The sequence below is a fragment of the Benincasa hispida genome, chromosome 4 (genome assembly GCF_027475165.1).
Source record: "Benincasa hispida cultivar pf3 chromosome 4, pf3_genome.v1.1, whole genome shotgun sequence".
Taxonomy (NCBI): Eukaryota; Viridiplantae; Streptophyta; class Magnoliopsida; order Cucurbitales; family Cucurbitaceae; genus Benincasa; species Benincasa hispida.
This window is the reverse complement of record NC_143481.1, coordinates 50,477,589-50,549,677: the sequence shown is the minus strand read 5'-3', so window position 1 is coordinate 50,549,677 and position 72,089 is coordinate 50,477,589. Positions and strand designations below refer to the sequence as shown.

Below are 72,089 nucleotides of genomic sequence, written 5' to 3'. Positions count from 1 at the left end.
GTCAACAACAAAATTTTCAATCTGTGGCATAAAAAGAAGGACCACCAGGGTTCTTTCAACGCAGCAATGGTCAACAGAGCAACCAAGCAAGCAGCTCACAGTAACCACTGCAATTTTCTTCCCTAGAAAGCCTATTGAAGCAATATATATAGAAAAATGAGACAGTGCTTCATAGGCAGGCTACGTCCATCCGCAATCTTGAATTGCAAATGGGATAGATTGCAAATGAGCTCAAAAGCAGACCGCAAGGGGCGCTACCAAGTTCAACCAAGCTTCCACACAACCCAGAGGGTTCAGGTAAGGAGCAATGTCAGGTTGTGACATTGCGCAGTGGAAAAACTGTGGAAGGAGAGAAGAAGGAGCAAAACAAATCAACATCCATCGTAGCTAAACCCGAGATTGCGGCAACGAAAGAAGAAGAAAAAGAGAATGAAGTAATGGAACCTAAGGTTGCGTCAACCTCAAAGTCAAATGAAACGGGAACCGTGAGAGTCCAGTTACCACCTTTCCCTCAGAGGCTAAAGAAGAAGAAAAATGAAGAGGTACAGTACCAACGCTTCCTGGCTATGCTTAAACAATTACATGTGAATATCCCTTTCAGTGAAGCGATTGAGGAAATGCCTGCCTATACCAAGCTTTTCAAGGACATGGTAACTAAGAAAAGAGGCGCTGGAAAATTTGTCACAGTGGCACTAACATAGAATTCCAAATCTATTATACGATCCTGAGAGCTTCACCAAGCCCTGTGTGACTTGGGGGCTAGCATAAATTTGATGCTACTGTCAATCTTTCGACAATTAAATGTAGAGGAACTTGTGCCCACATCTATGACTCTCTAGTTAGCTGACAGATCTCTGGTTCACCCAGAGGGTAAGGTGAAAGACGTGCTGATCACCTTTGATAAATTTATTTTGCCAGCTGACTTCATCATCTTGGATTATGAGGCCGATAAAGATGTACCCATCATTTTGGGCCGACCTTTCTTATCAACGAGTCACGCTCAAATTGATGTGCACAAGGGAGAGATCATTTTTAGTATAAACAGACAGAAGCTCAGATTTAACATAATTCGTGCCATGAAATTTCCTGATGAGGAAGACCTACCAGATTCGGAGGATGAATTGAATTTGATTGAAGAAGAGAATTCTAATGAAGAGTATGAAGAGGAGGATGCCAATGCATCTGTAGCTACCTGCAATGCGATCGTAGCAAAGACAAACAAGGAAGAAGAGTCGATCGCAATGCAAGAAGAAGAGCTGAAGGAAGAAAGAAAAATAATGTAATCTTCTCTCGTGGAACCATCAACCCTTGAATTAAAAACCCTACCAACACATCTGAAGTACGCATTTCTGGGGCAAAATGAGAAGCTGTCAGTCATAATTTCCTCTACGCTCAACGCAGAACAAGTGAATGCGTTGATGAGCATTCTTAAGAAACATGTGCGAGCAATCGGCTAGACGCTTGCTGACATCAGAGGAATTAGCCCTGTGTACTGCATGCACCACATTCGTCTTGAGGACGACCACAAAGCAACCATTGAAAATCAACGCAGACTTAACCCTGTGATGAAGAAGATCGTCAAGAAGGAGATTATCAAGTGGCTGGATGCGGGCATTATCTATCCCATTGCAGATAGCACATTGGTCAGCCCCGTGCAATGTGTGCCAAAAAAGGGCAAAATGACGATAGTCCCCAATGAAAACAATGAATTAATATCGTCGAGAACCATCACTGGGTGGCGCATCTGTATGGACTATCGCAAACTAAATGTAGCCACAAAGAAAGATCATTTCCCACTGCCATTCATCGATCAAATGCTGGACAGACTAGCGGGGAATGATTTTTACTGTTTCTTGGATGGATATGCTGGGTACAACCAGATCATGATAGCTCCTGAAGACCAAGACAAGACCACATTCACCTGCCCATATGGAACATTCACTTTTCGCCGCATGTCGTTCGGCCTCTGCAATACGCCAAGTACGTTCTAGAGGTGCATGATGGTGATCTTTTCAGATTATCTTCAGGACTCAATAGAAATATTTATGGATGACTTTTCTGTTTATGGGAACACTTATGAAGTCTACCTGGCCAATCTGGAGAAAATTCTGAAAAGATGTGAAGAGACAAACTTCGTACTCAATTGAGAAAAATGTCACTTCATGGTGACAGAGGGTATAGTGTTTGGACACAAGGTCTCCCGAGAAGGGTTAGAGGTGGACAAGACAAAGATTGACGCAATTGAAAAACTTCCACCTTCAACAAATGTGAAGGCAATGCGAAACTTCCCTTGGTATGCTGATTCTATAGACAATTTGTTAAAGACTTTTCTAGAATAGCAAGACCATTGAGTGCATTACTGTAGGTAGACAAGAAGTTTGAATTTGATAACAATTGCCTCAACGCATTTCGAATCTTAAAGGATGCGCTGATTACTGCACCTGTCTTAGTTGCGCCGGACTGGACATTGCCATTCGAAATCATGTGCGACGCAAGCGGGTATGCGATGGGAGCCGCACTAGCGTAAAAGAAGAAAAAAATTTTGCACCCTATCGCATATGCGAGTAAAACTCTAAACCCTGCCCAAATGAATTATACCACCACTGAAAAGGAGCTCCTGGCTGTGATTTTTGTGTTGGAAAAAATTCGAGCATACTGTTGGGAACCAAGGTACTCATTCATACTGATCACTTGGCAATAAAATATTTAATGTCAAAGAAGGACACAAAGCCGAGACTGATCAGATGGGTTTTCCTCCTTCAAGAATTTGACATTGAGATAATTAATCGGAAGGGGACAGAGAATCAAGTTGCAGATCACTTATCCAGATTGGAAAATCCTAAAGTTGACCGCAATGAATCTGAAGTGAGTGTCGTGTTTCCGGATGAGCAGTTGTTTTGCATAGAAGAACTGCCATGGTATGCGGACATCGTTAATTATTTGGTCTATGAACAATTTCCTGAAGATTATACCTACCATCAACGGAAGAAGCTCAAGAATGAATGCAGATACTACTACTGGGATGAGCCAAATCTGTATAAAAGAGGTGCAGACCAAATCATTCGACTATGTGTACCAGATGCTGCTCAACAATGCATATTGTCACAGTGCCACGATTCGCCTTATAGAGGGCACTTTGGAGGACAACGTACTACAGCCAAAGCTCTACAAAGTGGATTCTTCTGGCCTTCATTATTTAAGGATGCTACTGACTACACAATGAAATGTGATCGGTGTCAACGCACCGGTAACATTTCATGGAAGAACGCAATGCCAATGAACACTATCTTGGAGTTGGAACTATTTGATGTATGGGGGATTGATTTCATGGGACCATTCCTAAAGAAGAATATTTTCACTCGTTTTGGCACTCCCCGTGCCATCATAAGTGATGAAGGATCCCACTTTGTCAACCACAGTATAAAGGAGTTGCTGCGCAAGTAAAATATCCTCCACAAAGTGGCCACCGCATACCATCTGCAAATAAATGGCCAAGCCGAGGTGTCCAATCGTGAAATTAAATTGATACTTGAGAAAGTAGTCAAACCTTCGAGGAAGGATTGGGCAATGAAGCTTGATGATGCATTGTGGGCATACTGGACCGCATTTAAAACAACTATAGGCATGTCCCCCTATGCATTGGTATTCGGCAAAGCATGTCACTTGCCCTTGGAGCTGGATATAAAGCATGCGGGCGGTCAAGAAATTAAATTTCGACTTAAAGAAAGCAGGGAAAGTGCGGAAGATGCAATTGGTCAAGCTAGAAGAATGAAGGGACAACGCATATGAAAATGTGAAAATTTATAAGGAGCGCACCAAGTGCTGGCATGATCAACACATATGCGGTAAGAACCTCCAAGTCGGGCAGAAAGTCTTGCTTTTCAATTCACGTCTACGACTCTTCCCAGGAAAGCTAAAGTCTCGTTGGTCCGGACCGTTCATAATTCGACAAGTGCTTCCGCATGGTGCGGTAGAATTATCAAATGACGACGGTACCTACATATTCAAAGTCAATGGGCAGAGAGTAAAGGCATACCATGGAGAAGGCTGGCATCACCAGGTTGACTCCATGGAACTAAGAAACTTTGAATGAAGAAGGAAGTAGGTGGTCCCTGCATTATCAAATGATCACAATTTATCAGGGACGCAAGTTTTAGGAGCCTTCACGTCATCAACTCTTTTCTCCACTACTCAGGATTTCCACTATCTGCAGCTATCTTTTCAATTTTCAATCCTCTACAAAATAATAATAATAATAATAATAATGCCTTTTTATTTTGGTTGAAATAATTTGACCCTCTCTTTGTTTTCCTTACAACGATCGAGGCGCTGGATTGCAGGAACGTACGTAAAGAAACACTTATCTTATTCCATCACCGCAACCCAATGAAGAATGATCGCCGCAAGATGGATGTGTCAGTACAATGTAGGCAACAACGCTAAATTTGGGGGTGTACTTTTCCTTATCTCTACTTCAAATTTTGCGCTATCACATTGCAAACTACTTTTCAAAGTTTTAGCACCGCATCCTCCTTGCCTACTACAATCATATAACAAATAGTTAACTTTAGTAGTTGCTGCATGTTGTTTTGTGCCAAATATGGTTTCAATGATGAAAAATATGCTTCTATCTCTTTTCTATATACTAGAGCCAACGAAAATATTAGGATAGTCACCTCATGTAATATTTCTCGAAGTTAGGAATTTGTTAGCTTCCTTTCAAACTCTCTCTACAACGCATTCTTTTACCATTGCATGACTTATTTTAAATCTTTTGGCAATGAAGACATTTCCGCATTTTAAATTTAGGGGTGGGGTATTTGTTTCCAACCTTGCAAAAAAAAAAAAAAAGTGACAATAACAACTCCACTATCAACGCAATGGGAAACACATGTTGATAAGAGTTAAGTTGTGAAAGGCACTTACCCGTAGTTGGATGTCCGCATGACACACGTGGGGGCAAGCCAAAATGAAAGTAAGTCACCAGGATCAACGCATAATTCAACGACTGCAACTCCACTACCAAATCGTTATGAGTTTAGTTTGAGAAAGAGTGCATTGCTCGTAGTTGGATGTCTGCATGACACACGTGGAGGCAAGCCAAAACGAAGGCAAGGCACTCGGATCATCGCAAGGTCAGAAAAAATAGCAATGAAGAAAATTTTTGTGCAAGGATAAATCATTTGACATCCCGTGGAAAATTTTCTTTTTGAAATAAATCATGCAATGTTTCGAAAGTCCTTTTGAAAGTTAAGCTTGCAATCCCTAAGTCTTAGAAATATTTTAGGAAGAGACTTGAATAAGACTTAAGGAAATTCTGGTATATAGGATTCGAATGAAGTATCCTTGAGAAATCTAGGAAAAAGAACTTTGCAGTTGACTTGCTAAAGGAATCTTTAGCTTATGCTCGAGGACAAGCATTGTTTAAATTTGGGGGTGTGATAACGGGCAGAAATGCACGTTATCATAGTACTAAGATCTTAAACAATGTTGGATTGCATTGATGAAACATGTTAAATTGCGTCCATTAAGCATAAATTCTATAATATTGCGGTCGCATGCGTCCAACGTATTAAAGCAGTTGATCTTTACATTTTTGTGCATAATATGCGTTAACGCAATGCAGAAATTGCGATCATAGGAATTCAATGGTCAAGCGCAACTTCACCGCAAGACTTTGCGTTGATCGTGCTCGCAAATATTCACCCAAGAAGAATCACCGCAACATGGTGGGCGCATCCGAACGAAAGGACAATTAAGATCGATGAGACAGAAAGCTGACAACAGTCGGATCTAAATTAAGTTAACAGCCGATAACGATCACAAGTACATCCAGCTTTATCGGTGACAAATATCTGGCACGTCAGTCAGGAATTAAAGCTGTCCCATCTGTACAACCAGGAAAGAGAAGCCGCCTTTCACTTTTAATTCCCTATAAGTAGCAAATGCATTCTTTAGTTAAGGGGTTTAGCAACCGACTACTTCAACTCTTTACAAGTTCCCACCCCTGTGCATAGTCTCTTTACCATTTTTACGGCGGAGCTAGAGAAGAGTGGTGAAGCTGAAGATCATCCAAGGCAGCTCAAGAAAGAACCTTGGGGCGTAAGAGCAGAGAGCGGGCCGACTCTCGCGAAAGCGAGAACATCTTTAAAGCACGAGTAGAAACAGTGTAACGCCTAGTGGCAAGAAATTGTTCTAGGCTCTTTACTTTACTTGCATTGTTATTCTGTACTTCATCTTATATCTATTCAATGGAAGTTCTATTTCTACATCTGCTCACTCTCTTAATACGCATGAGTAGCTAAACTAGTTGAATGGGTCGAGAGGAACTAAGCTAACATGAACTAGGAAGTTCATTGCCTACGATTATCTTGTTTTATGTTATGCAAAGTACCCCTTTAAAGTTACCCGAGAGAGAATCTAAAGAAAGAACCTAATGTCTCGAGAGAGCTAGGTTAGAATCTGGACTCGAAAGAGCATGATTAGGCTTGCATAAACAAGTGGTAGGGACTTAGAGATAAACTCTGTTTGCCAACTTTCATCGCATGCATCCTATGAATAGAAGTGATATTATGTGGTCGCATATTTGTGTGAATGTCATGTCGTCATCGCATAAATAGAGATAGTGGCTTATGTGTAAACCCTGTAGACTTATCGCATAATTATCGCATGCGTTCTAGCCTTAGAAGCCGTGGCATTCACGCCGAGAGGTGGTTTACTATTGCATGTATGTTGCATGATTGCAAAGCATGAACGCATCCTAGGGAGTGTTAGCCAAAACCCTTCTCAACCCGTTCACCGCATATTCATCATATTCCCTGTTACCAACTCTTTTGAAATTCCGTCGCATTTATTATTAATTTCATCAACGTAACAACCGTCCAACACTCACTATTTACTTGGTTACCACAAAGTTTTCATAAATATCACCAACATAACTATTTTCATAAGTTTCTATTCGTCCCTAGACTTACCAGGAAACTCAGAGGAATTTACACTTGGATTCCACTGGGAAAACTTGAGTGCACAATGCTATCCATCCACACATATCATTCGTAATTTCATATCACATAAAATAACGCATTAGTGAACGCGTGCGGCAGAGTCGAGTAACGGCTAGGGCTTTCGGTTGGAGAGGGAAATGGAACAAGTAGAGCAGCGCAAATTGAGGCGATACTGACGGATCGAGCGACAGCGGCGAGGTCACAAATGTCTAAGGCACTATGAAAGAGGGAATTTCAGGGGGGGTGTCGCACGTGAAAGAGAGGGGAGAGAGATTTTTTTGTTTTTAAAGAAGAAAATAAAATAAAATCTTATTTAGTTTTAGTTGTTATTTTATTTTATTTTATTCTATTCTTTCCTTCAAAACCCAAATAACTATAAAAAGTATATATATTTTTAAAATCCTTTCCTTTTCCTCTTCAAAAACCCGAATTTCAAAATTAAATCAATCTCCCCAATTTAAATTAAATTTTCAACATTAACCTAAAAATCAAATTAATTTGGCACAAAACCCAAATTTTCCTTTAAACGAACTGGATTTCAGAAATTGACAAAAATGTCCTCAACTACTAAGAAAATACTTATTTTAAATTATGAAAAACTCGGGATGTTACATTTTTCCCTCCTTAAAGAACTTTCGTCCTCGAAAGTTCCTTCTTGAAAAAAAAAAAAAAAAAAGCTTTAGGTACTAGGCTTTCATCTCATCCTCTCGCTCCCATGTAGCCTCATTGAACTGATGATTCTAGCACAGAACCTTTACAAGTACTATCTCCTTATTGCGTAACGTTTTTGCCTCTCTGGCAAGAATTTCTACAGGTTTCTCTTCATAACTCAAGTTCTTATTCAACTGTAATGGTTCATAGTCCAGCACATGTGACGGATCTGTTATATACATCATCATCATTGAAACATGGAAAACATTATGAACTGAAGAGAGTGATGGTGGCAGCAACAACTGATAAGCTACAAGGCCAATTCGCTTCAAGACTTTGAAAGGCCTGCTAAATCGCGGACTCAGCTTTCCTTTCCTTCCAAACCTCGAAACAACCCTCATAGGTGCCACCTTTAAGAACACCTTATCACCTGTTTCAAATTCTAGGTCCTTATGCCTAACATCAGCATAACTTTTCTGTCTGCTCTGAGCTATTTGCATACGAGCTCTGATCTTTTGTAGTGCCTCATTCGTGGTTTGTACTAGCTCAGGCCCTAACAACTCTCTCATCTACCTCATCCCAACATACAGAAGACCTGCAACTCTTCTCATATAGGGCCTCAAATGGTGGCCTAGTATATGTTATTATACGCAACTCTATTAAATGCAGGTGAGAGTCCCAGCTCCTTAAAAACTCTATCGCACAGGCGCACAACATATCTTCCAATATCTGGTTCAAACGTTTTGTTTGACTATCAGTCTGTGGGTGAAAAGTTGTATTAAAATCCAATCGAGTACCCAACACTAATTGGAGACTCTTCCAAAAACTAGATGTAAAACAAGGGTCATTGTTTGACATGGCTAAAACTAGTATTAAAAAAAAAAGTGACAATCCCTTCCATCTATAACTATGAAACTTAAGATGCTAAAAATGAGAATGTAAATGTTTTATGATAAGCGTGTTTATATTATGTATGTATGAGAGTGTGTTTCTTAAAAGTAGTCACTCAGTGAGCATTTTAAGCTCATGCTTTCAAATCTTTTCCTCCATAAGTAGTGGTCGACGTCCCAAAGCCTAGCATATCTACTAGTCAATTACTACTCAAAATCTTCCAAGCATTTTGAAGTTTAGATGGTCCACTTTGTTATGTTTAGACCCTCATTTTTGTCTGTACATGTCATGGGAGAAAGGGTAGAACTTGTATCAAACTATTGCAGTATTAAACTTAAGTTTCCCATATTTGTTAATGCATGTTGGGTTGGTAGCTGACTAGCAATATGTATATATATGTACAGTGTTTTGATGATGAGATTATGGTATATATAGAGATTATAAACTACTAATTAGGTTTAATAGGTGCTAAGGAGACAGGTTCACAGGAATAGATTGGACAGTAGTTTCCATAAGAGGGTTGATGACTGCTATCTTCACATCCTTTCTCGGGTTTGAAGGATAATCTGGAAAGGGGTGTGACAAGTTGGTATCATAGAATAAAATTTTGGGGAATTATAGTCATGCATTAGACTAGGGGCATATAAATGATATTATGAACCTAATAGTGTGAATATTATAGGAAACATACCTCAAGGAAGTGATGGACTGACTCGGCAGATGGCTAATAGGGATCGTGACCCTACCCAAAATCCTGTAGTTCGAGGGGATCGAGATATAGTTAGAGAACCAGTGGCATAGGAAGCTATATTTGTGGGAGAGTCTAGCACCTCTTAGGTTAGAGCTGATCCTCATATGAGGAAGAGTTTTTGAAAGGATTGCCCAAAGGTTAGCAGCCATTATGTGGTCCGCACAAATAGATTCAAAGAAGAAGTATGGGATTGAGAGGATGAAAGTACTAAATGCCACTGCATTTGAGGGTACGACTGACCCAACAGATTCAAAAGCATGGTTAATTTAGATGGAGAAATATTTTCAGGTTATTGAATATCTTGAGGATCGTAAGGTCAAGCTAGCTGTATTTCTATTACAGAAAAGAGCGGAACAGTGGTAGAGAGCAATAGACTCCAGAAGAAACAGGTTAGAGGTGATGACTTGGGATGAATTCATGTGAATTTTTGAAGAAAAGTATTATCCCGCTTCCTTTCTTGAAGCGAAGAGGAACGAGTTCTTGAGACTTGTTCAAGGGAATATGAAAGTTGTTGAATATAAACAGAAGTATACAGAGTTATCTAGGTATGCTTCTATAATTATAGCTGAGGAGAAGGATAGATGTAAATGGTTTAAGAGTGGACTGAGAAAGGAGATTCGAACTGTGAAATCCTTGTTCATACCATTGACAAGTGTTATAAGCTCCATGGCTATCCACTCGGATACAAGCCAAAACAACGTTCAAACATCCAAGGTTCAACAATTTCACAAAACTCTAACAAGCCTGCTGTTAGTTTTGCTTCTTTGAGTGTTGAGAATAATTCTTTTGATAATTTTGTGTGATCTCTTGGCAATGATCACTATCGGAATCTAATTTCTCTTTTAAGTGGGTATTTGTCTACTATAAAGGAAAATGCTATTGACTTACCACAAAACTTAGCTTTAACTTCAAGTACACATTCTTTGGCTATTGTTTATCCTATAATTACTAATTCGTTAGTCTGGATAGTGGATTCAAGTGCAAGTAGTCATATTTGTTATAATAAGGATTTGTTTTCCTTTATGACAACAACTTCAGATCACCTTGTTACTTTGCCAAATCAAGAGAGGATTCATGTTTCTAGAATTGGTGATGTTTGGTTCACTAAAAATATTTTATTGAGGAATGTTTTATATGTTGGGATTTGTGCCCTAAAGCCTCGTAGTTAATTAGTTATTTAATATACTATTTAATTTAATTATTAAATATGCAATAATGAATTATCCATTACGGTAAAAATCCAAGGTTATTGTATGAAACTTTTATGCAATATGTAGTTGACATACAAGTGGATCATGTTCAAGTAATAACCTAAAGGGTCTATAGTATATGGATAAGGTTGGATCCCTTATCTTGGTGATACTATGTATACGACCCACTTTGTAATTGTTACAAATGACATGATCTAAGTCATTCATATAGAGACATGTAAGTGAGAGTATCCTATACAAAGAGTTTGTATAAGGCTGGACAACGAAACCATTAATCGATCATAACTTCACTAATTGAAAAGATTAATGTTTCATAGGATGACCATTAATATTTCTTTGTAACTTCATTATGTGAAGAGATTAATATTTCATAGGATGATAATATGTGACTCGATCTTAATCTTGAGTGAGTTATGAACTTCTGTCTATTAGGATTCGTCCTTTGATTTGCATGGGTAAGAGTGACCCAAGCTGCCAACTTAAATGTTTACCATTTTGGGGACTTGATCAAACAGGGAGCTTGAAATGTAATTTCAAAAGATGGAATTCGCTCCTTCTCGTTTAAGGTAAGTAGATGAGTAGTTCCCTTAAGTGTTGACTCCGGGACATGACCAATGGAGCCAACCCTCTCATTGGCTCAAAAGGGACTTAGTTTAAGTTGGACCATAAATAAACTGTTCATTAGAGGATTGGTGGTACTGAAGGATATCAAGGTAATTATAGGGGTAAAACAGACATTTGACATAGCTATTTCATGAAGGACTCATGAAGGGTTGACTTACGTGTAATGATTATATCCATAGATGCAACTTATTCTACATTGCATAAGAGTGCAACTATCAGTCCATAGTGGTTGTCCTCATAGTTAATGAATGTTGAATAATTAATTAAAGAATTTAGTTAATTAATCTCGAATCATTGAAGCTTTTAATTTGTAGGTCCATTAGGTCTCCTTGCTAGCTCACAACAGATTAACAAGGATAATTTTTTTTTGAAAAAATAATTTTGAAATGTTCAAATTAATTTAGAGAATATATGTTTATTGTATATGATATAATCAATATAATATATATAGATACATTATAATAAATAGTTAATTTTGAATTAAACTATATAATATGGGAGATTTAATATATTTGAATATGATTCAAATATTAAATTAATATGAATGAGATTCATATTAATATTATAGGTTAAAAGTTAATATGAAGGAAATTTATATTAAAACTATAGGTTATAAGAGAAATGTACATTTGAATATAATTCTAATATTTAATTAAATATTAGATATCTAATTATTTAAATTAATTTGATTAATTATTATTTTATTTTAGTTAAATAAAATCACTCCCTTAATGAAGAGGAGTGGAGGAGGAGTTACAACTCCCCACTTATCTTAAATGCACTCATGCTACATTTTGGAGGAGGTTGATTCATTTTCCTTAGTAAAAAGAAAAAATCTCCATCTCTCTCAATATTCTTCCTTCCTTAATTATTTTCACAGAAAAGTAGTTCTTTGCAAAACTACCTTTCTCTTTCAAGAATGAGGCTCCTTCAAGCCGGTTCCTTACCAGAGAATAGTCGAGAAGATTTTTTGGAGGCATCTCATTGCAGAGAAAAGGAAATCAAGTTGCTAGGATTCTTTGAAGAAAGTCTTCAAAGTTAATTCATCATTTTTCCTTTACATTCTTAATTTAATGAATTACAACATGCTTTAATGGTTCAGTAATTTAATATTAACTTTTATGTTTCTTAATTCAAACCAACATCATTGCAAAAGAGATTAATCGCTTTCGCTGTGGGATTTGATCCCTTCACTATATGTGCCCCAGTTCAAATTCAATTTGTTGTCAGTCAATTCTTTAACCAAAACTTCGCTAATTTCTGTGACCTTTTCTACTAACTCATGCACTTTTCAGAATTTGTTGAGTTTGAAGACGATCAGTAAAGGTGAAAGGGTTGGTACTACTATATATAGTTTAAAGACGATCAACAAAGGTGTTATCCTCCTTAGTATAGTTTTTTACAATTTAATTGTGAAGAATGTGCTCCAAGGATATGGCACTATAGATTTGGGTATATATCTTTTAAGGTTTTGAATAAATTGAATGGTTAATAAATATTGCCAATTGGATTTTAATAAAGATCCACGTTGTGCGTATCCCTTAGTTAAGTAACGGAAACTCTCTTTTGGTAGGTGATTAAATGTTGTGAGTATGCCCATGTACAACATTTATGTAGGAATTGGAATGAGTACAATCATTGTGATGTGTGGGGCCATATCCAGTTCCTATACATGTTGGACATTGTTTTTTCCTCACACTGGTAGATGATTATGTTGGGTTGTATCTTTTAAAACTCGGAGTTTGTAAAATTAAACATCTTCTATTTTCAATAAAGATGTTATTGAGGTTTATTCCTTAAAGTTGTTATTGAATATGTAAAATTGCACTTGTAAAACCTAAATCCAATAAAATAATGAATCCCTAGCTATAGTTGTTATTGAATATGGATGCGGTTTGCTTTGTATTAGATACAAATGATGTGATCCTGAAATCACTCATGTGGAGACATGTGAGTGAGGACATCTTATGCAAAAGATGTTTGCATAAGACCGGACCACGAAATAGTCACTTTTTTTATAAAGACCGTTTACTGTTAAAATTGACTATTTCAATCTGATGACCTAAGATAACTCGATCTCAATCCTGAGCTAACTATGAACTTCTGTTTATTCAAGATTATCCTTTAATCTGCATGGGTGAGAGTGACTCAATAGTGCCATTCAGTAAGCCTCCCATTTTAGGGATAAGACCGAGTAGATAGCTGGGGACATAGTCCTACAAGATGAAATTCGCTCCTACCCATTTTCAAATATTTAAATATTTAAAACGGATGAAAAATAATAAGGCAAATGATGTATTCTGGTACTTATCTTTTGTAATTAAGATTATTGTTACATCATGTCTTAATGAGATTAAGAAGATTAAAAGTGGTCATCTAAATAAGTTAGAAGACAAATCTTTTACCTTTATGTTTGTCTTATCTTGAAGATAAGATCAAAAATTTTAAGAACCAAAAAACCCTTAAAAGTTTGTACATTAAGCTCTTTATGGTCTAGTGAATGTTAAAGCATAAAGAAGGGTGTGAATATTTCAGTTGTTATTCTAAAGTATAGTTATATTTACCTAAGTTGTAAGTTTAGAACACTTGAAAGGTTCAAGGTGTATAAAACTTGTTAGGTAAAATAAGTGAAACACTTTGATTAGATCGAAGTAGAGAGTATAGAGAATCAGAGATTTACAAGGCTATCTTGATAGAACGTGAAATCTAGTGACAATTCTCTACATCTACTTGCCTTAATCGTTTTGAACGTCATTCCATTTTAAGGTGTTTCTAAAACTCCACATGAGATATGGAGAGCTCATAAAAACTGTTCATGATATGTAAAAGATGTTTACATAGTTAAGAAATTGGAATATATCAGAACATGTGTTAGTGTCAAAACTGAAGGAACTCTTAAACAAGAGTACCTCTGAGCGGAAGCGGATCTTTCCAATTCATTGTGACAGAATTTCCACATATACATTCACACATACAAATATGCATTAACACTACTAAATTACCGGCATGCTTAAAGAAAATGAACACAGAGAATAAGACACTTACCAGTTGAAGATTCTCTTCTCGATAAAACTTGTTCTCACACGTACGGACTCCTTGTGCTCTCACTCGAATAATAAGCTATCATTCAGCAACACCCCGATCATCTACCACGAATGAACACCACACAAACAGCAGGAAGACGGGGACGACATCACCACTCGGAGCCCTTAGTATTCTCGGAGTGAGAATCCAAAGTGTGGGCTTTGTTCGGATTTGGTAGAGGTGAATAGGTAAAGAAATCGTGTACAATGATCAAGCAAGCGGGAGAAGGCAACAACTATCGTATAGTCAAGATGCTTGATCGTTTAGGCGAGGTACACGATCGTATTAGGCGCTAAGCGATCACTTAGGAAAAAGTGGGCAATCGTTTAGAAAAGTGCGCGTGGGGTGAACAATCATTTAGTAAACTGATGCTCTATCGTATAGGCTCTGAATTACTAAGCGATAGATTGCAAATACCTCGTGAAAAAAATTTTAGCGAGTACTTCCAAAATGAAAACAATTTTCATTTTATTCTTCAGTTACGAAAACCGAATTGTACTCCCACTAACACATGGTTACGGAGAAAACTTCGGACAATTATCCCATAACCGTCCAAATAATAAAATAATAAATATAATCACACTATATTTATAACGTATAGTTTGAAATCATATATCAACCATAGTGTTTTCTCCTCTACTTGATACAAATCATATTTATATCCAATTTCCTCCAAATTAATGTATCTCATACATTTAGTCAATCATATCATATATAATTAACAAGTTCAATTATATCATATATAATCAAACTCCCTCTTGTCAATTTTGAACATTTCAAACTGACCCAAAAACTGATTCCTATCTTGAATCCAAGCTACCAAGGGGACCTTATGGACCTATGGCTTGAAGCTCCAACGGTACGTGAATAGCTGACTAAACACTTTAGCCACGAGATCGACCATCCGTTAACTGCCAGGCATTCCACTAAAGACCGACAGCTTAACTCTTCTTACCACAGATATATTTATGTGTCCATCGAATATAACCAATCATGAGTACGATAACCCTTCACAAATGCTAATAAGTACAGCTGGGCCAATTTACCGTTTTACCCCTGTAGTTACATCTTCTTAAGTACCACTGATCCCTCTAATGAATAATACAACATAGTCCTACAATGTGTGAACACTTCTCGGGCCATGAGAAAGTGTGTAGCTGAGTTCCCAGCTCCCAAATCAGACAAATCCCCGAAGTGGTAGGTTTGAGTCGGCAAATTGGCCACTCACACCCATGCAAATCAAAAGACCGCCCTCAATGGCAGGAGTTCCCAATTCACTTAGGATTGAGGTCATGTTACCTATGGTCATCCTAGTGAAGTGAAGTCTCTGCCATGAACGGTGTTATATAACGAGACATTAACACTTCGTGGTCAGGTCTTATACAAACTCTTTATATAGAACGCCCCCGCTCGCATGTCCCCACATAAATGATCATGATTAGACCATCTATAGTAAGTCACAACACTTGTAACTATTCCATAAAGCAGGCCGCATCCGTAGCATTATCAGGATAAGGTTTCCCTCCTATATCCATATACTACAGACCATTTTGGTTATCACTTAAGACACGATCCACTTGTATATCACCACATACATGCTTAAGTTACATAATGACAACCAGGGATTTTAGTTTATTGGTTTGTGGTAAAGCAAATAAAACATCCAATGTGTAAAGTCAAGATGTGAAGTAAATATCATATATTATACATCACAAGTGTTCATACAAAAGAGTGTTTACAAACTACAGGACACGAGACTTTAGGGCATCATCCCCAACAATCTCCCACTTGTCCTAAAGCGAGTGGGGTGTACAAAAAAATAGTACAAAACAATAAACTAAGGAACTAAGGAGCAGTACAAGAAAATCTCTCACTTGCCTTAGTCCAGCCGCGGGCGGTCCCATAGACCCATGCGCTTAAGTTGATCCTCAAGCACTGTAGCCATGAGAGCCTTCGTAAACCAGTCAGCAACATTGTGCTCCGAAGTGATCTTTTGTGATGATTGATGCACTATCTCGCGGATTAGGTGATACTTCTCCTTTATGTGTTTTTTGTGCCTATGACTCCTCGGCTCCTTGGAGTTCGCCACAGCACCACTATTGTCACAATAGAGGGTGATGGGCCTAGACATATCTGGAACAACCTCTTTAGCAGCTTCGCAAGGCTCTACGTACTCCGCCTCCATAGTGGAGTCGGCGATGCACCCCTACTTAGTGCTTTGCCACACTACAGCTCCTCCATTAAGAGTAAAAACTAACCCTGAAGTGGACTTGCGAGAGTCCCTATCAGTCTGAAAGTCAAAATCTGTGTATCCAGTAAGGATCAAATCTCTAGATCCATACACGAGCATGTAGTTTCTCATTCTTCGAAGTTACTTGAGGATATACTTCACTGCGGTCCATTGACCCTGGCTTGGGTTAGACTGATACCTACTGACTATTCCCACAGTGTAACAGATGTCTGGCCTAGTACAGAGTATCGCGTACATCAAACGACCAACAATAGATGCATATGGGACCCGTCTTGTTTCCTCAACCTCTTGAGGCATCTTAGGACACATGGACTCCATGCCTGAACAGCAGTAGGCTTCTTTTGAAGTCCCGCATCGAGTACTTGAGAAACATCTAGTCAATGTACGATGCCTGAGACAGTACTAGCACTTTGTTTTTACGATCCCAAAAGATCTGTATACGTAGAACAAACTGAGCCTCACTCAAATCTTTCATTTGGAATTGGGTCGCTAGCCAGTTCTTAACTGCAGTCAGATGACCTACATCATTCCCAATGAGTAGGATATCGTCTACATACAACACTAAGAAAACTACTGAATCGTTGACAATGTTCTTGTAGACACAAGGTTCATCAACATTTTGGTCAAAGCCATACGATTTGATCGCAGTTTCAAACCGAATGTTCCAAGATCGAGACACCTATTTCAGCCCATAAATGGACCAATCCAGTTTGCAAACTTTTTGCCCTTGACCTTGGGCAATGAATCCCTCGGGTTGCCCCATGTAAATGGTCTCCTCAAGTTTGCCATTCAGAAAGGCCGTTTTGACGTCCAGTTGCCAGATCTCATAATTATAATAAGTTGCAATGGACAGGAGGATGCAGATCAACTTTAATATGGCAACTTGCGAGAAAGTCTCCTCATAGTCGACTCCCTCTACCTGGGTATAACCCTTTGCCATAAGTCGAGCCTTAAAGGTTTGCACCTTTCCATCAACACCTCATTTCCTCTTGTAAATCCATTTACAACCTATAGGTCTTACCCAATTAGGTTAATCTACAAGATCTCAAATTGAGTTGAAGTACATCAACTCCATCTCAAGATCTATGGCTTTAATGCATTCATCCCGGTCTATATCCTTTATTGCCTTCTGATAAGACAACGGATCCTTGACGTCGCCATCTACTACCATAGAAGAATTTCTGTGAAACCCAGATAGCGAACGAGCGGGTTCGCAACCCTCTCACTACATCGAGGTTCCCTCAACTCTTGAGGTGGAACCGACCTTCTAGATGAACTATCATCAACAACTCTTGCTGATGAAGCAGACCCTTCAACAACTATTGTTGAAGTTTCAGCAGTTCTGTTGGAAAGCTCACGTAACACGACTTTACTATGTGGATTGTGCTCCTTGATATGATCCTCTTCCAGAAAAGTAGCATTCATGGAAACAAACACTCTATTTTCCGATGGATCATAAAAATAACCCCCTCGTGTACCTTTGGGGTAGCCTACAAAAAGGCATAACCTCGATCGTGGTTCCAACTTCTTGGGATTTTTCTCATACACATGTGCAGGGCAACCCCAGATGCAGAAGTGATGTAAACTAGCTTTACGCTCGTTCCACAACTCTAGAGGCGTTTTCATAACACTCTTGGAAGGAACACAGTTGAGTATGTATACCGCAGTCTCCACTACAAAACCCCAAAACGAGTCTGGTAAGGAAGCGTAACTCTTCATCGAATGAACCATGTCTAACAATGTTCTGTTTCCCCTCTCCGCTACACCATTCTGTTGAGGTGTACCCGACGCTAAGAGTTGGAAAATATTCCATGTTCTATCAAATAGTCCTAGAACCCAAAATAAAAAAACTCTCCACTTCGATCTAATCGAAGTGTTTTAATCCGTCTATCCAATGCATTTTCAACTTCAACCTTGAACTATTTGAACTTTTCAAAGGATTCAGACTTTCGTTGCATCAAATAAACATACCCATACCGAGAGTAATCATCAGTAAAACTGATAAAATACTCATAGCCACCTCGGGCTCGCACATTCATAGGACCACAGAGGTCAGAATGGACTAACTCAAGAGGCTCTTTGGCTCAATAACCTTTTTCAATAAAAGATCTTTTAGTCATCTTACCCTCAAGGCAAGATTCGCACATCGGTAAATAATTTTCTTCTAACTCACTTAGAAGGTCATTCTTCACCAATCTCTTAATCCTATTGAGATTGATGTGCCCTAATCGAAGGTACCAAAGTTGGGCATCTTCTTTTAGAGAAATCCGTTGATGTTTAGATTGAGTTACGGCAGATTTAAACAACTCTGTGTTATGGAGGGAACTTAAGGCTAATGGTCTTAGCATATACAAGTTGTTTTCTAGTTTAGCTGTACAAATCTCAACACCATATTTATGAATAAACACTTTATCTATATTAAAAGAAAACGTATATTTATATTGTAACAGACATTTTACAGAACTAAAGTTCCTCTTTAGTTCAGGAACTACAAAAACCTTTTAAAAGAAGAAACCTATTCTGTAAAGTTAACTGGATGCCTCCTACTGCCACAGCTGAGACGACGTGTCCGGTGCCTATTCGCATCGTCATCTCACCAGCCTCCAACTGTTGCTAGGACCTAATCTCCTGAAAGGAAGAACAAACGTGATTAGTAACGCCCGAATAAATTATCCAGGCAGAATCATCATTCTCCACTAAACATGTTTCTAGCACAAGTAAATCATATTTACCTTTGTCTACCTTGGCCTTAGCCTTGGTAGCCTTCCTCTCCTTCAGATAGCGAGGACAATTCCTCTTCTAGTGTCTGTTCTGGTTACAGTGGAAATATTTTCCTTTTTCAACCGACGACGGACGCCTCATTTAGGTGACAAGTGGCGGGTTAGCAGGCGCTTTCCCTTTCTCCTTACCACCCTTCTTCTTCTTCCCCTTTATAGAGTTAGAAGTAAAAGGTGCAAACTGTTAGGAGGTACCAATACCCAGCAGAAGAAACCAGGATCCATAAGCACTCTAATTCATTAATTTTGACATAAAAGAAAACATGTTTCAATATAAATAAATGAGTTTCATGACATACCTTTGAAGAACTTCCTCTAAGCTTTGATTCAGCTGTAAATCTCCACAGAATCTTGTAGTAGACCACCCCAAGATCTTCCCTACTATCCTCTTGAAGCTCAAGATTGAGTAATGGGACTCAAAATAAGCTGGGATTAAGGGAATTTGGAGAAGCTCACAGCAACAACCAAGTAGAAGAACAGTCTTCTTCCCTCAATTTTTTCTCAAAATTTTATTTGGTTGCAATACCTTCAAAACACTCCAAAATTTTCAATATATTGCAGACATTCATGCAAAGAAATTTGTTGCATGAGATGCAGCTCATGCTTGGAGTTAATGAAGAGTTAATGTAGGTTGTTGGTGAGCTAGTAGAAGAAGACAATGGAAGAACTATTTTCCAACTTTTGTATTTTTGTTTTCCTTTTCAATTTTATCTAAATTGATTTCATAAATCAATTTTATTTAATAAAACTGAATATATTATTAATTTTACAAAATTAATTTCATAAATTAATTTTCTTTAATAAAATTAATAAATAATTATTTAAACAATTTAAATAATTATAATTAAATTAATATCAAATATTAAATTAATTTTTAACACAATTCCATCTCCAAATATTTAAATCATATTTAAATATTATTTCTCCAAATTCATTTAATTCTAATTTGAACACTTCAAATTAACTTATCACGCTATTCTAGAGTTTATCCATTTATGAGCTAGTAGGGGGACCTCATGGACCTACAGATCATGGGCTCCAACGATCCGAGATTAATCGGCTAAACTCATTAGATCGATCTAACCCTCATTCCTTAACTAATGGGTGATTCCACTAAAGCCCATAGCTGAATTCCCCTCACTGTAGATATATTATGTCCATTCGATATAACCATGATTAGTAAGTTAACCCTTCACAGGTTGCTCGTAATAACGGCTAGGTTAAATCTCTGTTTTACCCTCGACATTACCTCTTGTTTCTTAAGTTCCACTGATCCCTTAATGAACAATTGATTTGTGATCCAATCAACAAATTTAATCCCTCTCAGGCCAATGAGAAGGTGAGGCCTCTTGTTCAAGACACAGAATCAACAATTAAAGGGAACAACCTCTCTACTAACCCTAATCGGGTAGGAGTGAATTCCCTCTTGTACCCTATGTTCCCAACTATTCAACCGGTCTTATCCCCAATATGGTAAGCTTATTGAGTAGAGGCAATTGGTCTACTCTCACCGTTTGCAAATCAAAGGATAATCCCAACAAATAGAAGTTTAGTTAGCTCAGGATTAAGGTTAAGTTACCTAGGTCATCGCTTTGAAATAGTCAGTCTTAAATAGTAAAAAACGTTATAAAGTAAGAGTGACTAGTTTCGTGGTCGATCTTGCACAAAACTCATTTGCACAGGACACCTCCGCTTTTCATGTCCCAACATGAATGAATTAGGATCACTTCGTTTGTAGCACTTTACAACTCTTTGTAACAACTACAGAGTAGGCCGCATCTAGTAGTGTTACCAGAATAAGGTACCCAACCTTATCCTCTAAATTTTGGGGTGGTAGCAATCCCGGAGAATTGCATTCATTACATTGCGATCATTTATGCGATTAAAAAAAAGAAAAAAAATGAAGAAAAAAAATATTGAGAGAAAATTTTGAGAATAACAACTCTACTGTCAACGCAATGAGGAAACCCATGTTAATAAGAGTTAAGTTGTGAAAGGCACGTACCCGTAGTTGGATGTCCGCATGACACACATGGGGGCAAGCCAAAATGAAGGTAAATCGCCAAGATCAACGCATAAGCGCAACTCCTCTGTCCAACGTAAGCCAAATTAAAGATAAGAGTTGAGTTGAATATGGAATGCAACTGAAGTTGGATGCCCGCATGACACACGTGGGGGTAAGCCAAAACGAAGAGCGTAACCAGGTTCAACGCCGCATTCTAATAAGTAATCGCAAAGTTTTGAATTGTTTTGAACGAACACATTCTCAAAAGCTGAACGCAAAGTTACGAAGAATGAATAAAAAGTTTTTTAGCAAAGGCTTGCTGGATTTAAACTTAGAAAAGATCTTTTTGAAGAAGCAGTCGAAGTGGAGGAGAGCATTCCGGCCATGGTTAGAGATATGAGTAAATTATATTCTGAGAGGTTGGTCATCGCAAAGGAAAGCAAGAAGGTGAGTTAAGAATTTCTTGAGTATAATGCATGCTTGAGGACAAGCATGATTCTAAGTTTGGGGTTTCTGCCCGTCATCTTAGGTCTTTTATTTAGAATTTTGAGGGCTGTTAAGCAGAATATGTAGCAATTATGTTAGGAATTCATGAGAAAATGAGTTTGCGTCGTGCAGCATTAAGAATCTCGGCTAACCCACTATTATGCGTTATTATGTGTTAAATTGTCTATCTTTGTAGTTAACGCAAAAAGCGGATGCAGACGCGGAAGCCGGGCTATCGCATAGACGACCGCATGCGGAGAAATTCTCCATCGCAAACCCGAACATATACGTTCAACGCATGGGTGTTGTGGTAATCAACTGCATGCATCCATCGCATAGGGGTTGCGATCGTCAAGCGATTTCGGTCATCGTGTAGAAGTTGCGGTAATCAAGCGAATGAGGTCATTGCAAGATTGAGGCTACATGATGATAACCACAATAGAGGGATGAACGCAAGGTTGGTGGAATGGAAGCATAAACGCATATCTCGGGAAAATCAAAAGAGAATGTTGACATTTCACCTACCACGCCGTTAGCAGCAAAGATTCAGAAAAGGACCAACGTGCCGGATTGTCAGAATCAGAGCAGGTCCATTAATGTTGTCAGCGATCAAGCTCTATAAATAGAAGCCGATGAGCAGAATTTAAATTCATCCAAGGTTTCCTACCTTCAGGTGGATCCTTGTGATCCAGACTAACGCGTAAGAAGAAAGATTGAGAGTTCTTCATCTCCTTCATCCATTCTGAGTGACGACCGGATCCTTCGACGGAGTTAGATCTCGAGAGAGTCAGCTCCACCGCCCATCCATGGCACCACCGGCAGCCTTGACACACATCTGCTGGAAGCAAGACATTGCTTCCAGCTGGTTCTTTCATTTTCTCTTCTTTTCTCATATTGTATTGTATTACATTTTGGATTAAGAAATTAATACATTGTGTGTTCAATTCATTTCTATATTTCCTTCAATTCCATCTCCATCTTCATTACATAGTATCCTTAATCTTCATCGCATCACTTAGTGAGACTGTTAGAGTATCGCATACTTAATCATGCGGCATAGGAATATAAAGCATGTAGTAAACCACCGGGAGGTGTGCGTTGCATGAGTGTTGTGAGAAAACCTTATTTGCTTAGTGTGAAGCTGTAGTAACACCTATCTATAGGCAAACACAATGCTTGTCTATGAGTAAAGTCAGCAACATCTAACTGCCCAGGAGGGTAAGCGGTTGGTCGCATTAAGCAATGTAAGCTGTGTTCACTAGAGATAGGAATAATCTTACGTCAACTAGGTTATTGCGATTACCTTGTCTTATGAGCGCATCACTCATCATTTAGACATACTTGAGAGAGTAATCTAAAAACCAAATCTAATACTCAGAAGTGCGGATTTGATCGCATAAGCAAGAATGGGGAACTTAAAGATAAGGTCCGTTTGCTATTATACAACGTATGCACCCTACGGAGAGGATATTGCATGCGTCCAAGAAGTAGAATACAGTGGTATTTGGTCATCTTGTTTATGTGTGAGAGTGCATGAGCAGGAATAGAGACTTAGGAATAAGGCCTCTTGACACTTCACATATACATCGCATGCGTCCTAGAACTAGGCTCAAGTGTGTGTAGCATGATCGCATAGCTTGCATTGACTGGGGTTGCCCTTGCGGTCAATCTTAAGGGTTGCGATGAAGACATCTTCACCATTTTGTCTATTTTTCCATGCATTTACTTTTCATCAACAGTTGTCGTGTCTCTACCTCTCATTCATACTTCCATTGCTTTGTCTATTAGTTAGGAGTAGGAGTAGTTTTTAGCTTACAACCCCTATCATTCTTTTATTTATCCATCGCAAACACATTATCGCATAGCATTTAGTTACAAGTTCCTGAGTTCGACCTTGGATCACCCAAGAAACTTGCGTTCACGTTATACTTGGTGTGAGCGCAAGAAAACTTATGATGGGAACGCATGGTCATCACATACATTCGTTAACACATAGTTTCATTCCAACACACAACCACCGACGCATGAGAATCAATGCATACCTTAAGACATGCATCACACAATTGCGTTCACTAATTTTCTTCATCACTCGTACGCCTCCTGAACATTTCAAGCGGCGTTTGGAGCTGGAATAGAAGAACAGACCTCCGTAAGGGTAAACATTAGATCCTCGATGATGAGTATCATCGTGATCATATGTTTCCAACTAGAATAGTTGTCACCAGTAAGTTTTTCGGTGCTAAGCAAAGCGATTGTGGATATAGCCATTTTAAAAACCATTGCATAAAAATAAACAAACTTTATAAGACTTTGCTAAACCACATTCTAACCAATTAGTTTTAGCAAAATAATTTCCAAGTACCCTAAGTGATTAGACTTCTATTTTACAATGATGCCCCAACGAGACAGGACAAACATCACCGATGGGGTGATCAGATGCCCCTTCACTGGGATGAGATATTCTCAACCATTAGGCAGAACCAACTCTTGGAACTCCTAACAACCACCATTTATTTGGTCCAGAACTGTTAATTCTTAACAATTCTACATAAGCGTGATCCTTCGTTTTCGGCGCTAAAGTCCCGCCCTAATGAGCCCATCGTAGGGAAGAAGCAAATTAGGACAAGAGACTAAGTAACCTTATCCTCTTACAGGTGATCAAGTAAAGAGACCGTGGGTGCCTCGAGGCGATGTGCAGAAACTTTATTCAATCCAATGAGAGAGACCATGAGATATGCTATCGCATTTCTCGCTCCCAGTTAATATGAACATTTTCTCCATCCACCTTGATATTGACCTACCCAAACACCATCATTTAAGGGGACACTCCCAGGGTGCCACGAGGTCGAGGGTAGATCTCACGGTGTGGACTATAAGGGAGAAACATGAAAGGTTTAAATGAAGCATCGTATACCCCAAGTACCTCCCACTGAATGTTCTACCTAAGGGTTCATTAACCTAGACAATCCAACTACTGGTTTTAGTCTAAGTCATTTATTAAGTCCGCTCAAAAAACAACTTTTGTCTTTGAAATAAAATAAGTTCAAGTAGACACATTTAAACTTTTTAATGAACTGTTCTGAACTTGCATGCATGCATCAAATCTATAACATCCCGAGTTTTTAGGAAAATTTAAGTTAATTATCGCAAATTATTGAGTTTTGGTTTCCCTAATCTTTAGAATTTGGAATAAAATTGTTACAGTTGAAGAAGTTTTATTGGTTATGTGGATTCTTTGAATAGAGTTTTAAATTAATTGGAAGGGATAATTGATATATTTGGATAAGAAATTTTGAGTTTTTGTGAAATTTGAAAGGAAAAAGGGAAAATTGTGATTTTAAAATTCTACCCTATTTAATTTTGGAATTTGGATCTAAAATTTAAGTAGAGAATTAGGAAAAGATAATTGGTTTATTTAGAAGTTATTAAATCAAGTATCTAAAAAGATCTGTAAATTTGGATTAAAGTTCATTTGGAAAGTTAGAATTTAATTTTGGGATTTAGATTTTTGGAAAGAGGTGATTTAAAGATGGTGAATTTATTTTGAGATTTATTTAATTAATTGGAGAAGAGGTGAACGATTTGAGTTTGATGTGATATGTTTATTAAGGAAAGGAGGATAATTGCTGTCTTCACACTTCTCGGATTAGGAGCGTAATCCGGGAAGGGGTATGACACTACTATAGATCCATAGTGGCACTCTTATGCACTATAGGACATATTGCTTCCATGGATATAACAATTATAAGTAAGTTGATCATTCACGAGTTGTAATTACAACTGGGTCAAATATCCATTTTACTCCTATAATAATTAGCTCTATATTCTTTAGTACCACTGATTCTCTAATGAACAATTTATTTATGGTCCAACAATAAACCAAGCCTCTCTCGGGCCAACGAAAGGGTAGGGTCTCATTGTTCAAATCCTGAAGTCAACACTTAAGAGAACTACTCATCTACTTATCCTATACAGGAAGGAGTGCATTCCATCTGTGAAATTTTATTTCTAGCTCCCTATTTGGTCAAGTCCCCAAATGGTAGGCTTATTGAGTCGATGACTCGAGCCACTCTCACCCATGAAAATCAAAGGACTAGCCTTCACAGGTAGGAGTTCATAACTCACCCAAGATTGAGATCGAATTGCATATGATCATCCTATGAAATATTAATCTCTTCAATTAGTGGAGTTACTGAGAGAGATTAATTATTTCACGGTACAATTTTATAAAAATTATTTATATAAGATACTCCCATTCAAATGTCTTCACATGAACGATTTAGATTACATCATTTGTACATAGTGTCACAAGAATAAAGTACCCAACTTTATCCATCTATTATAGATCCTTTAGGTTATTATTTGAACATAATCTACTTGTACGCCAACTACATACTATTCAAGTTTCATGCAAATAACTTTGAATTTTGTTTAGTGGATTGAGTTATGCAATATTAAGACATAAAATAAAATTAAATAATAACTATTTTATTAATAATCAGTAAAATTAATTTATTTACAAACCATGAGTTTAGAGCATAAAACCCAACATGCTGTTCTAATTGCTAATGACAATATGACTAAAACTTCTATTGAACTAGAGTCTGTTGAGAAAGTTATTATTGGGAATGAAGCGTTTGAAGGTCAAACTAATGTGTCCGATATGGATGTTGCACTACAAGAATTTTGGGCTTTAATGTCGGTTGAAAAAAGTGAAATCAGATGTATAATGTCGGTTTTGTTTTTTTAAAAAAGTGGATCTTTAATGTAGGTTTTAAACCGACATTGTAGGGGTACCTTTAATGTCGGTTTTAAATCGACATTAAAGACCCGCTTAATTCTTCCCTCTTCACTCTCCCCATATTTTCTATTTTTCCCCCATTTTTTCATTTTTCCCTCTTCACTCTCCCCGTATTTTCTTTTTCCTCTCATTCTCATACTTCCCTCTTCAGACCCTCTTCTTCCTCACTTCTATCTTCCAAACCCTTGCCATTCGTTCGTCGATCGTGGGTGAAGAGTTTGTCGTGGTGTAGATCTGGCTAAGATTTGAAGTCGCACCCAGTCGTCCGTGGTGTAGATTCTCTCATTCGTCCGTCGTCGATCGAACCCAGTCGCCCGGATCTGAAGTCCAGATCTGAAGTCGCTCGGATCCGTGTGCCACCATTCGTCGTTCAATCTGAAGTCCAGATCTGAAGATCTAAAGATCTGAAGTTCACCGTTCGTTGTTCGTCCAGATCAGTATGTTCTTCTTCTCTTTCCTCACTTAAACTCACAACAATTTTTGTTCTTATGTTACACCTCTCAACTGTTTGTGTAAATGTCTCAATGAAAGCCAATTGCGGTTTCAATTCAATATGTCTCTCTGCTCCTAGATTTGGGCCTTTTTATGTGTCTATGGCCTTTGAAATTCAATTTGATTAATGGTTTTGTTGTATATGATACATTTGTTGAAGTATTGGCAAGAGGCGTTGCCAAGATTTGCTCCTGCGTTGGGTATGCATGAGCAAGAGCAGTGAAAGCGAAATGTTGAACGCAAGACGGTAGGTAGACGATCGTGTAGCAAATGGGTAGCGTTACACGATGAGGTAGGCGATAGTGTAGGCGGGCACTGGACGATCGTGTAGCAATGCGGGGAGCTAAACGATGAGGTAGACGATCGTATAGTAAATGCGCGGAGCTAAGTGATGTGCTAGACGATCGTGTAGGCGGGCGCTGGACAATCGTGTAGCAATGCGGGGAGCTAAACGATGAGGAAGACGATCATATAGTAGATGCGCGGAGCTAAGCGATGTGCTAGACGATCGTGTAGATATGTGCGGGCGCTGGACGATTGTCGATCGTGTTGGCGGGCGTTGGACGATCGTATAGCAGATTCGCAGGCACTAAGCGATAGACTACACGATGGCGCTACGCGATGGGCATGAGTACTAGACGATAGCCGTGCTACACTAGACGATGAGCAGACACGCTACATGATAGGCAGAATGCTAAGCGACAACAGGTGATGACGTTAAGCGATAGGCGAATGCGTTAGACGATAAGACGTCAGCGCTAAACGATGGGCGCGGTAGCTAAACGATAGCCTATGCGCGAGATCATTTACTAAACGATTGAGCTACACGATGGGCCGCTGGAGCTAAGCGATAGATGTAGGAACTAAATAATTAATTGGCTTGAGAACTTGTGCATTATGTTAATTAAATACACTAAAAGAATGTTTGACTCACAGTTTTAATAAGTTTTAGTTGATGACTCACAATTTTAAAAAGAAGATTCTCTCATTTATTCAACTATTGAGTTTTCTTGTTTTGCAGGTGCAACAAAGGAGTAAAGATTTGGTATCGTAACCTCTTTATGCTTTTTCTTAGGGAACTCTAGTAAAGAATTTTGCCTTGAATGTACCATTTATACACATTCCCAATAAACACGATTAGTTGAATATGAATTCTGATCACATTTTCACTTTCAATCCTTTGTCTTAAACCTTTTTTATTTGTGATCATTTGAACAACAATGGTCAGATAAAGATGCCTATAACCAGACACTGTTGAAACTGGGGGGTCTATTCAAGAAGAATTATGAAGGGATACATACTTACCAATTGGAGAGGGACAGTAAACTCATAATGTTTGTAAAATCATAATGTTTGTATTACTTGTAATTTGTGTTTTCAAGGGCTGAATTATTGTACGGCCTTTTAAATTATAATTTTATAGCAGAATTTGTGGATTAAATGTAATAGATTTGCAATCCATACATAAATAATATGTCATAGCCACAGTGTTTGATGATGATGTGTCATGTTATACTTTTTGACCAAAAAAATGGATTCGGCAGCGGAATTTAAAAAAACGGACAATAATTGATAAAACGGACAGATTATGGGCTTTAATGTCAGTTGGAACCGACATTGAAGGGCTTTAATGTCGGTTGTAAATTTCATTAAAGGGCTTTAATCTCGGTTGCAACCAACATTGAAGACAGTGTTATTAAAGCCCTTTAATGTAGGTTTAAAACCGGCATTAAAGGGCTTTAATAACACTATCTTTAATGTCAGTTGTCAACCGACATTTAAGCCCTTTAAACCGATATTAAAGCCCGAAATTCTTCTAGTATTGAAAACATTTCTAGTAAAGTTGTCGTCTCCAAAGTTAATGTTGAGTCAAATGCTCATGTCCTTGGGTTTCATAAGCCTGGTGCCAATGTTGGGAACGTGTCTTTTACTGACAAGAACATGACTAAAGACTGATCTCCAAAAGGTGATAATGATGATTTAAACTTGAATGAAGTCTACTCTGAAGACAACATTCCACTGGATTGATTGATTCATAAAAGAAGAAAGGTGTTAGTGGAAGTGTCGATTCAATTCCTGAGACAAGTGAAAATATTTCGGAGGATGATAATTTTGAGGATGCTGAGTATGTGTCTATGTCCTCTGAAGATTTTGCCAGAGAGACCAGTTTTGATGCGGAAACGTTTGTTCACGTTCCTTTAACTAAACAATCTTCTCGAACTGGAGGTAGAAAGAAAGTCTTTCCTCTTGTCCCTGCCGTTCCTTTGGATGATGTCTCGTTTCATACAGAAGAAAGTGCCAATTTGTGGAAGAATGTAGTTCAACGCAATATTATGGCTAAAAATGAATTTCTAACCGTACACAAGATTGTCTGGACGTAATCAAGTTATTCGTGAAGGCTGATTTGATCAAAACCGTGTTAAATCTTGGGGCCTACTATCCTTAGTTTGTGAATTTACAATCTACCCCATAATTTTGATAATTCTAATAGTCTTGCCTTTCGAAGGGTTCATGTCCATAGGAATTGTTTCATGTTTTCTACTGTCTTGATAAATAAATTTCTTGAAAGGCGTAAGGATGAGAACATTACTGATCAAAAGCCTGTCATCAACCGTTAGAGTTGATTGGAGGGGTTGAGAATGTCTGTCCCAATAATGGTTAGACTATGTTTTTAAGTTATACAAGGGGAAGAATTCTCTAATGTTGTTGTTCTATTTCTTTGGGTTGGCTTAGTTGTGTGTTGTTGCTCTATCACAATTTAAGACATATGGTTTTTGTGGTTTTTTACTGGCTTTTGTGTTTATGTTATCTCTTGGGTGGTTGTTTAACTTTTTTGTCTGGTCTTAACAAGTAGTAGTCAAAGGGAGAATTAGTTCGAGATTTGGTATTAGCTACATTTTTTTAAGATTGTTTGATTTTTGTCCTATGAGTTGTTTCAGGAAATGTCCTACATAATATCTCTCAAAATATAATTCTACGGATTATTTTTCCTTATCTGAAAAATCTTGTGTAATCATTCTTCACAGATTTTTTTCCTTATGTGGACTTTGCAAATTATGTTTGGGGCATGTTTCCTATTTTCTGCTATGCATATTTAATAGCAAGTTGTTTTCTTTCTAGAGTTGTAGCTTTGAGTATTTTGAATGGAGTTTTTGGTTTGTGTGGTAGTCATACGGTGTGGTTGTGTGTCAATCTTAAAGATTTTGAATCAAGAGGTTTTGTAGATCTTGAAGTTGTACTTAGATCATTTAGAAGTCTAAATAGTTACTTGAGAAGGTTGTCCCGGTCTTAGAGGGAGGCTAAGGTATTATTGCTTGAGAAGGAATTCTCAAATTTATGGGGAGCTTATGTTCATCAAGTGGAGTGATCTTCACTTAAAGATGAAAAGATTGCAGTTGAGAGAGAGTCTCACGCTTAGGAGAAGACTAAGTGATTACCTACTAATATGTTCATAATTAGGGGGAGCCTAAGTCTCTTTGAGAGGGAGTCTCACACTTAGGGGGAGCATAAGTGCCTATTAATTGAGTTAAGCTATTCGTGTGTTACTGTATTTGCCAATATTTACAGATAAATATACTGTTATAATTGCTTGATTTCATATTAGTAAAAATACCATTCTTGGACACACTACTCCCAGACGTAAGTGGTATATCGCCGAATTGGATTACTAGACCTTGTGTCTTGTCTTTTAAAGTTTATCTATTTGCTTTTTTGTTTGTCTTCACAATTACTGAAGCATTATGAGTAACATTGTTATTCAATGTGGTAGATAACCTTCATTTTAAAAAAATATTGAAATCGATTACCATTTTATAAACGACAAGATGAATGACGACGTGATCAAATTGTCGTCAATTCATTCCCAACATCAACTTGCAGACATGTTTACTAAAGCTCTTCCTAAGAAGCTCCTGTTCTTAATCTTCATCAGAGGGAGTATTGGTTTCTGTTATGTAAATTAATTTTGTTATACATTTGGTTAGTCAGTTAAGTTCGTTACAATTAAATTTTATTTGTAAGTTAGTTAGGATTTCACTTATATTTTGCTCTTTATAAGCAGCAGACCTCTATGTAAAATTCATTCAAAGGAAACAAAAGGATTATTTCTCCATCAAAAGCTGCTAGCAGGAAAAGGATAGAGGAGAGAGGAGCTTTTGTTTTTTAATTATTATTTTAACCTTTGAAATTTTCATTTCAACATTAAATATGATAAAAACTATTCTGTTAAGTAGTAAAACTTATTTCTCAAAATTTAGCGATAAAATGGTACATTTTAAAATTTTAGATATTATTTGAAGACATTGGAACCAAAAATGTATTTTTTCCTGATTAATTCAAAAGGTTGAAAGTGCTTTCTGTATGTATATATATTAACTTTTGATTAACTAAAGTCATTGAAGAAGCTATACTGAAACATATTAAATTATAAACTTTTGATGATTGTATAATCATATTAGGTATTTTTATTCTTCTAATTGATTTGTGCTTAAACAAATAATAATTTATATGTATGTGAAAATTTAAAAATATAATTTAATTCAGAATAAAGTCAAATTATTGATGTGAAATCTAAATTCAAGTATCTCTAATCTTCTAACTAAATTGTGATTTATAAAATAATGAAATAAGAACTTATATTAGACGACGTCGTTGCTTGGATCTTTCTCACACTTGTCGTTGCATATCACAATGCCAAAGATGAAGGAGAACACAATAGTTTGTTTGTTTCATGTGGATCCTATTTTCGAGAGTGGAGTTCATGATTTTTATGATCGTGTTCACTCGACCTAGGATGATATAGTTATTTTTTAATTATTTTTTTAACAAAAATAAGTTAAATTGCAAATTAGGCTTCATAGTTTATAATTATAATTTAGGAAAATTTCTATTTCAAACAAGTTTTTTCAAAATTAACATCTTTTTTAAAAAATTAGTTTTTCAAATCTCTTTCTGACCTTTTTATTGGGATCCCCACGTAGTGATGTTACAAAAATACTTATGTGAAAAGGAAAAAAAAAAATGTTTAGTTTCTTCTATATTAGACATTTGAAACCCTTCTTTCTCACTTTTTCAAGTTTTATTCGGGGTTTGCTGTTTGAATTATGGTACGACTATAAGAAAAAAAACAAAAAAAAGTTTTTGAAGAGAGAAGATAAACGACATCCGTGTAAATTTTAAACGGAAGAAACATTTAATATTTTCAATTAAACTTTTAAATTATTTTAAGTGAATCGACTTAGAATATTTATTAAGATTATATTTAAAAATCGTGAATGCATAAATTCTTATACATGTATAGACTTCTACAAATGTCTACTTAATAAAATTAACGATTATAATTTGAATGAACAATTTTTAAATAAATTTTAATTGAGAATCTAAATTGATTCACTCGTGTTAGAGGGTTTAAATTGATATATTTATAAAATTCAGAGTTTAAATTAATATAACTATTGGTTCCAATTTAAACCGTTATGATTTAAGAACTTAGAGCATAAATTTATATTTCTACCAAAAATAGCACATTCAATTGTCGATGACAATGAGGCTAAGGTGGGGGCAGGGTGCACTCCTCATCTCCATCCTCGTAGAGATTTTTAATGTCCCATTCTCTATTTTGGGTGGTTAGGAATCCTTGTTCGGGGATTCAAATCGCTCGAGGAAAAATTCTCTTTTTATTATTTAAAATTAATTGAATTTAATATTTACAGTAAAATTATAAATTTTATCAAAGAAATTAGTATTACCGTTATATATTTATTTAAATTAATAATTAAATAATAATTTAATATTTTTTATTGTAAATTTAATAAAAAAAATAAATTTATTATATTAGAAAATTAAAATTAAAGAAAAATAACTAAAACTAGCCACTGCTTTAGTGGTTTATTTACATATATATGAACTAACAATTAAAAAAATCAGGGTGGAGGAGTTTTGCCATCCCTAATCGATGATGATAGGACCGGCGACGTTGACTGGGTCGAACGATCGTTGACGTTTAAATAAAACTTAAAAAATAAAGTAACAAAAGAGAAATATATATGACGTAGCTGTAGCCAACCAAAATTCGCACAAATCATTGTTAAAAAGGAAGCGGAAACCTCTCGTTGATCCAAAACTCACGATCACGGTAATTCGGCCGCCAGCTTTTAGAATATCGCTTCTTTCGTTTCGACCCCGAGAAAGCTCTGGAAAGTCTCCCATGGCGTACGTTGAACGAGGTTCTCTTTCAATCTCTAATCATTTCTATTTCGATTTCACTGCAGAGGGATTGGTTGATCACCTTTGGATTGAGAAATATTTTAGCTTTTGTTTCCCTGTTACCCGAAGAATTTCATTCATAGAATTGGGGATTTTGGTTCTCCTCTTCTTGTCTTCAGATATGATCCTTTTATGTTTGTGTTGTCCATGTATTTATCTATGAACCCTTTCCCTATTTTCCCTCGGTTTATGCATTTCATGATTTCGATTTCGATTTTGGTCTTAGTAGGTTAGATCCAATAATTTTTTCTGCAAGACGTGGTATTCTGAGGAAGGAGTATTGTTCTGATTGCATATCTCTTGGTCTAATTTTTCTAACCATATGTCAGAAACTTCCTGAATTTTATGTTATCATATGGAAAAATCGTACACAAAAGATAAAACCATAGGAATGGAAATAAACCTAGGTCAAGAATTTAATCATGAAGAATTGGAAAAAAACCCTCGAACTGGAGTTGAAAAGAGAGTGATGTTTGGCGACCTAATGGAATGAATGACAGGGAAAATAGAGAAATTCGGCGGATGAGTTCGGGAAATTTATTGTCATTTGAGAAGTTAGATAAGATAAATAGCTTGACTGAGTTGAATTCTTATTTCCTTACCTTAAAACTCTGAATTTTGTGGTGCCACACTTTTACAAGCTGTTTCTGATACTTTTAAGGATGAAGGGATTTGGTTATTTCTTTGAGTGTGTGGTGACAGAGTTTTTCTAATTCCTCCACTCTGTTTCTATTTCTACAATGTGTTTATCATCTCTATGTTTTTGGTAGCATAAAAAGGCAAGGATAATGGCTCTTCACTTAAAAGGTTACCATTCATTTAAGAGGAATTTTTATCTTTTCCTGATGAAATGCAACTGCTCAATATAAAACTTGAAATGGTATTGTTGATTGCAGTTCGTAATGGAAGACAAGTATGAGTGCTTGTGAAGATTTGATGAATAAACAGATGTATTTTCTTTTAAACCTGTTTTGTTTGCTTTGTTTTTGTCTGGCTCTTCGGTGTTAGTGATCAATGTTAGGTCCATGTTATAAAGCAAATTGTAGAAGTATTCATGCCTTTGTTTTGTTAACCACTACATCATTGCGACGAACATCTTGTTAAATTTTGTGAAAGTACCATAATTTCAAGTCTTATAGAGAGAAGATATTATGAATTTTAAATCTTATCAAGCTTCATAACTTTGTTTTTTGTAATCCTGTGTACTGAATCAATGATCTAAATAATGTATTATATTTTCATGGTTTAGCCGTTTTTATGCACTTTTTTCAAATGCTGGTTAACAAATTGATGTTTTATGGAGTCTCAATTCTCATGAACCCGTAAAAATGTGTCTGTGACCTAAGGAAGTTATCAGGAAGAGTTTAATGCTATCAATATCAACTCGTGCTTTGGATCCCTTTTGGTTGTCTGTTGAGCAGGATTCTCTAGATCTGTACATTTCTTAGATTGACTAGGCCTTGGAATTCCTTTTGGTTGCTTCTTACTGGTGAACTTTCTCATATAAATCATTGGGGGACGTTCATGTTTCCGAAGCATAAATTGATTCTAAATTTGCCGGTATTAAACAGCTCTGTGTAATTTCCTATTGCACTCTGCTACCTGTCTCCTGGTACACCTGTTTTACATCTTTGTCGCGTGTTGGAGTATTTTGATAGATGAATCGCTTGTGTGTTAACTTATCGAGGAGTTATTTTTTCATTTTGTCGGTTGCTTACCATGTTGTCTAATTAATGACCTCTTTCAGCTCTTCTCTACTTACTGCTGTCTGTGTGACATTGTTTTTTACAGTATCTATTTCAATTGATTTTATGTTTTAAAGTTTTAGGAGTTATTGAATTGCTTTAACTTCCATCTTATCTGACTTGCTATCTTCGTATTGACAAACTTTGGGGCTATTTTTAGGTGGGTTGGACATGTTACTATTCTTGATCTGATTCTTCCTTGGAATTATGAAGTTGGATGTTTCCGTCTTATTGATTCTGTTGAGCATCAAGGTGTACTGACTACTGACCAACTATGCACTTGCTGTGATATCTTGTAGGTGTTGTGAAATCCCAGAGATCATTTTGGCGTCTCAAAACTATAACTGATTTCTTTTGGGCCATCATAAACGTTATTGGTGTGTTTTTTACCACATTGTTTTCGGTAAGTTGTTCCTTATTGCCCCAGAAAAATGTTAGCATTCAGAACCGTGTCATGTTAGTTACGAAGATAAAATTTCCATGTTTCTTTGTAGATGGAGAAATCAGAGGCATATAGAAAAGGATCCGGTTCAGGGAAGAAATGGGACGGTGGTGGCCCTGGAGGTCCTGGCTCAGGGCCCTATGGTCGTCCTCGTGGTCCACCTCGCGGTCTAGACAATGTTCGAGGGATCGATCACAGTAAGTTGAATGAATGATTTTTGAACACTTTTTCTCCTTACTTTCATTTGATTGATTTACTGATCTGTGATCCGAACTTATGGCAATCAGGCTCATTACCTGCCTGTGGCTCGTGCTGTGGCTAAGTTTTGGTTGCTTCAATGGTGCGTCTACATAAAAGCTGTCTCTCTGGACAATGTTATTTCAATTTAAAGTTGTGGGACGTGTTGTAAATGTTGATGGAATGTTATCTGCGAATATATCTTAGTATATTATATGCCAAAGAAAAACGTAAATCCTGGATCAACAAGGTTCTCTCATCATCTCATTTTTCGGCATACTTTTACATATAAAATACCAAACATGCTTTATAATGTAACGTAGTTACCCATTATTAATATATTATTGTCAAGGTGAATTTATTTCAATGGTAATTGGCATAACCATCCATCCTAGGGGTCGGAGGTTTAATCTCCACCCTAAAGTTTAATTAACAAAATGTCGATATGGCAAGATGACTTGAAATTTTTTTTCGTCTCTCTTTTTTTCCTCCTCTTTACTTTGTCAATAAGGAGTATATTTTGGAGAGAGTGAAGAGAAATGAGGTGTTAATTTTATTAAAAAATGAGAGTAAAAAAAAAGAGGATTGATGAAAGGACTAGTCGAAGGAGAGAGAAAGAGCAAAGAGGAAAAGGAGAGAGAGGAGAAGAGAGAAGGGAAAATATATATATATATATATATATATTTGTTTTTCGGGTCATTTTGTCACATATATTTAGTTAATTAAATTTAATGATTTTATTCCTAAAACTTACTAAGATCTAAAAAGGTATTTCTTCCTTTAATCTTTAATTTTTATATTCTATTTTTAGTTTTAGCTATGTTGTTTGTTGTATTTTTTTTTATAATATTATTTTCAAAAATATTTTTTTAAATAAATTAATTGCATGTTTTAGATTCTTTCGTTATTGGATTGTCTTGGACAGAATAGTATTATGAATTTATTTTAGTAATTGAGTTTTTTGTGCCAAGTTTAGCCAAGAACTTTTTAAACTCTCTTGCAATTCGTATCTTGAGTTGCAAGTTTAAAACATTTAAGGAGATAGATCATTTTAAAACATTTTGAATGTCGTTTCGATCAAGTTTACTTTTTTTTTTCTTTTCTTTTTTTTTTAGTATTTGCAAGTATTTGGGCGAATTGGTATGTAATTCGACTATTTTTATACGATAACTCTGATCTTACAATATTTAGGTGTCAAGAAAACTAAGAGTATGTTTCAAATACATTTTCAAGTATTTAATTTAAAATATAAGTCATTTTAGAAAAAAAAAAATAGAGTATTTGACAACCTCGTAAAATAACTTTGAAGTGTATTTTAAACAGTTTTGATCAAAAGTGTTTAAATAAACATGATTTTTTTTTTGAAAAATACTTTTTTTTTTTTAAATCAATCCAAACGGGTCCTAAAATTCATGAGATGTTAAAATATCGAGTAGGTGGTCACCATGAGAACAAATTCTTTTTAAGGCTTTTAGTAAGCTCATGCTCTTTATTTACTCGTAGGTCAAATCATGATGCTTGCTTTTTTCTTTTTTCTTTTTTCTTTTTTTGTCAAATTAGCCCAAAACTTTTTAATATATTTTTGCAGTCTACATCAAGAAGATTATCGCCACATCTTGTAGAATGATTGATTTTCGAATCGAGAAATTTGTTCTTTATCTCAAGGTAATTTGTGACTAACTGAGTTTTAGTGTTCCTAAATTAGAGGTTCATCTACCTAATAGACTTTGGGACTTTTGGGACAAAGAATTAGTTATTATAGTTAGATTATAATAGTTTGTGTTTGGGGTGCATTTTAGCTTGAGTTATAATAATGTGTTTAAGGGATAAACTATTTTAGTTTGAAAACGAAATAGTAAATACTGTAACAAAAAGTAAAAAATGATGAATGTAAAATAGTAAACACTAGCAAATAGTAAATACGGTAGCAATTGAGGGTTGAGGGTTGAGGGTTTTGAAATAGTGTTGACGGCAACGATAGCTAATTGGAAACTACAAAACAATATTTATTATAGTCCTGAGATAATTTTTGTCCCAAACGGCTCCTTAATTCCAACTTCCAAGTACTCGTTTTCATATCGAGGGTTGTTTGATAAAATTGCGTTAGTTACTCCCTTTTGCTCTTTAGCTACCTTATAACTCTCACCTCTGCCCTAAATTATCAATTACTTCCTTTAATGCTTCGTCTCTTACTTTAATAATTATCCTCCCTTAAATTAATCTCTATAATTTCTCCTTAGCTACTCCCTATAATCCCTCCTCTCTCACTTTCTCTTCAATTATTCTATATAATCCTTCCATCTATCTTTATCTTATTACTCTTTCGTTCTTTGACTAATCCCTAAAATCACTTTTCCTTAGTGCGTGTTTGAGAGTTATTTTAAAATAATTAAAATTATTTTTATCATATTTTAAATTATTTCAAAACAAACTTTTAATCATTCAAAATCTATTCCAAATCTATTCCGTGTTTAATTTTATATGGTTAATCCCATTTTTTCATAACTATTAACATTGATTCTTTTTTATAGATCCTTAAGTTAGTCCTTGTTCTCTGTAATTTATGCTATTATTTTATCTCTCTTTAATTTACCCTCAAAATGCTTCAAGCAGAACAGCCCAAAGTTGCTTTTGGCAGCCATATTTGTAATATACACCTCCCCAACCAATTGAGAAAACAGCCACTTTAGCACTCATGCTATTATTAAAACTTCATAATCTACACTGTTGATAGATGTTTTGTTTCATTATTATTTTAAAATTATTATAGCCAAAATGAGAGTAGCTCTGATATTGAGTATGTACTATTAACCTCAAGTTAAAAGTTCGATTCTCCTACCCACGTACTGTAGAAAAACATTATAAATATATATTATATTGATTTTCAAATGTGGGATTGAGAAAGTTCCTTAATTCACAACACAAAACCATCAAACTTTGGAATAGTAATATGTGTTAAATAAGTTCTTATACTTTTAACACGACATTTTTTTATAAATAAAATGAATGGATCTATTGAATATGAAATTGAATTTTGATAATGGTATATGAATTTTAAAAAACTTTAAAGAAGTCAATGATCCATTATTCTATTAATGTTCAAAGACGTACTAGACACAAAATTAAAGAGGTATTTATGACATTGACTTAGGTTAAGACAAGTTGATGGTGAATAACTCAATGTCACCAAGTTCAAGTGTTCTTGCTATTGGAGTTTGCAGTCTTCCCCCTCTTATTGTCTCCCTCTTCCAATGTTACTAACCGTGAGATAATCCTTTGCATTCCATTATCCTTGATGTTATATATATATATAATCATTGAAAATGAGGAAGTACTTAACCAAATACAAATATTTCCTATAGACAAAATCTATATATATTTAGTAAAATATATCTATTCTAGCACTAATGACTCTATCCATTGAATCATCACTGATGACCAATTTTGGCAACATGCTCTAACAATCATTTTTGACGATCAGCTTCGATATCCAACTTTGGCAACAACCACCATCAGTGACTACTGCCATCTCACTTTGGTGATATGCTTTGATAACCACCTTCAGAGGTCAAACTCCAACCATCAACATCGATGATGGCCACCACTAATGACTACCTCTAGCAATGGCCACCTTCGACAATTATCTTTAGCGATCACTTCCGATGTCCAACTCCACACGTTACCACCTCCCACGGCCAACTTCGACAATCACCTCTGATGACCAACTTCGACCACCAACTCCATCAATCATCTCCAACGACTAGCTATAATGACCAACTTAGATGATCATATACTAAAAAAAAAAAAAAAAACTTGGTAAACTTAGTCAGTGAAAGTGTTTTTGAATTCAAAATTGAAATTTTTAGTTTAAAGTGTTTAATAATAGCTATAATTCTTAGTCGGTGCATTGATATCACTTGATTGAGAAAACAAACTTTCCAAATATCTCCATAATTGTATGATATTGTCTTCTTTAGACATAAGCTCTTATGACTTTACTTCTTTACTTTTGGTTTCACCGAAAAGACATCATACCATTGAAGATAGTTGTCTTCTCATATAAATCCATGATCATTCTCTTATCAACCAATATGGGACTTTGAGTGCATTCTTAATATCAATGTACATGCACAATTGAAATAACTTTTTGCCATAGCTTGCTAAAGACCAATCAAATAATATTTATAATACCAAATTCTACTACTATTATAAAGACGTAGCAATAGTGGTAAGTCCGGATTGATCTATTGGGATAGGAATGTAATTCCAAACTAATACTCATCAACATCCATGTGAGGCGCATGGTGAATAGGAGGAGGCTACGAGCCTTCAATTCTGTTCTGAAAAGACGCACCCAACTGGAAGTTTGTTGAAACCGTATCCTTTGAAAGTAACTTTCAACCCTCTGTTCTTTTCTTTATTTAATTAGCTTCAACAAAGCCCCATTTTTTTTTCTCCATCACCAAATTCTTAGCCAAAATTTTCAAAATGGAGGTCGGCAGAGTCCAGGACATCGCTTCCTCGGTGCTTTACTCCGATACTCTCCCCGCCGAGTTCGTCCGTTCGGAAACCGAGCAGCCGGGAATCACCACTGTCAAAGGCCAAGTCCTCGCCGTTCCTGTCATCGATTTCACTGACCCAGATGACGACTCTGTTCTCAGAGCCATCGACGATGCCTCTCGAAATTGGGGCATGTTTCAAATCATCAACCACGAGATCCCAAATGAAGCCATAACCCATTTGCAGGCCGTTGGGAAGGAATTCTTCGAGCTCCCACCGGAGGAGAAAGAAGTCTACGCCAAACCCCCTGGTTCCAAATCCGTCGAAGGCTATGGAACTAAGCTCCAAAAAGAAATCGATGGAAAGAAAGGTTGGGTCGACCATTTGTTCCACATAATTTGGCCTCCTTCTGCCATTAACTACAATTTCTGGCCCCAAAATCCCCCTTCTTACAGGTATGGACATCAAGAAATCCCTCCGAATTCTAAATTGTTGAACCCAAAGGATCGTACATCTTGATGGGTTACTCTGTTTTGGGTCTGTATGCAGGGCAGCGAATGAGGAGTACAGCAAGCACTTACATGGGGTTGTGGAGAAGCTGTTTAGAAGCCTCTCACTGGGGCTAGGGCTCGAAGGGCACGAGCTAAAAGAGCGAGCTGGTGGAGAAGAATTGGTGTATTTACTGAAAATCAATTACTATCCGCCATGTCCACGCCCTGATCTGGCTCTTGGAGTCCCTGCTCATACCGACATGTCGGCCATTACAATTCTTGTGCCGAATGAAGTTCAAGGCCTTCAGGCGTTTAGAGATGGGCAGTGGTACGACGTCAATTACATCCCTAATGCCCTCGTCATCCACATCGGGGATCAAATGGAGGTAAATGTGTTCTTCAACTTCAGGGTTTTTTTTTTTTACATTTCTGTTGTGGAAGATGGCTGAATTAGAAGTGTGTTTGTGTTGTGGGGGCAGATTCTGAGTAATGGAAAGTACAAGAGTGTGTTTCACAGGACGAGAGTGAACAAGGAGAAGACGAGGATATCGTGGCCGGTGTTTCTGGAGCCGCCGCCTGAGTTTGAAGTTGGGCCGCATCCGAAATTGGTCGATGAGAAAAATCCGCCAAAATATAAGACGAAGAAGTACAGTGAGTACGCATATTGTAAGCTGAACAAGATTCCTCATTAACTCTAATTCCTTAGTCGTCCTCTGTTTGTCTTCTCCGGCCGCCGCGTTCTGCTCACTGCTTACAATGTCTCAAATTATGCAACAAATGTTAGGGTAACGATTTTTTTTTTTTTTAAAAAATTATAATTTGGTTGGAACTTGGAAACAGGAACTTGTTATGAGAATATAAAGCGAAAAAGATATCTATTTTCCCCTCTGAAAAATTAAAAAGGATATTATCTTTTTAGAAATTATTTAGGAAAATATTGTTGTTTTAAAAACTTATTTCTGAAAATTTTGTTTTTTTTTTTTAAATAATTCGACTCGAGATTTTGAGAGATTTTGAGAGATTTTCATAAATTTTCCTTTACACATTGACCTTCATTCTTTCTTCCTTTCTTCTTTTTTTTTTTTTTTAAATAATCTCATAAAAATAAAAGAGAGAGCAAGAGCAAGAGCGAGATATCGAGATTTTGATAGAGAGCCAGAGTACACTTCAATTCGTACAAATTTCTTTTTTTTTCTTTTTTAATTATTACACATTGTCCTTCTTCTTTCTTTTTTTTTTTAATTTTTCATTTTATAAAAACAATTTCTAAAAATATTTTATTATTTTATTTAAATTCTAAAAAGAATAAATTAAAATAATATCTCATAAAAACAAAAGAATGTAAATTAAATATCTCATTTATATAAAAATAATTACAAAAATCAATGTGTCCCATAAGGTGGACGTTTCTTGATGTTGCTCTGGTACCTCTATAGGCGTTTCATAATATAAATATTCATTATGTTCTACACGACCCCATGTCATGCACGTATGAAGACAAAGGACCAACCTCTTAGTCATAATGTCCTAAACCAAATGCTGGCATCATAGGGGCATCATCATCAGACTAATATAATAGACTAATAATTTGCAACCTCACGAAGTCTACTATTGTTTAGTCTCTGTGAATTATAAAACAAATTAGACAATATTAAAATAAATTTAAATTAAAAATAATTAGATAATATTCATTCATTTACCAGATGACCCACAACTGCTACCAGACGAGTGACGTAGCGACTTGTGATATTATTATACTAATGAATATCTACTTGTGATATTATTATACTAATGAATATATTCTGGAGTGACATCTGTGTCAAACTATTCAAGAGAAACCCCAACTGTAATAAACCTTGCATCTACCAAATATGCAACTTTTTTGGACCAATCTCCAGTCCTTAAGTCAATATCATGCAGTACGGGTTCAGTACGGGTTCAGTATTACAAGGTGATGGGACATCCGCCGAATTGTCTCATCACCGAAGATGCTATTCACCAATGTGAAAACATATGAGAGGACTCATCGTCCGCCATATGTTTTGACCATTCATATAAAAATTAGGCAAAATATGCATAATAATTTTGTTCGGCTCGCAAATAACCTGAAACACAAAATATTATATTAGAGAATATGAAAGACAAATACAATAAAAATGTGTATAAAATAATTAATTATGTTTAGTGTAATGTACCTGTTCAGGTGATAATTTAGAATTTAAATTAACTAGATCAGTGATATAAAAATTAAATTGAATTAAATTTAGAATTTGGAAATCGCTCCCTAGCCCATAGTTGCAAAAGACCTAGCTATCTCTTGAACCTCAGGTCATAGTTGTCTAGATTTATCTGAAGATAGACTTCCACCCATCATTTGTAGTATATATGCTCACACATATCTTATGACAGTTTCCTCGTTTGCATCATCTGTGAGCTCACGAAATTGTGTTCCTAACCATATTAAACTTAACCTCGATCCTTTAATCTTATTGGCAGGTGGGGTCGAAATAATGTTGACGGTTTTCTCGTCCTCACGAAATAATGTACAACTTAATTAGAAGAATAATGTACAACTTAATTAAAAGAATAATGTACAACTTAATTGAGTAAGTTTAATGAAAGTGCATATATTAAAATAAACTATAATTGAATAGTAGAGAAAAGTGTGAGCGTAAAGAATGATGTAAAACTTTATTGATTACAATAAAAAAATTGAATATACAATAAATTATTATAAAAAAATTGAATATATAATAAATTATAATAAAAAAATTGAATATACAATAAATTATAATAAAAAAATTGAATATACAATAAAATGAATATATAATAAAAAATTATTTATTTTTCAATTCCTAACTATCTGGAGCCCGTCTTAGTAACGAAGAACACTCCCTTCGATTATGTCCTAACTGGTTACAAAATCCACATCGTTGTCGAGTGGTTGGTTCTGTCCAATCCATCTCGTTGTGATAACGTGAACTTTTCGATCTACCAGGTTTTCTCAACAACGATGGATCAGGATGTAAGACGGGCATATTAGGGTGCGTGATCCAGTAATCAGAAGAGTAACATTCAGCATACTTTGACAATTTGTAATAGTCCTCAATAAAATGCAAGCATGGAATGCCGAATGCTTGCAACTTGTTACATGAACAGTACCGCTCGGACCTGTTTAGCCTTAATATTTGAACGCTTCCTCCTTTGGCATTGAGACTATGACGTCCGGTCTTCACATGAAACACACCTTCATACCGATCGTATGATCGTACTTCATGTTTACTAGATCGTGCAGCCCATTTATTTATTTTCTCGTGTGCGTACCTGGATTTTTACTCCACTTAGTATTATAAAATATGTTAGAAATAAATTATTAATAATATATATATATATATATATATATATATATATATATATATATATATATAATTACCGGGTGTATTTATCCTGATGCTCCAATGCATCCCTTATTTTTTCTCTTCTTTTCTTGAAATAGTTCACGCATTTGAAGAATGTTATCTGAGCAAGAGCATTTATAGGCAACATTCGAGCTCCTTTGAGGACTCCATTTATGCGCTCTGATAGATTTGTCGTCATCCACCCATATCTGAATCCTCCATCATGTGCTTGAGTCCATTGCTCTAAACTAATGTTGTAAAAAAAACTCAGACAGCTCCGATTTATTCCTTTGATATCTTCAATTGCTTTGTTGAACTTTCGAATTTTCTCATTGGTCATGTTACTGTTGTTATTTTTTCATTAATGATTATTAGCTTTTTTTCTTTCATTGGTATATGTATATATATATATATATTTCTATGGAAATTAAATAAAGTGAAGACGATTTCCATGTTGTAGACCACGTCAGCTGACTGGTTGACCGTTTAATCCATGTGGCAGACTCAATCTCGCTCTCTCACAATCTCTCTCTCAATCTCGCTCTCAATCTCGCTCTCTCTTACAATCTCGCTCAAATCTCGCTCTCTCTTACAATTCAAAATTCTGTTATTGTTGTTATTTTTTCATTAATGATTATTAGCTTTTTTTCTCATTGGTCATGTATATATATATATATATATATATATATTTCTATGGAAAGTAAATAAAGTGAAGACAATTATGAGCGAGATCCTCAAGCATTTTTTAACAAACTGTCTTCCTAGCGATGTCACGAGATTCAGTCTGCATTTCTAGCGAGATTCCCTTCTAGAGCGAGATCCCTATCACAAAATTAGCGAGATTTTCTTCTAGAGCGAGATCCTCAAGCATTTCTTTAACAAAATGTCTTCCTAGCGATGCTCACGAGATTCAGATTTCCTTCTAGAGCGAGATCCCCATCATAAAATTAGCGAGAATTCCTTCTAGAGCGAGATCCTCATCACAAAATTAGCTTATCTTCCTTGTCGAGGGTTGAAGTTTCGACTTATGTATGTCAAAACTTCAACCTTCGACAACCTAATATACAAAATTAGCGAGATTCCCTTCTAGAGCGAGATCCTCATCACAAAATTAGCGAGATTTCTTTTCCTTGTCGAGGGTTGAAGTTTCGACTTATGTATGTCGAAACTTCAACCCTCGACAACTCTAATATACATATTGTTTCCAACATTTTCTTTGTTTGTCGAGTTCTCAATGTTTGACCTCTACATTAATCGAATCCTCAACCCTCGACTTCTAGCCTCGAACTCCCAAAACAACAATATTTCTCTAATAAGTTTCAAAACAACAATATTTCTCTAATAAGTTTTGAAAACAACAATACTAATAATAAAAGGTCCCTCTATTTTTATTCTCACTCATATTATAATTTAAGTCATTAGTATTTAGAAAGATTAACATATTAAAATTTGAAAAAGACAATTTTTTTTAGAAAAAATAAAATTAGTACAAGCAATATTATAGATGTAGAGTAGTTTGATTTGAACGAAAATTATATGTATGATATTCTTTTTAAAGTCTATTCATTTAAAACTTAAATCATTTAAAATAACTTAAATATACAATATTTTATTTTCTTAACTTTGTTATATTATGTATATTTGAGAGAATAATGACAACCACGAAACACCACACACTAAACTATGCCCTCGCTTCCTCATCACAAAAGAGGGGGAGGAAGCTATTAGAAAACATATCTACCTTGAGGGAAAACAAAAGTTGCAATTGGACATGTAGTTTTATTTTACTCTTTAGAGATGTGACGAAAAAGAGAATGTTAACAGCGTTTCCATGAAAAATAATATCCTTAATGAGAACCAAAATTTCAATTATAAAGGACTTCTTTCTGGTCAAAGAGTTAATCACCTCCAAAGCATCATATTCCGCCTCGAGCAGCAGACTGGTCTCGACTAGTCATACTTGATTCAATTGTAAAGGGCTCTTTTATGGTCGAAGAGTTAATCACATCAAAAGCATCATATTCCACCTCGAGCAATAGATTGGTCTCGACTACTCACGCGTGATCACACTCAGATCCTCCAACATTGTCTCAACTTTCAACTAGACTTAAAATTCCCATTATTTGAAATCCAAGGGTCATTTGCAATTGGGATACAACTCCTGAAATTTTGAAATCACAAAACCCAGACCACCTTCATTTTTGTTAATACACAATTTCTTCTAGCTTCCCCAAGGAATCTTCCTCTTTTCGTTTGAAAAGCCCCACCATAATCGGGCACACATCCTTTCTTTATCTTTACAAATACCTTTAGGAATTTTAAAGCAACTCATAGTATAACATAGAATGGATTCTCTTTTTCCACATATGATAGCTTGTCTTTGTTTCAATGATTTTGGAAAGGAGTGCAAAACGATGAGGAAGATTTTGGGGGATTTTGAGAAAGCTTCTGGTCAAGCCATTAACAGAAGTAGACCTATGTTTCCTTGCCAACAACATGTTTCGCCAGGTAAACGAAGATGATTCAAGATTGGTTGGGTGTGCACGTCGAAAGATCCTTCAATCTTTATGTGGGGCTTCCTTGTTTTTCTCGGTTGGAGGGAAAGAAGTTCTACTAAATCAATCAAATTTAGAACATAAACAAAATTGCAAAATATTCCTAATATGACAGAACTTAAAACTACTAATTAATTTTTGGTTAATGTTGATACAAAAAATCGTACCAATGGTAAATTTGTATTTACTTTCAAGGAGAATAACTTGATATCTTGCAAAAATATGAGTAGAGCTAACACCGGTGTGGTGTTAAGTCAAATTCACTCTGACGCTATGAGTTGAAAAACATACCCCTGTTTGATCGTGCCTCCAGAATTATATAGGTCGTGTCCATGTGATATCTGAAACTGACATGCCTCTTCGGCTTCCAAGCTATTACTAATCATTAACTTGTCTGTTCTCCATCTGAATCATCGCTATTTGAGCCATTATTACATATTTCAACCCTTAATGTGTTCGACTCTTGGGTGGAATTATGACGCTTGATTCACCAATTATTACTCGCAATGTGATTATATCTCTTTAATATAATAATAATTGAGTTACATAAAACGGAGATGGGTATTTTACTAGCATCCAAATTAATTATCTTAAAAAAGCCTTTTAATACAAACTCATGGCTCATGCATGGAACATGCATACCTAAGCCATACCTAAAATTCCCTCATAAATAACATGGCTTTTACATGCATGGAGAAAATTTCACCTTCAAACTCTTATGGCCATGCAAATCTCCCTATCTCAATTGGACCAACCCAATTGAGGGTGAATATAGGTTGTAAGGTTGGCAACTCTATTTTTTTTTTTTTATATATATTTTTAAAAAGGTTGATCTCGTTTTGAGGCCAATTGGGCTCAGGGTTGGTTATTCTAAGCTGGGGGGTCGGCAGCTTATTGACAAGCTGACTTCTCCAAATTAGAGGGAGGTCGACACTTTGCCAACCCCTCTCCCTATTTATCATTTTTTTTAATTTTTATATTTCTTTACATGCATATATATATATATACACTACTTTTCATATGATTAAGATGCATGTTTCATAATATTGTTTCTAGCTAAAAGACATCTAAAAGCCTACTAGCTTGGCCTCCTAGCTCGAGCCACCTGTCGAGCCCGACTTATTTTTCTTAGCTCAATCTTCCAGCTCGATTTTCTTTCTTAGATTGACTTACATTCTTAGCTCAAATAGGTCAAGCTAATTGAAACATTTTCTCAGCTTAACTACCTTCACCTAAATCTTGGATTTAATTAAGTTAAGTAGGTTTAATTTTACCCTCCATAGTTGCCTCTCTCTCAAGCTGGGCGGCCCATAGCCTCTAGGTGGAGCCTAGCTTGAGACTTGCTTCTCAAATCTTATGGGCATCCATATCTTAGCCTGGCCTTGGTAAAAAGTCTCATTTTCCATGCCGAATTTTCTTACAAAAAGGACTCATCCGGCCATCAAAACTCTCTACACTCCAATCTCCATCTTCCTTCCTCCTTTCCTCGAGGTAACTTGCTATTTGGTTTATCTTTTATCTTTTTTCCCATGGAGAATAGTCGAGCCTTAAATCCTAGAATCGATTTGTCGATCGATTCTGATGATTCTGACTTCATCCCTAACCAAAGGCCTCGAAACCATACTCAGAGGGGGCGTGGATTCCAAAGTGATGATTTGGCTTCCCACGTTCCTCCCTTGGGTACGCTAACCGTAGATACCCTAAATTCCTTAGGAGAAAATTTAGAATTCCTGACTCGGTGCACATGAGAATTTCTTCCTTGGGTGAAGATCCATCTAACCCACCCTTAGGACAAGTGGCTTTCTACCCTGCCATGTTCACTTTTGGAGTCAGGCTTCCACTCTACCCTTTTATTCAACAATTCTTAGCTTACGTAAACGTGACACCCTTCCAATTATTTCCAAATTCTTATTGTGTGCTATTAGGGTGTTACGTCCTTTGGCTCCAATTAGGTAACTCCAATCTCATCACTATGGAGGAGTTTATGTCCCTACATACTTTTAAGAAAATAAAATCTTCACCAAACTTCTATTATGCAACATTCGCAAAGGAAACTCCATTGTTTCAGGTCCAACTACCACAAAGGGGTGGAGCAAACAATGTTTTTTTGTTAGCAGTGACTGGCTCGCATCAAACCAAAGGAACCCTTCTTTTCCAGTCCCGATGGATTTTAGACGTTTAGTAAGTTTTTCACATGTTCACTCGATCGAGACTAATTTTTATAAATTATTCTAAAAATCTCTTTTTTTATTTATGTAGTCGATTGCAAGCCTGTCTTGACCAGTGCAATTATTACGTTTTGAGACTCAACTCTTTCAACTGACAACTTGCTCCGCTACGGTCCTAGCTTGGTTCAACAAGAATTCCTCGATAGCTTTGAGCTTGACCTATTAGCATACATTGGTCTGATTGATTTCCTTTTTCTTTTCTAAAAAAAATGCAAATAGCTATTTGAGATTACTTTGAAGCTTATTCTAACCTTTTTTTTTTTAGGAATGGCTCCTTGCAAAAGTATGCACCAAAGAATACATGATGGATTTTGGATTAACATTCGTGTCCCCCGATTTCTCCTTTCAAACCCTCTTCCCTTGACTTCTATGGGTGTGCTGAGGGGGTCTGACCCCGTTCAGAACCCAACTGACGAACCGCCTTCCCGACGTCCATGTATTCACACTTCATCTTGTCATAACATCTCTACTCTAACTATGATAATTCCAACTCCTTCAACTATTAAAGGATATACTTGGTCCTCTTCACATTTTTTTGACTTCAATGGACCAAACGAGTCTAACAGTGACAAAACTGCCTTTCTTACTCGGGCTATGGCTCAATGGATTGGTGTAAACAAAAAAAAAAATGGCATGCCGACCCCAGATCGGGTATTACACAAGTCCAACAACTCCTTCGCATGGTAGAATTATATCATGCCTTTGCATCTTCTCTGCGGCTGTACTTATTCTCATCTTTCTCATTTTCAAAGGAATCCTCTGAAATGATGATGTTTTGCCAAAAATTGTGCAACGAAGTAGAGTTTCATAGGCAAAACCATGCGAAGTTGTGTGAGGAGATGGAGATCCTCAAGCAGAATTATATTCTCGTAGAGAATTTGACCAAGTCTCGACCTTGTATGCTGAAGCATCCGCCCAACTTGCCTGCTCTTAAGCATATTTAGTTACACTTCAATCCCAGTACGATGAGCTATCTGCATTTAACACTAAACTGCAAGAAGCTCGAGCCAAGCTATTAGATGTCAAATACTTGGCTGAGAGCTTCCAAAAACCTGAGGCATACTGTCAGATGGAGGATGACTGCCTTCAGTGTGGGGTTATGTTGGCTATGGGCGTTGCTAAGGCAAAATACCCTAACGTTGACTGTGATCTCGTTCAATCTGAAATTGATGTCTGGCGCAATGATGAGACTCGAGGTATCCATAGTGTGGTTATTTTCACTAGCCAAGCCTTGCCAACTGCCCCTCAGCCTGACTTTGATGCTCGCTCTTCTCCAAGGTGTCTCTGATCTTCTTGATTCGAGAACTTTAGCGGAGCTTGGTGATATCAGGAATATAGACGAATAAATTTTTCTCTATTTTTTTTAGCTTGCAAATTTGAAGTGCTATCTCTGGATTTACTATTGTTTTTATTAATGCATGTAATTTTATTCATAGCTCGTGGCAGTTCGAGCTTGTAGATTAGCTAAATGAAATTTATAATTTCGATGTTTGTTATGGAGTTTTATGTTCGATTTTTATTTATAGCTCACTCTTGCAATTTGACTTATGAGAATTGGCCCCTTCAACTTTTATTTATCCAAAATTGCAGCTTGCTTTCACTTGTAAGTCAACCTTGTGGCTTGACCTATAAGAATTTTTAATATTTCAACTTTTGTTTTTTTTTAATTATTATTCCTTGGCCCTTACTCAGACACGAGTAACTTTATGCATAAAAGAAAGAATCTCATGGCTCGAGTAAATTAGAAGACTAAGAATGCTTATTGTTGTCTTAGCTTTGCATTGTGGTTTTAGTTGTTTCCGTTTATAAGTGTTAGAAAGAAAATTAGACCTAAAAACAATAAGAAAGAGTTACATGTGGACTTAGGGTGAACTCAATTTTTTTTATAAAAAAAAAGTTTAAAAATTGGATTGAGATAGACCTAAGTTCAAATGGTTCTTAAGAGTTTATTAACCTAGTTAATCTTTTAAAATCAATTCAATAGGATTAAATCTATTGGCATAAAAGATTAAATTTGTTTTAAATCTATCTATAAGGGACCTTTTGTCTAAGACGGGTTCTGACTAGGCTGGGGTTCTTAAGCTGACGGAAATGGAACACCCCTACCTGGGAACCTACTTGGAAAGGTGAATTAGATAGATTTTCAACAAGCATGTGACAATTTGGTGCCCTGGGATCATTTTGTACTCCCTCGTGGTGCCCTGGGAGCGTCTTTCTTCAGATGGATTTTGTGCAATTGGTTAAGATCAAGGTGAACTCCAGAAATGGATAGGGTTACTTTGGGTTTTTCCCCAATCGGATTTTTCCCTTTGGATTGGCTACTTGGGGTGGATCTCTAGGGCCTAAAATGGCGGGTCACATTTACGGGAGATTGTTAAGTAAGTTAATGATCTCTTGGCCAAATCAATGATGGCTAGTCGTTATAGGAGCAAGAGTTGTTTTGGTATTAATGACTGGTTGAGAACTTCTTAATTCAGAGGAGGGATAATTGACCTCCCTTTGGCGGCATTTTTCCTAAACCTTTGAAGCGTCATTGCGAAACTAGATGTCACACGGGGTTCATATTAGTTTTGCTAAAACCTTATTCGATGTTGTTTGTTTTACAACGGGTATTTTCTTAAAACCTAACGCATGTCAATGTGTTTTTCTTTTTCAGTAATTCATTAGTATTTCCGTTTAGTGCTTTTAATATGACCGATTACATACAGTGGAAAGAATCATGTAAAATGTATTTCGTGGCAAACGAACTCGATTTTTTCATGGTTGAGGAGCGTCCTCAAGTCCCGACCCTTGATGCACCGCAAAGTGTTTGTAATGCATATGAGGTGTAGATGAAGGCTAATTCATTGGCCCGACTTCACATTTTGGCTAACATACCTGATGTTTTGCACGTGAGATCATGCACTCCTTGCAAGATTTCTTTAAAAGTTAGTTCTTACTTTTCGAACACAAAGGGATGGTTGACGAAACCAGTAGTGTTAGTTGTTCTGACACTGATCCCACTACTCTCTAAACGAGGAGAAAAGATAGTAAGTCCGATTTATTGGTCTTGGAGACATGTTTGGTAGAGAATGATGATTCTGCCTGGATCTTAGATTCGGGTACTACCAACCATGTCAGTTCCTCTTACGAAGGATTCAGTTCCTGGCAAATGTTACCACAAGAAGAGATAACTCTATGAGTCGGTACTGGTGAGGTTGTTTCAGCTGTTGCTATAGGCAGGCTGAAATTATTTGTTGACAAAAAACGTTATCTGTTACTGGATAATGTTTTCGTAGTTCTTCATATTTAGAGGAACTTAATCTCCGTTTCTTGTCTCATTGAACAAGGGTATACCGTCTTCTTTTTTGAGAATAAAGTGTTTATTTTCAAAAATGGAATGGAGATTGGTTATGGTTCAATAGAAAGTAACTTATATGTACTAAGGCCATTAGTCATAAAAGCCTTGTTTAACATTGAAATGTTTAGTACGACAACAACAGCTAAAAGACCAAAGGTTTCTCCTAAGAAAAACGCCCATCTTTAGCATTTAAGGTTAGGTCACATCAACCTTAATAAGATTGAGAGGTTGGTGAAAAATGAACTTCTAAAGAGTTTAGAAGAAAACTCCTTGCCAGTATGTGAATCATGCCTCGAAGATAAGATGACCAAATGACCTTTTATTGGAAAAGGTTACAGAGGCTTTGTACATTTAATCCTCTGTGGTCCGATGAATGTTAGGGCTCGGGGTAGGTATGAATATTTCACCTCTTGCATAGATGATTATTCAAGATTCGGGTATCTCTACTTAATGCAACGTAAGTCTGAAGCCTTTGACAAGTTTAAGAAGTATAAGACTGAAGTTGAAAACTTGTTAGGTAAGAAGATAAAAACACTACGATCTGATCGTGGTAGAGAGTACATGGACCTCAAATTCCAAAACTATATGATAGAACATAGGATTGCGTCCCAACTCTCAGCCCCATGTTACCTCAACAGAATGATGTATCAGAAAGGAGAAATAAAATCTTGTTGGACATGGTTTGGTCTATGATGAGTTATGCTCATCTTCCAGACTCATTTGGGGGTTTCCAATGGAGACTGCATGCTATATCCTAAACAACGTTCCTTCAAAAAGTGTTTCTAAAACACCTTTTGAGTTGTGAAGAGGCCGTAAAGGTAGTTTACGTCACTTCAGGATTTGGGGCTGTCCGGCATATGTGCTTATGACTAACCCAAAGAAGTTGGAACCGCATTCGAAGGTTTGCCTCTTTGTGGGCTACCCTAAGGAAACGAGAGGGGGATACTTCTATGATCTAAGTGAGAACAAAGTGTTTGTTTCTACAAATGCTATCTTCTTGGAAGAAGACCACATACGAGATCATAAGCACGAAGTAAGATCGTTATTGAGAGATTTCTACTGAGATTGAGACTGCTGAGGGTTCAACAAGAGTTATTGCACAGGCGACTGATCAACAAGAGTTGTTGAGGTCATAACATCTATTCAACCAGCTCAAGAGTTGAGACTGCCTCGACGTAGTGGGAGAGTTATGAACCCACCGGATCGTTACATGGGTTTGACTGAACCCAAAAGGTCATTTCAAATGATGGGTTGAGGATCCGTTGTCTTTAAAGAAAGCAATGGAAGATGTTAACAAAGATGAATGGATTAAAGCCATGAACCAGGAAATGGAATCTATGTACTTCAATAACGTCTGGGAGCTTGTTGATCCACCTGATGGGGTAAGACCTATTGGGTGTAAGTGGATCTATAAGCGAAAGAGAGGTGTAGATGCAAAGGTGTAAACATTTAAGGCTCGACTCGTGGCAAAGGGTTATACCCAGGTTGAGGGAGTTGACTATGAGGAAACTTTCTCACCTATTGTCATGGTCAAGTTTATTAGGATTTTCCTGTCCATAGTCACATTTTATGATTATGAAATATGATAAATGGATGTCAAGACTGTCTGTCTTAATGGTAATCTTGAGGAGATCATCTACATGACTCAACCATAGGGGTTCATAGTTCCAGATCAAGAGCAAAAAGTTTGCAAGCTTAATAGATCCATTTATAGGCTAAAACAAGGATCTATATCTTGGAACATTAGATTTGACACTGCGATCAAGTCGTTTGGTTTTGATCAGAACGTTGATGAGCCTTGTGTCTACAAGAAGATCATCAACAACTCTGTAGCTTTCCTGGTATTGTATGTGAATGATATCCTACTCATTGGAAATGATATAGGGTATCTGACTAACATTAAGAAATGGCTAGCTGCCCAATTCCAAATGAAAGATTTGGGTGAGGCACAGTATGTTCTAGGGATCCAAATTATTTAGGATTGTAAGAACAAACGGTTAGCCCTGTCTCAAGAATTGTACGTCGATCAAATGTTAATCAGGTATAGAATGTAGGATTCCAAGAGGGTTTGTTACCCTTCAGGCATGGATTCGTTTTGTACTTTTGTCTAAGGATCAATGTCCTAAGACACCTCAAGAAGTTAAGGAAATGAGACGGATTTCCTATGCTTCAGATGTAAGAAGCTTGATGTATGCAATGTTGTATACCAGACCTGACATTTGTTATGCCGTACGGATTGTCAGTCAGTATCAGTCCAATCTAGGATTTGATCACTAGATGGCGGTCAAGATAATCCTCAAGTATCTTCGGAGAACGAGGGACTACATGTTCGTGTATGGAGATAAGGATCTGATCCTTACAGGATACACGAACTCTGACTTTTAGACCGATAGAGATTCTCGCAAATTAACATCTGGGTCAGTTTTCACTCTTAATGAAGGGGCTGTAGTGTGGTGAAGCATCAAACAAGGATGTATCTTGGACTCCACTATGGAAGCCGAATACGTAGCCGCTTGTGAAGCAGCTAAAGAGGCTGTTTGGCTAAGGAAATTCCTTTCAGATTTGGAAGTTGTTCCAAAGATGGATTTGCTAGCACACTTTATTGTGATAACAGCGGAGCTGTGAAAAATTCAAAGAAGCCTCGGAGTCATCATCGGGGTAAGCATATAGAGCGAAAATACAATTTGATCAGGGAGATTGTGCATCGCGATGATGTGATAGTCACGAAGATCGCGTCGGAGCACAAAGTTTCTAATTCTTTTACAAAGACTCTCACGACTAAAGTGTTCGAGGGTCATCTGGAGAGTCTGGGTCTACGGGACATGCGACATCTTGTCTAGGGCCAGTGGGAGATGATACTGGGGTATGCCCTAGTTTATTGTATATTATACATGTTTTATATTGGGATTAGTGTCCTAATTCTCCTGGAGTCTCGTTGTTTGTAATCATACACATTGTTTTATGAATAAAATAACTATTATTTCATTCTGGCATTTACTCATATCCAATAAACAAAGCTCCATGGTTATCTTATGTAAACTTAAGCATGTATATGTGGTATACAAGTGGATCATGCCTTAAGTGATAACCTAAATTGGTATGTAGTATAAGGATTAAGGGTGGGACACCTGATCCTGGTGACACTACGGATACAGCCCACTTTGTAGAGGTTTGCAAGTGTTATAAACTACTACAGATGGTAGATCCTGACCTTCATGTGGAGACATGCAAGTAGGGGTGTCCTATACAAAGAGTTTGTATAAGACCCGACCATGAGATGACTAGACTCTATATATAATGTCGTTGATACTAGAGACTTACATCTCACCTAAAAAACCATAGGTGACACGACCTCAATTCTGAGTGTTTTGGGAACTCCTTTCTTTGAGGGCAGTCCTTTAATTAGTATGAGTGAGAGTGGTCAGATTGCCAACTCAACATGCCTACCTTCTTGGGGACTTGTCTGATTTAGGAGCTGGGAACTCAATACACAAGATGGAATTCACTCCTTCCCCGAAGCAGGGGTAAGTAGAGAGATTGCTCCCTTAAAGACTGATTTCGGGGCTTGAACATAGTGGCCACAACTTCTCTTTGGAAGAGAGGACTCAATCACAATAGGACTATGACTTATGTTCATTAGAGGGATCAGTGGTACTTAAGGAGTTAGATGTAACTACAAGGGCATAACGGTTATTGGCCGAGCTGTACTTAAGAGCGATCTGTAAAGGGTTGTTGCACTATTGATTGGTTAAGATGGACACATAATATATCTGTGGTAAGGCTCTTCAGCTATCAATCTTTAGTGGAGTGCCTGGCAGTTAACGGATGGTGGATCTCATGACTAAAGAGTTTAATCAGTTATTCATGTACCATTGGAGCTTCGAGCTACAGGTCCATAAGGTTCCCTTGGTAGCTCAATGGATTCAAGTCGATGATCAGTTCTTGGTGTTGATTTGAAATGTTCAAATTGACAAGAGATAGTTCGATTATATATGATATGATCGGTATGGTGTATGAGATACATCAAGTGGAGGATTAATGTAAATGAGATTTACATTAAATACCATGAAATAGAAAAAGAGCTATGGTTTATATGTTTCATGAGATGAAATATTAAAACTATAGGTTATAAATATATTATGATACGTTGGTTATCATTTATATTTATAATAATATTAATTATTGAATAATTATCTCTTTTTCTCTAATAACCAATTAAATGGGAGGTTATTGGTGGTTTCATGGTAACCGTGAGATAAAAGGAAAAATATTTTACTAATTTTAGTAAGAGATTTGTAAAAATGTGTTTTTGAGATTTCCAATCTCGGAAATTTTCTCACGAGAAGTTGCCAAGTAAATAAGATTTACTAAGCGACAACTTGGATGAGCTAAACGATCGTGGAGTGTTCTTAGGCGATAGACACTCAGCTAAGCGATGAGCTAAACGATCGCATAGCTTTTGCTAGAAGATCGCCTAACTTTTCCTAAACGATTGGGCATCGACCTATATGATAGGTTCTTCCATCTCCCACTTGCTCAATCGTTTACACGATTGTGATTCCTCCATTTTGCTGCCTCAAACCAAGTTCACACAGAGCCCACCCTCTGGATTCTCACACCGAGAATACTAAGGTAACCTTCTTAGTGGTGTCATACTCAACTCGACACTGTCGAGGTTCTGTGGAGGCCGCTTGTGGTGTTCAGGTGTTTGTGACCTTGGCGATCGCTTAGTTTGAGTGCACGGTGTTCGTGTTGTGTAATGGTCGTGTTGGGCGAATGTTCGTGTGTTGTTGTGTTGCTGTGATCGAGCGTTCGTGATCAAGAAGCTTGAAGATGATTCTACAAAAGTGTGTTACTCTTCTCCTTGATCCTTCGTATAGTATGCTGTAATTTATGTATTTCGCATAATCGTATGTTTGCATTTGTGATTGTAATTGTAATGTTCATAGACGCTTGTAATTTGGAATGATCGTTCTGCTACTCATGGAAATCCTCGTGTTCGATTTCCTTCATTTTTCGTATGATGTAATCAACCTCATTAGAATAAACACATTTTAGAAGAGGGTGTGAATATCCTTTCTTGTATAGTCTTCCATTATTTATTACATAGTGAGCAGCCTCGCATCTTAACTGTCAAGCTTTAATTTTGTCACTTGGCAATACCCCCTCTTTGTGATACTCAATTAAGGGGGTCATCCAATTGCGATGCTCGGTCTGTACTTGGTCATCTATCTCCATAGCTTCTTCCATCAATATTCTGGGCATATAGAACCTCCACAGATACCATCCTACTTAGGTCAGCATCATAAGTTTCTGCCAACCGGGCTATGGAATCAGCATTGGTATTCTGAGATCGTGGTATTTATTTTATCTCGCACTTGCTAAAAGAGCTCAACATTTTTTTTTTACTTCTGTTAGATAGCCAACCATTCTGTGATCTTTAGTCTGGTATGTCTCGACTACCTGACTGAAAATAAATTGAGAATCACTGTAGATAACCAAGTTAGTGACTCCAACTTCAATAGCTAGTCACAACCCAGCTAAGAGTGCTTCATATTCTGCCTCATTATTTGAGGCCTGAAACTTGAACCTTAGGGCATACTCAAGGCTTCCTCCTTCTAGTGCAACAACGGTAATTCGGCTCTGCAACCCTTTCTATTGGATGATCCATCCACATAAAGTTCCTATGGAGGGTCGTTGTAGCTCTTGGTTTCTGGAAGTATTTTTGTTATACATACCTCCATGTTGTCACACAGTGAGGCACATGGAGTGAACTAAGCAACAAAGTCAGCTACAACTTGGCTCTTCATTGTAGTCCGAAGGCGAAAATGGATGTCGTACTCGCCCAACTCAACCGCCCATTTCATCAATCTACCCGATGCTTCTGGCTTTTGTAGCACCTATTACAATGGAAAATTGGTTAAAACCATTACCTTATATGCTTGGAAATATGAGCGTAACCTCTAGGAAGATACTACCAAGGTGAGAGCAAGCTTCTCTACCTGGGGGTATCTCGTTTCTACCCCTACCATCGATTTGCTGGTGTAGTATACTGGTGATTATTGACCTTTGTCATCCTTGATTATGACAAAACTAACTGCAGAATCAAACACGACAAGGTACAAGAAAAATTCTTTGCCAGGCACTGGCTTGGAAAGAAGCTAGATTGAGTTCAAATAAGTTTTGAGTTACTTGAATGCCTGCTCACCTTCCTCCATCCACTCAAAGTTAGCTTTCTTCCTTAATATTTTAAAAAATGGAAGACATTTATCAGTAGCTTGACTTACGAAATGATTGAGAGCTATTATCTTTCTCTTCAAATTTCGTAGCTGTTTTACCATTTTAAGAGGCTCTATCTCTAGTACAACTCGTATTTTGTCTGGATTTGCCTCAGTTTCTCTCTGGTTGACTATAAAGCCTAGAAACTTGCCAGAAGCCACTCTGAAAGCACATTTTTCCAGGTTCAACTTCATTTGATATCTTCTCAAGACTCCAAAGGCCTCAGCCAGATTGTCTACATGGTGGCTTGCTTTCCCTTATGATTTTTTTTCATAGCATGCCATTAATTAAGATTTGTTTGCATAACTGTATGTATTGAATGTATAATTTGTATTTCAGTCACTGTGAGATTGGAGCGATCCGAACACGCTCATGGAACTCGTAGATATGAGATCCTTCAGAAACTGGGTAATGAATGCTCTTGCCAGTTCTCATATTGAAGCTATTGATCTCTTATTCAACTGTCTGAACCATTTTCAGGCTGGACTTGCAAGAGTAAACGAGAATTCCCGACACTTGATAGCGTCTCAGACTCCATGACCGAAACGTACGTACATGCTCTATTGGATCTTTCGATCCGTCATAGGGCTTTATGGTAGGTAATTTGAATTTGGGGGGTACTGACTTCTGCATGATCTCATTTGTGAAGGGTGGGGCTACCTGATCCAACAAATTATCAAGGTCCAACCCCTCATAATCTTTTGCCTTGTTGATATCTCCTAGCTAGTTTTGAATGCGTTGTAATTTGACTGCCCATGATCGACTATCCACTTCTTTGTCATCTTTGGATTTTTTCCTTCGCCTTTGGTTGATGAGTTCCCATAAGTCTATACCCAGGTCAGATTTATCGGTCTGTTCCGTCTTTCGAACTTCTGCTCAATCACCTTTCTAGACTGTCGATCGCCTCTAATATGTGTGAGATCTTCTAGGTTAACTCTTCTCTGGAGCACAATTTTAAACACTAGGAGTTTGAGAATGGTGATCAACAGGTGAATGCTTCTTCGAGTTTGGGTTGTTTGCAACTCGTCATTCCTTCCAAATATCAACCTCTCTGTTGCCTTTGATTCAGGAACTCCGAACTCCCCCACCCCTTTAATACCTACACCTTTACCCTTGCTGGGTCTCGGGCAACTAGGGTAGTGTTTTGGCCCAAAAAATTGTGCTTCTGCTTCCCATCATGCTTATTTTTCTCAGGTGGGTATATCGAATTATGCTTGATGGCCTCGATGATTGGTTTGGTCATCTGAGCATCTCCATGATTTGGCTCAGATTCTGACCTAAGCTATCTACCTTGGCAGCTAAAGCCACATGCTTCTAAGCTGGCTCATCTTCAAGCTAGTGGGTCTCCCCCATGTGAGTTTCTTGAACACATGTGGGCTGTCGCCTTGGATGACGTTCATGATTCGAATCATCCCCATCAGTTGGGAGATGCTCTCAGTTCACACTGTTGCTCATGGTTTGCAACAAAATGTAGTGATAGGGCTAAAAGATTTTGCTATTTCTCTCCCCATAGATAACACTAACTGTTGATACTAAAAATCGTACCAATGGCAAATTTTTATTTTACTTCAAGGAAAATAACTTGATACCCTACAAAAGTATAAGTAAAGCTAACACCGGTGTGATGTTGAGCCAAATTCATTCTGACGCTCAACTTAGAATCGGGTTTGAATAATTCAACTGGTAAAAATTAGTATAAGTTGAAAAGCATATCCCTCTTTGATCGTGCCTCTAGAATTATATAGGTTGTCCATGTGATAACTGAAACTAGCTTGCCTCTTCGACTTCCAATCTATTACTGATCATTAACTTATCCGTTTTCCATCTGAATCATCACTATTCGAGCTTTTACACATTTTAATCTAAAATGTGCTCGACACTTGGGCGGAATTATGACAGTTGATTCACCAATTATTACTCACAATGTGATTATATCTCTTTAATACAACAATAATTGAGTTACATGAAATGGAGATGGATATTTTACTAGCCTACAAATTAATTATCTTAAAATAAGGTTTTTATTGCAAACTCATGGTTCATGCATGGATCATGCATACCTAAGCCATACCTAAAATTCCCTCATAAATAATATGGCTTTCCCTTCATGTACACATGCATGGAGAAAATTTCACCTTCAAACTCTTTGGCCATGCAAAACTCCCTACCTCAATTGAGCCAACCTAATTGAGGGTGAATATGGGCTCTTGCCAACCCCTCTATTTTTTTAAAAAGGTTGACCTCGTTTTGAGGTCAGTCGGGCAATTTACTGACCCCCTCTTTCTCTCACTTCAGTCGGGCTTCACAACTTTGTCGCCAGCCCTCTCCAAATTATGTCGACCCCTCTCCCCCTTTATCTATTTTTTTATATTTCTTCACACACACACACACCACGCACGCACGCACGCACACGCATTACTTTGCATGACTAAGATGCATGTTTCACAATATTGCTCGTAGCTAAAATCCACTTAAAAGCCTACTAGCTTGGCCTCCTAGCTTGAGTCACCTGTCGAGTTTGACTTGCTTTTCTTAGCATAATCTTCCCGTTCGACTCGCTTTCTTAGTTTGGCTTACATTCTTAGCTCAAATGGGTCAAGCTAATTGAAACATTTTCTCCGCTCAACTACCTTTGCCCAAACCTTAAATTCAATTAAGTTAACTAGGTTTAATTTCACCCTCCACAGTTGAAATCATCAATATCGTCTAAGCTTGTTCAAATTTAGTCCATTTGCTTTTAATAGTCTAATTTTAGTCTTTGTAATTCAATATATCTTAGTTTAGTTATCAATGCCAGTTTATCATTGATTTTATTTTTTAAATTCATTATCTATGAACATTCATACTATAATTTTGAAAACATATTTACATATTATATATTCTTGAATGAAATTATTATTATTGTTTAATCAATTTCGGTAAAAATTAACTTTGAAAGACTAAATTTAAGATTTAGTACAAAGACTAAAATTAGACAATTGAAAATATGTGGGCAAAAAATTGAATGTTCGAAGTATATGGACCAAAATGATATTTTAATCATTTATTTAATGTAAATAGTAATTACTTTTTTTTAATAAAAAAAATCATTATATAGTATCTAGGTCTTATTCTGTACCACAACAAAATTGTAGAAAAAAAACAACTATTTTCCAACATACAGACTCAAAACTCTAGGTCGTTAGTAGCCATTGGCAATCTGAACTCTTTTATGTTTTCAGATTGATTGAGTTCAACAAATAATTTGAATTCTTATTCTAAAAACTATTTTTGGATTATGTGATCCAAATAGTGCAAATTCTTAAAAGTTTTTAAAATTTTCACTATATCAAAATTTTGAATTTTAAATTTTAAACTTCAATAATATTATTTTAAATAAAGATAAAATGTTTAGAGTGTAGTATATCATGTTATAAAATCAATTCATTAAAATAATTTAAAATATGTACTAGGTCATGTATTATAAATTCTACAATATTACAACATAATAATTATACAATCTTTTAACATAAAATATGTTGATAAATAAATTGATAATAGATTATAGTGAACCTAATATTTAGTATATGTATAACTACAACTATTTTATAGTTTATAAATATTGTGTCAAATACATTTAAAATAATTGTTTAAATTAAATTCAATTTAGAAATCTACTACCAAACACATATTTGAAAAATTAAATATAACATTGTCTTCACTGGATCCCTTTGTTTCAAAATTTTATTTTTAGATTCTCTGTCTATTTGGTGTGGAATTTAAAAACAAAATTTTGAAAACAAATCTACACCCCACAAATTTAATTAACTCAAATTAAACAACTTTCACCATGAACACATACTTCTACTACAATGTATCCCAAATACATACTAAATAACTCCTAAACTAAATTGACTCTCAAGATTAAACAATTTCACTCATTGTCCCAAACAATCTCTTAAAATGTTAAATTACAACTTTATTCTCTAAATTTTGATTTTTGTGTCTATTTGATTCGTGATGTTTCAAAATTATAAATGTAGTGATTGAGCTTTAAATTTTTCTAAAAATTCATGAATCTACTTCAGGCCCCATTTGTTAACTATTTTATTTTTTTTTATATATAAAAAAAATGAAGCCTATTTTATGTTGTGGGTATCCAGCCACTTGTTGCACAAGCAAGGCTTTATTTTAAACTTTTGTTTTGTAAACCCAACTGAGACTAATTTTTGGGTGCCCATCTTGAAAGCTTTAGTTTTTATTTTTAAAGCTTTTTTTTTTTTTTTATTTAAATGTGATATGGGTATGACCTAAGGTGGAAGAGAGTGAAAAAAGAGCCAAACGATCGGAGAGAAAGACAAAGAGCTGTGTCGTTCAATTTGTCGCTCGACAACTTCTATAAAGTTATTGATTGTCAGAGTTTGAACCGTTGAATAGTGGTAAAATTTGGCAAATCTATTCAGGACATATGGGGTCTCGTTTTGAACGATTGAATCGTTGTTTGAAGCTTTGATTTGTCCATAATCGCTGCTGAACAAAATATGTAAAACTAGGTGGTAATTATAGTAGAAGTATGTGTTCATAATCACTAATGAAAGGTTGCAACACTGCACATACGGGCATTTTGGTAATTTGATCTTCTAATTCCCGATTGATGCAATTAAGCTCGGATTTTGCCGGTTTTAGCTCTATTTTGATACCAACGCCCCATTCTACCTCTTAAGTGCTCGAAACCTACAAAATAGAAAAATAAACACAAAATCCTAGGACAATCCCAAATTAAGCGGAGCTAGATTGCACATTTACGATGCTATCAAACACCCTCAACTTAATTCTTGATCATCCTCGACCAAGGCAGAATAAGACACACAACCACATAAATGATATGCTCACTCAAATTTCATGGTTCATTACTTAAACCTCAACAGTCTCCTTCGATTTAATTCGCAATTGACAACGAATCAAATCATAATCAATCAATGAAACACGATTTAAAATTAATTCTAGACTTAGTCATGCAAGGGTGAGTTCAAAGCCTTTTTAATTAAGTCCTAATTCTAGACTCTCAATTTGTTTTCCCTACACTGGCTCATGCACCAACCATCAAGCACAAAAACAATCATGGCAGTAATATTTTAACTAAGCTGTTTGAAATTTAACTACAGGGATCCCTAAACTTGCATTTATTTTTCCTTGGGGCATTAGCTTTCACACAAGACTACAAGGGACTATACTCACTATTTTCTCGCGAGTGTCCTAAATAATCACAGCAACGTAGCTCTTTCTACTCCTTGTCACGCATAACATTACACGTTCACTTTTTTTTTTCTTTTTTTTCATGTTATTTTCTTTTCAGTACAAAAATAAACCAGCTGATTTTTTAGTAGGCATATAAAACATTTTTCTATTCCTTTAGTATTACATTAGAACCCTTCATGCAAGAACATCTTAAGTCAGTGGGGCCTATCAGGGTGAAAACAAAAATACAGGCTAAGTAATATGATTCTAAGCATGAACGGCCTAATGTAGACAGACAAAGAACTTAAGCGTGCATGAGAAGTAGCAAACCACAACACATGAGCTATCACTCGTAAAAGCACACAAACAAAATAGCCCGAGTTCAGATGCTCAATGGCTTCAGCTAGAATATAGACATACCCCACCCCTAACTTAAAATCTAACATTGTTCCCAATGTGATAAGAACAGAAAACAAAAGACAAAATTAAAGAGGAAAATAGAAAATTTCCCTAAAATTTAATACACTGGATGGCGTTGATATCTAGCTCATAGATTCATATGATATTCCTTTTCATCTAGGAAAAAGAGAGGCCTACAAAAGGGGAAAAAAAGCTAAACTAAAAAGCAATCAAATGAAAAGAAAGCAATAAAAAATTTATTGCCTGGCTGCCCCCTGGAAGCATAAATTTTTAACATTAGTTGCTCGATGTTATTTTTCTGTCATGGTACATAAAAATTCTCATATTTATCGAGCTCATTCTTCTTTGAATCCACGAAGCTGCTTAAAGGAAGCGAGCTTTTGAAGCGTTCAAGGGCTCCAGAGTTAGAAATATTTTTGAATTTTTGCGTTTCTGGAAAGATAAAGACAGACTCGACTAAATCAACTGAAAATAAAGACTCAGTGGACTTGTGAGGATGAGATGAGCAACGTTAAAAAATAAAAAAGAAGCCAGAGGTAAGAACAGATTGAGCCTCCATAACCTCTGACTCTATCACTTGGGGTTCCTCGAGATGAAGCTTGGGCTCATACTTAACCTCACATACTTGTTCAAGACATGGTGGAAGATATGAATCCTCGGCGTTGCTTGATGAATAAAAACCCTCAAGAAACTCCGCCTCAGTGGTACAAATGATGGTTGGCTCTTGTCGACTCTCTAGTGTTGGAAATCTATAAACTGGATGACTAGGTCATCCACCACTTGCATAGGGGTTTGGGCCTCCATGTGAGACTCAAGAAATTCCTGTAAACACTGAGATGAACGATTAGCAAGATCAGAAGTTATAAAATTTTTCATCATCTTACCTTGGCCTGCAGTTTAAAAGGTCGGCTGCTCAACTTGACAGTCGATGTCAGTCGACTCACTATTGCTCAATTCGACAGGATTAGAAGATGGTTGCAACAAGGGCTGGTTCAACCTACCAACTGATTCAGCAAGCTGAGCAACTAGGTCACTCAGACTCTGAAGATCAGTCCTAGCCTCAGATATGAAATAGAGACTGTCCTGTTGGAAGCATAAGAACTTCTGTTGCTTATACAGTTGCTGCAAAAACTCATAAGAGTTGTTAGAAATATCCATGACAAGTTCCTCTAAAGATTTACCTGAGTAAGCAGAAGGAGAATACTTCGACATCAAAATCGGGCTAGGCAACTCCCAAGGGAAATGGGCATCATGCATAGGGCCATGAGACAACTGAGGACATACTTCAAATGGATGACCTTGAAGTGAACAGACTCTACATGTCTTAAAATCCTACAATTGCCTAGTCAATAATTCTTGGATAAAAAAGGTTAGTTCATATACATAATTCTTAAGCTCAAGAATTTCTTTTACCTCTTCCTCCTTCCGTTGAGTGATGTACTTTGCATGAAGCACATATTAGATGCATTGTTCAAATACCATAATAAACAAGTAGACACGTGCTAAAAAACATTATTTTTTCTCTTATTAATCTTAGGAGGAAAGGGTTTCTTAAATAGAAGAAATACCCAATTAGGAATAAGGAAAGAATAAAATAATTATAAATAAGGAAAGAATAAAATAAAACAAATATAATACAATAAGTACAATATAAAATTTCACAATAAAGGAAATAATCAACACTCCCCCTCAAACTGGTTTGAAGATATCATTCATAGCCAGCTTGTCAATCAACTTGTTGAATTGCCACTTTAGAAGACCTTTGGTTAACACATCTGCAATTTTCTCTGTTGTCGGGAGAAAGAGAATGCATATTATTTATGCATCGATCTTTTCCTTTATGAAGTGTTTATCAACTTCAATATGTTTAGTCTTATCATGAAGGACTGGATTGTGGGCAATGGAAATTACTAACTTGTTATCACAATAGATGCGTATGGGCATTGTCTGAGAGAAATTCAATTCTTCCAATAGTCTTCTTATCCATATGCCCTCACAAATACCATGTGTTAATGCCCTAAATTCTGCTTCAACACTACTTCTTGCAACCGTACTTTGTTTTTTACTTCGCCAAGTAACCAGATTTCCTCCAAGAAAAGAGCAATACTGCAAAGTAGATCTTCTATCAGTCGTGCTTCTTGCCCAATCAACATCAGTGTAAACCTCAACGTTTAGGTGGTCATGCTTCGTGAATAATATACCTTTTCCTATATTACCTTTCAAATATCTCAAAATTCTATAATCTGCTTCAAAATGAACTGACTTGGGAGCATGCATGAAATGACTTACTACACTAACTGCGAAAGCAATGTCAGGACGTGTGTGAGAGAGGTATATGAGTCTCCCTTCAAGCCTCTAGTACTTTTCCTTTTCTTTTACTTTTTTTTCAGTTGCAGTAACCAATTTTAAATTTTGCTCAATAGGAGTTTCTACTATCTTGCAAACAAGTAAACATGTCTCATTCAGTAGGTCAAGAATATACTTCCTCTGGTTGACAAGAATGCCATTTTAGATTAGGAAAACTCCATTCCTAGGAAATACTTTAAGGTTTCCAGGTCCTTGATTTGAAAATCACTAGCAAGGTTTTTCTTCAAGATAATTAGTCCTGTCTCATCATTACTTGTGAGAATGATATCATCAACATACACTATCAAAACGACCAACTTACAACTTCCAGTATGTTTATAGAACATAGTATGATCAGCTTGACTTTGACTGAATCCATAGCTTTTGACTGCCTTTCCAAACCGTTCAAACCATGCTCTGGGAGATAGTTTAAACCCATATAATGATTTTTTTAACTTGCACAATTTGTTAATCCCGAGATCCAACTCAAAACAAGGTGGCAAGTCCATAAAAACCTCTTCTTCAAGATCCCCATTTAGAAAGACATTCTTCACATCAAGTTGATAAAAAGGCCAATCAAAATTAACTGCTACAGACAACAAGGTTCTAATAGAATTAATTTTAGCTACTGGAGCAAATGTTTCTTGATAATCAATGCCATAGGTCTGAGTGAGCCCTTTGGCAACCAATCTGGCCTTGTACCTTTCAATACTACCATTAACTTTAAATTTTACAATGAACACCCATTTGCATCCTACCGTCTTCTTATCTTTTGGTAGTTTAACTATGTCCCATGTGCAATTTTGTTTCAGTGCATTGAACTCTTCCATCACTGCTAATTTCCAATTCAAATCATTTAAGGCTTCCTTTATATTCCTTAGAACAAATAAGTTGGTTATTTTGGATGTGAAGGCTGAAGGAAATCGAAAGCGAGATTTCCATGAGCAGCGGAACAAGACTATTCCAAATTACAATCATGAATAAATAATACATTTACGGTCGACTTCAAACAAATGGTTATACAATTTAAATGCAGAAATTACAGCATGAATAAATCAATGTAACAAGAGAGAATCTCTACGAATATTTGAAGATGCATCTCCACGCACCGATGTGCGACCACTCGAACAATTAGCAACCTCGAACGCACGTTCTACACAACCGCAACACAGTAATGAACACTGCATGAACACTTCACGCCATCCTCAACGATCTCCTCGGTCATGAACTCCTCTACAACTAAACTGCCTCTACAGCACCACGAACGACCTCTAGAAAACCTCGACGGTGTCGAGTTGAGTCTGACACCACCAATAAGTCGACCTTGGTATTCTCGATGTGAGAATCCAGAGGGTGGGCTCTGTTCAAACTTGGTATGAGGCAGATGAAAGAGAAAACACAATCGCGTACACGATTGGGCAAGTGGGAGATGGCGAAGAGCTATCGTATAGGTCGATGCCCAATCGTTAGATAAAGCTAACGATCGTCTAGCAAAAGCTATGTGATCGTTTAGCTTGATCTGTCGCTTAAAGACTCTACACGATCGTTTACTTTGGGCAAGCGATCGTCTAGCAAAACTATGCGATCGTTTAGTAAATACTGCATGATCGTTTAGCTCGCCTAGCCGTCGTTTAGTAAATCTGTATTTACTTGACGACCCCGTGAGTTTCTTTTTCGCCGAGAGAGAAAACTCAAAGAAAACTTTTAAGTGTTTTAAAAACTCCTTTTCAGAATAGGAAAACCAATTTTCTTTTAAACTCACGGTTACCATGAATCCAATAACCACCCACTCACTTGGTTATTAAAGAAAAAGAATTAATTATCCAATAATTAATATTATTATAAATATAAATGATAACCAACTTATCATACTATATTTATAACTTATTGTTTTAATATTTCATCTCATGAAACATATAAACCATAGTTCTTTTTCTATTCCATGGTACTTAATGTAAATCTCATTTACATCAATCCTCTACTAGATGTATCTCATACATCAAACAGATTATATCATATATAATCAAAATACCTTTTGTCAATTTCAACAATTCAAATAAACACCAAGAACTGATCCTCAACTGAATCCATTGAGCTACCAAGGGGACCTCACGGACCTGTAGCTTGAAGCTCCAATGGTACGTGAATAACTTACTAAACTCTTTAGTCACGTGATCCACCATCCGTTAACTGCCAGACACTCCACTAAAGATCGACCGCTGAACTCTCCTTACCAGAGATATATCATATGTCCATCTTAACCAATGAGCAATGCGGCAACCCTTCACAAATCGCTCGTAAGTACAGCTGGGCATATAACCGTTATGCCCCTATAGTTACATCTGTCTCCTTAAGTACCACTGATCCCTCTAATGAACATAAGTCTTTATGATAGTCTTTATGATAGTCTCCTTAAGTACCACTGAGCCTACAAAACAACGAGACTCCGGGAGAATTAGGACACTAATCCTAACAAAGGCTTTATGATAGTCGGACAATCTATGATAAGAAAGATAGTTTTCAATGGGATTTTTGGTGCATTTACGAGTACCTTCCTATGGCAATTGAAATATCAAGATCAGAGACATCAGGTAAAGGATTAGAAGGAGATGAAGAACTAGGAGAAATAGGAGTAGAGTGTCTAATACCTAGATCTTCAAGACCATTCATTGGAGTATTTGATTGGTCCTGTGATAAGTCAATTGTCTGATCTCGGACTCTTTAAGTCAAGTTTTTTCTAGTATAAACCTGAAGTTCATGATTTCAACTTGTAGAGTCATTTTCTAATCTTTCTCCCCCTGCAGAAGAACTCTCCATACTTGGTATCGAAGGATTATAATTTATAATTGCAGGACCACTGATGTTTGGGAGAGATAAAGTATCCCAAAAATTATCTTCAAGGTTAGATATCTCCCTCTGAAGAAAATTTCCGCCAAAAAAAGGTTCATTTTCCAAAAAAGACACATCCAAAGGTTCATTTTCCAAAAATGACACATCCATACTCTCAAAATACTTGTGGGTCAAAAGATCAAAACATTTGCAAGCTTTCTTATGAGAAACATAGGCTACAAAAATGCATTTAGTGGCTCGAGGATCAAGCTTAGTTCGAGAAAGAGGAGAAGTATGGACATAAGCAATACACCCAAACAATTTAATTGGTAAATCAGACAACAGCTGGTTATTAGGAAAAAAACTAATTGAAGTGATTAAGAGGAGTTTTAAAATTCAAAACCTTAGACGACATTCGATTGATCAGATATGCAGCTGTAAAAGAGACATCACCCCACAAATATTTTGGAACATTCATAGAGAACATAAGGGCACGAGCAACTTCAATTAAGTGTATATTCTTTCGCTCAGCAATGCCATTCTACTGAGGTGTGTCACGACATAGCTTGATGAAAAATGCCCTTATCTTGTAAAAAATTGGTTAATTGTTCATTGAAATATCCAGTGCCATTATCAGAGTGAAGAATTCGAATTTTAGTTTGAAACTGAGTCTTTATCATATTGTAAAACCGAAACTTCTTTTACCTCTGACTTTTTTGTTAACAAGTAAAGCCAAGTTAAACGAGTGTGGTCATCTATAATGGTAACAAACAAACACTTACCACTATGAGTTAAGACTTTAGACGGACCCTAAACATCAGTATGAATTAAGGAAAAAGGTGATGAAGCCTTGTACAGTTTAGGCAAATATGCGGATCGATGATGTTGGAAAAATGAAACTTTCACATTGAAAAACCGAACAGTCAAATCCTTTAAATTAATCAAGAAACAGATTCTTTAAATAAAAGAAATTTGGATACCCTAATCTACGATGCCAAAGCATAATAGTTTCTTTAACAGAAGGAGAACAAACACTACTCACGCCCTGAACTTTTTTATGACTAGCAGAAACTTCATCAAAGTAATAGAGACCATCAATCATCCTAGCATGTCCAATCGACAATGTGAGTTTTGTAGTCAAAAGAATAGTTCCTTTTCCTGCAAAAGAGGTGAAGCTGTCATCGACAATGTGAATTTTTTCATTGCAAAGCACAGGAGAATATGATTCAAATAAACAAGAATAACTAGTCATATGATCAGAAGCTCCAAAGTCTATAATCCATGGAGATGTATTAAGGCAAGAGAGAGATTGAGGACAAGTACCTGATTGTGTCGAGGAAACACTAGGATTACAGATGATGTATTGGTCTGTAGCAGCTTCAGAATTTGATCAATTTGCTCTTTATTAAACGGGCTGGAGTCAACAACATTAGCATTAGAGGCATGTTGCTTAGAACTTTTCCAATTCGCAGGTTTTTCATGAATTTTCCAACAAGTTTCACATGTATGTCGAGGTTTATTGCAATGGTTGCACCAGACACGAGTCTTTTCATGTGGCTTATTGGATTGATTAGAAACCTTCATTGCAGTTTTCTCAGTCACCAACGCAGGCATTCAACTGGGTCAATAGGTTTTTTGCAAATCATAACATTCCTGCGGCTTTCTTCCCTACGAATAGCAACAAGGAAAATTATAGCTGAAGAACAACGGCAACCGGTCAACAACGGAAACGGTGGTTGGTGGTGCAGACTATGAAATCACGACAAAAAAATGTTACTCAAACAACGTTCGAAGATATAGAACGTTAAAAAAATCGTGACTTTCAGGCGGACGTTCGGCGGTGGAGCTTCAGGTGGTCGAAGACGACGATGAACAAACAGAAGGCAGTGACAGAGCTTGGCGTTGCTACAGCGGCGGCAGAGCTTCCGTGGGATGCGACAGAAGGCTGAGTTTTTTTCTACGGTTTCAAAAAGAGAAAAAAAATAGTTTTTTTTTTTTTTGGGTTTTTAGGGTTTCAAAAATTTTGTTTCTCTGATACCATGCTAAAAAACATTATTTTTTCTCTTATTAATCTTTGAAGGAAAGGATTTCTTAAATAGAAGAAATACCGGATTACAAATAAGGAAAGAATAAAATAATTACAAATATGGAAAGAATAAAATACAACAAATATAATATAATAAGTACAATATAAAATTTCATAATAAAGAAAATAATCAAAAACACGAAAAGAAAAGAAAATCTTTTGGGGGGTTTTTAAAGTTTACAAGGTAAATTTAACAAAGAGAATTAATTGGCTCCCTCGGCAACGATGCCAATTTGATGTAGAGTAAAGTTGTTGAGGCTTTCTACCGATTAAAGAATATTTATTTTAACAATATAGCACTTCAACTAACAAGTGGTCTTAGTGGCAAGATCGGGTCGAACCGCAAGAAGCCTAAGATGAAACTTCTCTAAGTTAAATAAATCTCTAGAAACCAGTAAAACCGAGGGGTTTTAAGATTGAATTGACAGGAAAACTAAGTCGCATTTATTAAAAGTGTAGAAAATAAAATAGGTTGAGAGAGAGATACACAAGATTACCTTCGCCGGTTAAGAAGTTGTTGGACTTTCAATGGATTAATTCATTGATTTATCATGCAAGGATCATAAGCTATCTAATTATCAAGCCTAATCAAATGTCTGGAAAAGCCAAACAAACTCCTAAAGGAAAACCAACGCAAATGTTGATTCCTAACTTTACTAAGTGTTGTCATACAAGCCTATTCAA

General features: G+C 36.5%; 3 protein-coding genes and 1 non-coding gene across 4 annotated transcripts; 3 read left to right on the top strand and 1 right to left on the bottom strand.

Annotated features, from left to right (window-relative positions):
- Nucleotides 1–7,744: 7,744 nt before the first annotated feature.
- LOC150036787 (uncharacterized) lies at nt 7,745–8,224 on the bottom strand. The gene has a single exon (XM_090313236.1). It carries the CDS (start codon nt 8,222–8,224, stop codon nt 7,745–7,747), a length of 480 nt encoding a protein of 159 aa, XP_090169362.1.
- Nucleotides 8,225–32,951: 24,727 nt separating this feature from the next.
- On the top strand, nt 32,952–36,083 carry LOC120076876 (glycine-rich protein). The gene is made up of 4 exons (XM_039030824.2): nt 32,952–33,252; nt 35,337–35,440; nt 35,532–35,676; nt 35,767–36,083. The coding sequence occupies exons 1-4, from the start codon at nt 33,234–33,236 to the stop codon at nt 35,799–35,801; spliced, it is 303 nt and encodes a 100-aa protein (XP_038886752.1). The 5' UTR covers nt 32,952–33,233; the 3' UTR covers nt 35,802–36,083.
- Nucleotides 34,768–34,912, top strand: LOC120076935 (small nucleolar RNA snoR137). The gene has a single exon (XR_005481682.1). It is a non-coding gene; the product is annotated as a small nucleolar RNA snoR137 (small nucleolar RNA).
- A 3,869-nt stretch (nt 36,084–39,952) lies between the features above and the next one.
- Nucleotides 39,953–41,609, top strand: FLS1 (flavonol synthase 1). Its single transcript, XM_039029707.2, has 3 exons — nt 39,953–40,671; nt 40,766–41,093; nt 41,187–41,609. Exons 1-3 carry the CDS (start codon nt 40,205–40,207, stop codon nt 41,397–41,399), a joined length of 1,008 nt encoding a protein of 335 aa, XP_038885635.1. The 5' UTR covers nt 39,953–40,204; the 3' UTR covers nt 41,400–41,609.
- The last annotated feature ends 30,480 nt before the right edge of the window (nt 41,610–72,089 follow it).

What these genes read in the sequence shown, in the direction of transcription:
- FLS1 (XM_039029707.2), top strand. Translation starts at nt 40,205, where the DNA reads ATGGAGGTCGGCAGAGTCCAGGACATCGCTTCCTCGGTGCTTTACTCC. An exon ending in CAAAATCCCCCTTCTTACAG is followed by an intron (nt 40,672 to 40,765) that starts GTATGGACATCA and finishes GTCTGTATGCAG; the next exon opens with GGCAGCGAATGAGGAGTACA. An exon ending in ACATCGGGGATCAAATGGAG is followed by an intron (nt 41,094 to 41,186) that starts GTAAATGTGTTC and finishes TTGTGGGGGCAG; the next exon opens with ATTCTGAGTAATGGAAAGTA.
- LOC120076876 (XM_039030824.2), top strand. An exon ending in TTTTTACCACATTGTTTTCG is followed by an intron (nt 35,441 to 35,531) that starts GTAAGTTGTTCC and finishes GTTTCTTTGTAG; the next exon opens with ATGGAGAAATCAGAGGCATA. An exon ending in TGTTCGAGGGATCGATCACA is followed by an intron (nt 35,677 to 35,766) that starts GTAAGTTGAATG and finishes TATGGCAATCAG; the next exon opens with GCTCATTACCTGCCTGTGGC.
- LOC150036787 (XM_090313236.1), bottom strand. Translation starts at nt 8,224, where the DNA reads ATGAGAGAGTTGTTAGGGCCTGAGCTAGTACAAACCACGAATGAGGCA.